Source organism: Vicugna pacos, chromosome 31 (assembly GCF_048564905.1).
Source record: "Vicugna pacos chromosome 31, VicPac4, whole genome shotgun sequence".
NCBI lineage: Eukaryota > Metazoa > Chordata > Mammalia > Artiodactyla > Camelidae > Vicugna > Vicugna pacos.
This window is the reverse complement of record NC_133017.1, coordinates 22,138,498-22,210,586: the sequence shown is the minus strand read 5'-3', so window position 1 is coordinate 22,210,586 and position 72,089 is coordinate 22,138,498. Positions and strand designations below refer to the sequence as shown.

The following is a 72,089-nucleotide window of genomic DNA, read 5'->3' as shown; positions in this document are numbered from 1 at the left end:
GAAAGAAGCAAGGTAGGGAAGAGGGGATGGTAGGAAATGTCTTGTTCTGTCCAGACCCCGTCACCTTTCCTGGCGCTTATTAAGCGCTTAATGAGGATCAGAATAAAAGGCAGTGACCTGGGGCATCAGGGAAACCACAGCAAGTGAAATTCAGGATACAAAGGGGAGGAGAGGGAGGAAGGCAAAGATAGGAAAGAAGAAAGGATGTGCTGAAAAAGTTGAAAGGGAAGCAGGGGAGGAGTTGTGGCGGAAGTAAATAAAATAAGGCACAGACTAGGTGTGTTGGGCAGGTCTGATGGAGGAAGGTACCACACCCACAGCAGCGAGCACACACAGAACACTTTGTGGTGGAGAGATCACGGGTGTTGGAATTCTGACCAAGCCCCTTAGAGGCGGTGGGAACTTGATCCACTAACCTCCCTGAACCTCAGTTTCCTCAGCCTTCAGATGGAGGTAGAAGAACCCTATTTTCAAATGGATAAAGAAGCTGTGGCATACACACACACACACACACACACACACACACACACACACACAATGGAATACTACTCAGCCATAAAAAAGAATAAAATAATGCCATTTGCAGCAACATGGATGAGCCTGGAGATCATCATTCTAAATGAAGTCAGCCACAAAGAGAAAGAAAAATGCCATATGATAGCACTTACACATGGAATCTTAAAAAAAAGACAAATGAACTTATTTATAAAACAGAAACAATTTCACAGACATAGAGAACAAACTTATGGTTACCCGGGAGGGAAGAGGGTGGGAAGGGATATACTGGGAGTTCGAGATTTGCAGATACTAACTAATGTATATAAAATAGGTAAACAAGTTCATATTGTGTAGCCCAGGGAACTGCATTCAGTATCTTGTAGTCACCTATGATGGAAAAGAATATGAAAATGAATACATGTATGTTCCTGTGTGACTGAAGCCTTGTGCTGTACACCAGAAATTGACACAACATTGTAAACTGACTCTATTTCAATAAAATATATTAGAAAAAAGCAACGCTTGGTCCATAGTATGTATGATATGTATTTGTTAAATGTTTTAAAAATAAATTAATTTAAAAAGTCCCTGTCATGCAGCAAGCACTCAAAATAAAAGGGTGATGTCTGAGCTCAGCAGGCTATGATGAAGTTGGGTCCAGACACCTGCCACCCTTGGACCAGGACTCCACCTTTCCGTGTTGTCCCCTCTCTTGGGGAGGGTATAGGGGTGAGGGTGGGATTCTGGGGTGAGGCAGGTACAGGGTTTTTATCGCTTTGGTCAGTTGTCAGAGTGCATTCGGTTACCTTCTGGGGCCCTGGGGCTCTCCCGCACACTCAGGACCTCGGTGCTCCCCTCCCCAGTCTCCCCCAGACCCCGTGGCCACTCCCCACCCAATTTTGCTTCTGAGGACAGACAGGGCCTGGTCCTTCCCATCCCTCCAGCAGAAGGCGAGACAGCCCCCACGGCCCATGCTCTCCCTCCTTCTAGTCTAATTTATGCATAGCGTTTCTCATATATTTTGCAAAACATAAAAAAAACAAACAAGCCCTTATAGCTAAGAGGCTGTTTTCCATTCCGGAGGTGGCTGGCTCGCGCGCTCCCGTGCATGTATTTGAGGAAGTTTGATTCAGTGCAGCTGACACAGAAGCCGCTTAGTCGCCTCTCCTACATCATCCTGCGTTAATGCTCCCGACAGGCTGCAGGAGGCCTTGTAGCAATTTTTCTATTTCAGCTTTTTCCCCCCTCCCCGCCTCCCGCCCCCTTCCCCTTCCCCCTTCCCCCTCCCCCTTCCTCGCGTGTTCCCAAGCCCCTGCTGGAAAATCTGCTTCAGCTCCAAAGCTGACCAAACCTTTGCAATCTGTATCCATCGCATCTTAAAACCAAATTGAAAGGCGGGGCGAGCAGCAGCAGCTGCAAATGGGAACGGGGCAGCCCCGCCCGGAAGGGCTGGGTTCGGCTGGTGCTGGCTGTCCGGACGGTAACTGTTGGGGAAAAGATAAGGGATTCGCCTGCTCCCCTCCCCTCGCTGGGGAGCTGGGACTCTGAGGGGCTGCCGCAGCCCCAGGCCGTCTCTGCCGTTTACCTGCTTAAGTTTCCTGCGGAGCTGGTCGGGCTTTTGTGTCCTGCGTCGGGGCGGAGCACGGTTTGCAAAGCCTCAGCATCTCAGATCCCCGCGGACCCTGGGCCCCGAGGGAGAGGGCTGAACTGTGCCAGACGAACACACGTCTGCTCTTCCCTTGCACCTCTATTTGTCTCCCTGTCTCTGTCTCTGTCCTGTGTCTCTCTGTCTCTCTCACATTCACACACACACTCACACACAAAACCAAGCCTCGTGCAGGGGCCCTGATACCCCTCCTCCTTCACCCCTGTCATTCACCCCCTGCCCTTTCCCAGGGCATGAAGCTACCCTTAGGGTTCACGGGCAGCAGGGTAGTGTGTGGGTGTGTGTGTGTGTGTGTGTGTGTGTGTGTGCCGGTGCTGCGCGGCGGGGAGCCAGTTATTCAAGGCCCAAACTTCTTCCCTGCTGGGTCGTACTTCCTGAGCAGGAGCCCTGGGACTCAGGGCTGGCCAGGAAGAAGCCAGGCTGAGAAGCATTCAAAAGGAAGCCCAAGATTAGCACCGCCGGCCTTAGGGACGCAGAGTCGGGTCACACGTGCGGGGCCCCTGGCTGCCCCCAGAATAACGTCAAAATGACCACCTCCCAGGATTTAACACTTCCACGCCGCGATCTCCCGTCTTCCGCTGCCAACATAGGCCTTGCTGTTAACTCCATCTTGAAGATGAGAAAATGGAGTCGCAAATGAACAAACCCACCAAAAAGTCACGTGGCCAAGAAAGGCTTTGATCTGGAACGGGCTGGCCTCCACTCCTCCTCAGGGGTAAGAACGCAAGGCATCCTCCTTCCTGACGCAGGGGCGCCTTGCCCTCCGCTGGCTGCCTGCACACCCCTGCTAGTTTGGAGCCTGCAGTTAAAGGTGTCGCCCCTGCAGGGCAGTCTCACTTTCCCAGGGAACTCAGGAAACCTGAAAAGGTGGATCCCGGGGATTTAATGAAGTGTGGGAGAAACAGTGCCTGAGAGTGAAGAAGGGACCCTGGGCGAGCCCTCAGCATCTCAGCTTCTTTGGCTCGTCTAAGGAGGGCAGAGCTCAGACTAGACCAAGAAGCCTTAACCTGGGGTCCACGAATGGGCTTGGGGAAGCCAGGAATTCCCTGCAAATTGTATGAGAGGATTCGTGTGTGGCGGTCTTACGGACATGTGTCCCAGAAATGCTCAGTCATTTCCACTGGATTCTCGGAGTCTGTGAGCAAAGTTTGAAAATGAATGCACTAGATGACCTTCCAGTGGCTTCCAGATCTGATGTTCTGAGACAGAAGAGTGACTGTCCCATGAAGGAATTTCAGGACAATGGCAGATGAGATCTAAGGACCAGGGAATGGCTTTCCAGGAACCCCAAACCATAACGTTTACGTGGATGGTGGTCCAGCTCTGAACAGAGCCATGGCCTCAGGTGATCACAAGCATCTCAGAGCCTCCCTGCTTCTCGCCTGATGACAGACAGGTATTTTTACAGAGGTTTGGGTTGCTAAAACAACAAGGAAAAGGACTGGCTCATAGGAGACTCTGGTGAATCGATCACCCCAGACTCAGCCCCCTGGGGGCAGCATCCCACTGGTCATGTCAGCTGAATCCCATTTCAACTGCCTGGCAGTTTCACTGTGACCAGGGCTTGCTCTGGCGAGATCACCAAAGACATCTCAGGGTCGTCTGCAGAAGTATCAGAGAATGCTGGAAAACACACACGCCTTCTCGGGAAACCAGAATCCCATTCCATGCCGGGTCAGGGGGAGGTAGATCCTATTCTTCCTTATCCCAGTGGGCTCTCATTGCTAACGTATGTGTTAAAATAGACACCATCTTAGTCCCTGATGAGAAAGAAGAGAGTGTAGAAAGTGGGCGGAGAAGGAAAGGATGGTTCTGTCTTCTTTGCATTGTGGTCAGGTTTCTTTAGGAACCCAACAGCCTCAGACGTGTCTGACACTGCATCCTTAACCCCCAGGCACCATCCTTGGTCACTGGCAGAAGCTCAGTGACTGAGAGCCGCAGCCAGACAGCCCACTTCCTGCCATCCCACCTCCTCCAGCCTCCAGCCTGGTCAGGCTCTTTGACTAGTCCTGCATTTAACCTCGTAAGGTCTTCTTGGCACCTCTCAGAAGACATTCTCTCCATGTCTCTGTGGCATCCAAGCCCAGAGTAGGGGCTGGAGATGTCCCCAAGTACCAGGCAGCTCTGCCAGACAGGCTGGGACAATGTCTGGACCAAGAGGAATGGCTCTTGTGTCCTTTTATTAATGTAAGCTAATAGGATATCATTGCATAATGACTTGACTTTTCTTTGCAAATATTGGTGGAATATGAAGTTTGCTCAAGTTTCCCTAAAATGTATGTTTGGATCACCTGGGATTTGAAGTTGAAATTCTTAATAAGGCTCCAAATCAGCCAGCGCCCACCTGTCCGGGGAGCCTCATCCAGCACCGCCGCCGTCATTTGAAGTGGAGAATAGCAGAATCAGGGATCTGTAGACACACTGTGGAGCTCCAGGGTTCAGCAGGCAAGGAGGGAAGGGTTCGATTCTGAAGAGCATGGTAAAGGGAGACGGACAGGGTTCAGTATCAGGAAGGAGTTGCCGGGGTCAGTGGGCAGTGACCTGGAGAGAAAGTGAAGCAGCCTGTGATGGGAAGTCAGAGGCTGCCACACGTGAAGGTGAAGATGCAGTGGGTGATCATGACCAGAGAGGCCTGACTGGCTGGAAACAGCAGGATCCCTGGGACTTGGGTGCAGAAATGCCAAAGCCTGGTGAAGAATTAAGGGAGGGACCCAACCTCGATGGAACAGAATCACTGGTCAAGTAATCTGGGTAAAGACTCCAGTTCAGACACTGGTGCTCATGGATACGAGGAAAGGGTTGGGCTTGGAAACCAAACTAAAACTGGTTCTGAAACAAACCAAAGGCTACTTTGATGCTGAATTCCGGGGCTAGAAGTTCACTATCATGGTGCTGGTTGATCCAGTTCCTGGTGAGAGCCCTCTTGCTGGCTTGGAGACGGCTTCTTTCTTGCTGTGGACTTCACATGATGAAGAGATAGCCTCTCTCTCTCCTTATTAAGTCATTAATCCCATGATAGGAACCTACCCTCATCACATTGTCATCTGTCCCTAATTACCTCCCCAAGGCCCCCATCTCCAAATACCACCACATTGGAGGTTAGGACTTCAATCAGTGAATTTGTGGGGGACACGATTTACTCCAATGGGGACATTAAACTGTAAGTCAGGCTCAAATGGTTTCTGATGGTAGACCTGTGGCCCCAGCTCCAGGGAGAGGAGACAAGTAGACACAAGAGCATCATCTCAGGAGGAAAGCAAAAGAAGACGAAATAATTGTCTTCCCCCGTGAAGGTAGAATCGGGCGTAGCTTTTGGTGAGCCATTCTGACTCCCCCCATGGCTAGAGCTGGACTGTCAAGAAAGTTTGGCCAAGGTGCCAGTCCCAGTGATGCTCCACCACGTGAAGTCTTTTCAGAACACACGGGTCTTCTCTCCCCAAAGAGACTTACACATATAAAAGCCCCAGAGAGACTGTACGTACTGATCTCCGGGTGAGAATGAGCAGCCCAGGCCGGGCTGACCCAGGAGATGCCTGCTGCAGAGGGGCAGTGAATTGCAGGCTGGGGGCAGGGTGGTACTCATCAGGTTCAGTTCTTCTCAGGCTTCTCAGGGAGCCTCTCAAAGCACAGTGGGCTGCCCAGCCAACACACCAATGACTTTCCAATGAAGGTGTTACAGAGACGATTAGGTTCCAATTATAGGAGTGAGTGATGAGTGAATGAGCCCTTCGTCATCCTTTCTGGCTCTGGCACCTTGACCACTCAGTGCCCCTTGGCCAAGACCCAAGAACCCTTGTCTTCACGAGGCAGCTGAGCTGTTTTGGCAACAGACGTGGTGGGAAGATCATAGACTTTAGAATCAGGCTGGGATTCCAACCCTGGCTCTCCACCAACTAGCCATAAAGCCTTGGAACAATTACATAATCTCTCTGAGCTTCACGATATTAATTTAGGTGATGAGAGTAACAAAAATTAACCTAGCCCCGTCCCATGCCTTCCCCTCACCTCCAAGAGCTCCCCAAGGGGGTCATGGTAACTGCTGGATTGGAAGGACAAGAGAGGGCAGTCCCTGCATTTGAATGGCAGAATCTCCCTCCCCCACACCACCCCACTGGTCCACTTGAGGGCTTTGTCCTTCCTGACAGTGACACAGACTGCTCTGCCTCCCAGTGTCCCCTCAAGGAGCTGGGGCAGAGTCTGGTGCCCTCAAACAGAAACAAAGCCTGCATATTTCCTCCCCCAACTAGTCTCCCATGGTTTGAACAGATCCAACACTGCAACTACCCCACTGTCTCTCTTATGTTTCTTCCAGAAGAGAAGACACTTGGTTATGAATCCTGCCCACCTTTCCTGTAATAGTAACAACCTGAATAATACCCTCCAAGTAAAGAGGGTGTTTGCTAGGTAAACCGAGCTTCAGGACAAGTCCCTTATTCACCTGCTCCCCACCCTTCAAAGCATCCTGTTGCCCCAAGCCTGTTATCTGTGTATCCACATTCTGGAGCTGTCATCTCCAGGGCTTTGACCCGAGAGAGTGAGTCTGGTGGAGATCTCCAATCTGAGCCAGGCTCATGGGTTGGGGTGGAGACTGGAATGGAGGACAGAGAGGTTGTCAGAAATCGGGGAGAAGACGCTAAGGAAGGTTGAAATGTACAAAGACATAAAACCTTTGACAGAAATGACAGACTCAGTCCGAGCTTGCCTAGACCCCCACCTCTCTGTGGCACCACCGCTCAAGCATGGTGGCTTGTGAGTGTCTGCTGGCGGGTCCATCCTCAGCCTCCCTCCCACTCTGCCCTCCCCCGTCCCCCTGGCAGCCCATTTGCTTCCAGCAGCTTCTCATTTCCCCATGTTGGTTTAGTCTCAGGTCTGGACCCTGTTCAATATTTGTCTCTCCGGCTCCGCTATTTGCTCGCATTTCCATATGTTTAACATACATATTAGCTGCCTTCTGCCTTGTCCTAAAGCTGTCACTGGCTCTTTCAGCCTCAGTCTGGGTCCCAGGACCACTGGGTACCCCAGTTTCTGCTGCTTCACTCCATCCAACGAGGAGAATGTTGAGGGGCTGCAGCCTAGAGCTGAATGACTTGTGCCCATGCTTCACTCCCACCTCCACCTCCCGACCCACCTGGGGGACACTTGGTCAGCAAGGCCTTGGGAGGAGCTCTTTTTTTTTTTTTTTGCCCTTTCTTGCTTTGAACAACATAATTTGATTTTCTAGAACTACACTTTTTCCCTTAATGAGAAGTCAGGGTAAGAATACAATCAAAAGTTCTAAAGTTGGACTCTGAGGCCCGATTCTGAGTGTCCCTTCCTTTACCACAGCCATCATCTTCTGCTAAACTCTTGTATCCTCCTCACACCACCGAGGCCAAGCTGCCTTCCTCAGAGGAGTTGAAAATTACCGACTCTTTGAGCCTTAGTGGTCATCTAATCCATCCACCAAGCCATGGCTTGACTGCTCCTTCAGTTTTGCACCCAGCATTCCCTGAGCTTCTCCTGTGTGCCTGGACCAGGTGCCAGGATGCAGGATGACGGAGGACCAGGCCTCACCTGGAAGGGGTTCACATCGAATGCAGGAGGCAGAGACACATGAACTGCAGTGCAATGTGACAAGTTTAAAACAGGTGTGAAGGGTTGAGTCAGAGGAGGACCCTAACTCAACCAAGTGTACCAGTGAAACTTCCGGCCATTCTTCAGTAACTGATTATCTCAAGTTAAGGCGAACTCACTACCTCCCAAAGTCTCAACCTTTCTCTCTCTGAATCTTGATACACATGCTTGTTTCTGGGTATACGTCCCTACTGCCTGCAGTTAGCAATCTAGAAACTTAGTGAAAAGTCACATTAGCTTTGAACCAGTCAGGCCCCTCTGCTTTAGTGGCCCCATCTCTAGAAAGAAAGCAATCAAACTCAGCAATTTCTAGGAGCCCCCAAATCTTGTTGTTTCTACAGCAGCTTGTTCTCCAACAGGCCTCCCTCTCCATCCTCACCGCCTTGTTTTAAAGGCCACCCTTGTCCCCTTTTCCTGGTTTTTCAGTAGTGTCTGGTCTCTTCTCCATGAGCCACCTCTAGGCATCTGTGTAATCTTCCCTAAACCCTGCTCGTTATGTTGCTCTGCCCCCGCCTCCATTGCCTCTGGGAGAAAACCTACACTACTGAGCTTCAGATATATTCGGGGTCTTTTATAATCAGGCCCCAGCATAACTTCTTCCTGCTCTCTGCCACCATGAATCGTTTCTGCCTTGATGAACTTCTCACGATTCCCCAGACATGAGAGCGCTTTTCAAAACGCTGTGCCAGTGAGCGCCCTTGCCCTTCATCTTGCGGTGTTGCCACCCATCCTGATCAACGGAAAAACACCTGTTTATTCCCAAGGCTTCGTTCAAAGCCTACGTATGTCAAGTTCAAGGCCTGTTCTCCTGAAGGGCACCACTCATCCTTCCACGATAGCGGTGTCGCCACCCTCCACGTTGTTCCATCATCATCCTCTTGTCCTGGTGTCCATGCCCTTGTGTGGTCCTACCCACACTGAGCAGGGCTGACCGTGTAGCCGATAGGACGTGATGTGACAGTGTACTGAAGACCCAGGGTAGTTATGAACAATGAATGTTGCAGCTTCCGCTTGCTCTCCCTTTGATTGCTCGCCCTGGGGAAGCCAGCAGCCTGTAAGAGAGGCCCCAAAGGGCAAGGACGGAGGCCTCCTGCCGACCACCACATCAATGGGCCAGCCATCCCTGAAGTGAGTCCTCCAGCCCCGGTCAAACCTTCAGATGACTTGACCCCAGATGACATCTTAACGGCAGCCTTGGGAGAGACTTGGATCCAGAACCACCCAGTGAAGCCACTCCCACTCCTGACCCACATAAACTGAGAGGTGGTAAGTGCTCATGAGTGTTTCAAGCCACTAGGTTTGGGGGCTCTTTATTACTCAGCGTTAAATAACAAACACAACAGCGTGTACCCTGTTGCACTGAAATGGATCTTTTCATAGGCTTCCCTGTCCAGTCTGCCAGCATATTTGAGAACACGGCCATATGTCTCCCACTGCTAGATCCATAGTGCCTGGCAAACTGCGTGATGCAAGAAGCAGTCTGTAAATAAATCCTTGTCTAATTTATTAATGAATTACTAATTAATTTTTAAACCCAAAATATATAATCTATGTTTCTCTTGGTTCAGCTTCTTGATACTTCAATTTGTCTCTCTTTCAGGGTCAACCTGTCTCCGAGCTCCGCCTCCATAACGTATAGGGGTTTAGATCATATATACAAGTTTGTAGAAGAACTTTTATCTGCTGGTTCATTGCTACAGTGACCTTCTGAGGTTGGCAGAGAAGGTCTTATTACTCGGCATGTTTTACTGAGAACTAAATGGAAGCATAAACAAGTTGCATTGCTTGCCCCAATGTGTAAATGATAGAACCCCAGTTTTCTGACTGGGAGCCCAGTTCAATGCCTGTTACGCTATCCTGTGTGCAGTAGGTGAGCTGGAGGCAGCAGGTGGCTCTGCGGCTTCCCCCAGCAGCCCATTATGGGGGTCTCTGAGGCAGGCCAGCACCCCCTGCTCTTAGATAAGGATGAAGGTGATCGTTCGTGCTTAGAAGGGTCTCCTGCCTGGCCATCTTCACCTTCCCAGGCCTGGAAGCCCAGCCATCTCGGGTATGAAGACAGAGGTCAGGGGCCTGGCCTGCGACTTGGTGTTTTGGCTCCTCATGGCCTCCAGCTGATGCTGCTGGAGCCCGTCGGCCTGCATATGTGCACTGCAGGCTTCCTACAAGGGCTGCACTTGTGTTTGCTTGGAGAGATTATCTGGAAAATGACCTCTCTCCCGGGCGTCTAGAAATAGTTCTTGATGCTATCTTAAAGAGCAGTTTCAGAACCAAAATGTAGAAGGAAGCTGAGTGCCAGTAAATGCCTACGTGACTGCTTCCAAGGGAAGTCAGGAAGAAGCCAATGCCACGTGTTACTATGAGCACACGGTGTTGAAAGGCCACTGGCCTGAGCCACAGAGGACCTGTTTTCAAGTCCCAGCCTTGGTCCCTCATAGCAGTCTGATGACACGTGAGGCTCTCTGCCTCTTTGAATCATGGTTTGCTTTTTTCTTTTTTTGTCATCTATGGATCTTCAGTCATCCTAGTTTTCATGTGAAATCACAAGATGAGTGGGAAGATGGCTGAGTGAAAAGTACTTGCCATGTTCTGCGTACCTAGTATGTGCTACACGCTATACTAGGCATTGTGCGTCCCTTAACCCATTTAGATTTTTCGGCACTGCTATGAAGGAGGCCTTTTCCCTACTTAATCACTGACAGAAACCTGGGGTGGTTAAGGAAGCAGCTCGGCAGGCAGTAAATCAGTGTAGAGCAGGGATGCAAACCTCAGCTCTTTCACTCCGCCGTGATGTCAAGTAAGAGAATATATTCTAACATCCTTTAAGCATTCATTTAACATCCTTTAAGAAAAATGAGATGATGTGAAAACAAAGGCGCTCATCATTGGAAGGAACCCAGCACCTGGAATTAGACCCAGTGATCCACGCCTTTCTCCTTTGCTCTCCTCCTTCGGCATCCCTGAGGCAGAGACTACACCCTGGAGGCACAGAGGGAGGAAGTCCTCCCCTGGTTCTGCGCATCTGTGGATGAGGGCGAGGAGGGGACAGACCTGCGCGCAGCCTCACTCCCACCCCGACCAGCAGAAGCCCTCTCTTATCTGCCCGTCTGTAACTCAACCCGGACCCTGGACGCGGGGAACAACCGTGATTCATGGCCTCTCTGGGAATCCAGATGGCTCCTTTCCGCAATCTTCTTGTTTCTTAAAAGTACTATGCATGAATTTTTTAAGAGTAAGATTGATTTCAATGGATTCTGTTTACATTTTCTTCTATTTTAAAGGTTTCACAACGCCTCTTAGGATAACTGTAACCTCTCTACATGTTCAAAACAGACTTGGAGTCATGGATCGAACACACACACAAATCCTTGTAAGTCGTCATAAAGGTTTTTGTTTCCAACTTGAAAATTCTTCATCCCGTCAAGTCCTCACTCTCCTCTTGAGAACTCAGAGTGGCACAGAGGCCCAAACCACACCTGCTTCATGCTCAGGACAAAACCCAGAATTCAGCTTTTCCCCTGCCTGACTTTTTTTCTCCCAACTCAGGTTTCAGAACTCATCTGTACCCCCGCTTGTCTGAGAGCAAGCTCCCTTCTTAATCCTGCTGCCATGACTTTGAACATGCAGCTGAGCTCTCTCTGGGCCTCGGTTTCCTCTGGATGATAACTGCTTTATGACCTTCCCATAGCTGATGTGACAGTGAAATTAAAAATGCCACACAGTGAGCCACACCATCCTTGCTTCTTGTGGTCACCATGCTGAAAGAGGCACTTGGGACCCGCTTCTTCTCTGTCCCTCAAGTGCTAAGTTTCGGGGAGGGACTTAGTCGACCTCTTCAATTTTCCCTGCCTTGTTTATCAGGCCCTCATCCTTAACACCTGGCCAACTCCTACTCCTCGTATCCTGGTCCTACTCTACATGTCACTTCCTCTGGGAAACTGCCCTGGTCACCCCAGGCTGGGTTAATCCTCCCCTGCAGAGTCACGCAGACTCCTATCACAGTCCTCAAACTGGGATGTGGTTGTCTATTCACCATTCTTATCCACCGAACTCAGCTCCGTGGGAGCTGAGGACACGTCTGCCTTGTCATCCCTGTGTGCTCAGAGCCCAGCAGAGTGGCCAGCCCTCGGTAAGTACGGAAAACACGTACAAAATAAGCCTGCATGTCTCGCACCTTCCCTGGGCTGTGATGGAGAGTTAAGAGGGAAACTTGCAGCCCCTTTAGGCCTCTTGGCTTCAACTTCCTCATCTGGTTTTTCTGAGCTGTGCCTCCTGGCAGCTCACGCTCAGAAGAGACGCAGCCTTCCTCCCAGAGCCCAGAGACTGGTCTTGCCCGGGGGACCCACGTGTCAACAGCAGCACTGCCATGGGCACCGATGGGTCCGAGTTCTGCTTCTTTCCTCCTTCCTCAAAGGACTTTGGGAAATCTGCGACAAATCTTTCATTTCCTGATCCCTGACTATTGCCCAGACTGAGTGGATCAGAAACCTTGCCCTTTCAGAGGGTCTGTGAAGACCTCACTGAACCTTCTAACTTGGCCTGTTGGTTTTGAGGATCTCTTTCATCTTTCAGTAGCCTTATGAAAAGAAAGAATCAAAAATCAATAATGAAAAAAAACAAAAACCCAGAAAATACTAGAGGAGACGAGAAAGCAGACAGTCAGTGGGCCTGAAGTTTAAATTAGAATACAGAGGTTTAAGGCTCCCGGAGACCAGACGATTGTTTCTTATCAGATTTCCCCTTGAACGCACAATTGTGAAGCCAGCCCGTCCAGAGGAATGAGTTGTCATTCCGCCAGCTGAGCAAACACCATTGATTTTAATGCGCGTGTGGGAAACAGCGCCCAGCCCTCCCTCTGCCCGCCCTGCTCCTGGATGCGACTCAGAAGATGATGACACACGTTTTGTTAAGTCATCAGGGGGAAGGCGTAAACGGGAGGTGGCCATGGAGGGTCCAGCGCTGGAGGCAGGGGGCCGCCATCAGACCATGCCTGGGGAGCCTCCATGCTGAGTCATGGAACCCAGGCTGGAATGGAGATCCCAGGGAGGGAAGGCCTGGGGAAGGGGTCCCCTCTGGGGCTGTGGAAAGGAACGAATGCAGCAGCTCCCGGAAATCTGCAGACAGCCACCAGCTGGGGCATCTGCGCTGGCCAGGGCTGGACAGAGGACGATGCATGCGGCCAGCACGTCAGCAGGACCTGCTTCAGTGGCCTTGTAATTCATGCCCAGACTCACTGCCTCCATCCGCGAGAATCACCTTGAAGAGTTTGCATTAGGACGTTTAGCTGTGATCATTTGTTATTAGAAACGAGAAGCTTAAAAGCAGAGAGAGAAGGAAAGTTCCCTAACAGCCAAAGCGGCCTCCCCACTGGCCCCTAGAGACATTCTGTGCCCTGTCATCACAAGTCATTTCTGCTGACCAAACACTCAGGGGTTCTTCTCTTTAAAGACCATGACCTCAGGTCTGTGGCCTTCTCTGTTCACCTGGCTAATTAGTCAGCATCAAATAAATATTCATACCACTCCCTGACTGACGTTCTGCGTCAGTTGGGAGAAGACAGAGAAAATAAACTTACTGCAGTAACACGGGAAGCAGCCATCAGTTAACGGATGTCCAGAGATAGGTACACAAGGCATTTCCATGAGCGCAGACAAAATCCAGACACTGAATATTGAACACTGATGGTCAAGTGAGTATTCCCTGTACCTCCCTACATGGTTGGCTGCCCGTGCACCCAGGGGAGGGCAGAGTGGCCTCTGGGGTGAGAAAGGTTCCAGTCTGGAAGCTGAGCTCTGGGGTCTGGCTTTTTTTTTTTAAACACAGAATGATGGCATAGCCCAATGTTTGAATAACACTTGGTGGTTCTGACAGCTTTTCCATCCACATTGACAGTCTACAAGGGGGTGACAGGGAGAAGCCGAGAGCCCCAAGAACTTGATGACGAGGGAAGACAGTTGTCTTCTGAGAGGTAAACCTACTGAAGTCCACACACATTCAAAGTTATCAGACAAGTATGAAAGTCAACAGAGATGCTCTGTAATTGTGTGACTCAAGTATTTGGGAATGCCCCAAACTCCGGTCCAGGTGGTCTGGGAGCAATCTCAGGGAGATAAAATTAGAATGAGCTTGTCATTTGATAAGCAGAAACCTAACCAGTTGTAACCTGCCCCTCTAGGAGAAGGGCCATTTCAAAGGCCAACCTGTCAGGTTGGTATGAGCGTCCGTCCATCTCACAGGCAAATATCCACCGTGGAGACAGACATCCCAGGCTGTTCCAGCCCGTAAAGATTTGAGTCACAGAATTGTTTTCTCTGGTTCTTATTCTATGATCCTCAAACATCCTTCTGATAATCTTCTTTTGCCCCCAGAGCTTGCTTGCAGGGAAAGAATGGGCTGGAGAGACTGGAGCAACCTAACTCCCCCCACTGATAGAACCATTTCTGCGAAGCCGCCGGAGACCCGTCCCTCTGTGAGTCAGCTGTCCTGAGTCCAGGTGGCCGGGTAGGGCTGATGAGGTCCAGGACTCAGAAAGGGGGGGATTTCCTAAGGAAAATGGCCGCTTTCCCAGACCATGCTTCCAAGGAAAAAAAATAGGTGTTGAACCGACCACTTCTTTCAGAAAGGCAGCAATCGGTCCTCTAGTCCCCCACACATAGGTTTTATTATTACCCGCCCTATTTATCAATGAGGAACTACGCTCTAAATGGCCCAAGGTGACGTCGCATATGGTGTTTCGACTTTATACAACCTTGAAACTTCCTTGGTACAGACAGGGCTTCACACAGGGCTTCAGAAGGGCTGGTCAGATGGGGGAACTTCCTCAGTCAGATTTTCTTTGTAAAGACAGAGGTCAAAAGGAGGTACTCTTTTTTTTTTTTTTTTTAAGTTTGTTTGGTATATCTTTTTTTTAAATTTTTAAAAAAGATTTGTTTTTTATTGAAGTGCAGTTGATTTACAATGTTAGTTTCAGGACCTACCGGATAGCATAGGGAACCGTATTCGATTCCTTGTAATAAGCTATGTTGGAACAGACTCTGAAAATATATGTGTATGGATATGTATGCAGAAGGAGGTACTGTTAAAACACTCCTGCTGCCTGCTGGCCCACATCGGGGCTGCTCTGGCCTCTGGCTCCTTCCTGGGCCCTCAGATTCACTCCCAAGACCCTGGGCAGTTGGGTTCCTCTTGCTGAGGGCCGGGAGTTGCGGTCAGGAGGGGCCCATCAGCTCCCTCTAAGGTGGCCCCCTCAGCACCTTATTGCCACCATTGACCTGGAGCCTACATGTGAAGAACAGCATCCGAACTGGTCCTGAGCCACGGTGGAGAGGCGTCAGGACAGGGAGAGGACAGTCGGTGGCTCCAGGCACATCTGCCCTCCCCTCCTGCCTCCGCTGGCCATCCCGAGGCACGGCTGCCGGACACCCACCGGCCAGCCTCCCAGAGAGAGACAAGCACAGGGTCCCATTTTCCCACAATCTCTGCAGCTGTGCTCTTCTCGGTCAGGATTCCCCATCTCACCCTACATCTCCCCTTTAATTAAACCAGGACTCCTGCTTCCCCCCTCACAAAGCTTTTCTCTCCCCAGAAGAGTCTTTCTCAGAAGTCTTCCTCTTCCCCCCATTCAGCAATATTTTCCAGTCTACCACCTCCCTTCTTCTCACTCCCTCTGGGGAAAATTTTTCCCCTTTTAAATTTCTATCACCATCATTCCAGGTCTGTTACTCCTCCCATTTCTTCAAGCCCCGGGCAGATCCCCAAATCAAAGCCCCGATCAACCAATGCCCTTGCTCCCTATGCGCTTTCCTCCCTCCCCCTTCTGCTTTTAGCACCCATTCCACCACCTCTTAAAGCATCCGAGCTTGACCTGCAGGAAAGCACCCCCGTTATTTATTTATTCATGAGAAATGAGGTTCTAATTATGGCACATCCGTGCAGCAGAATGCCATGTAGCAGTTTCAAATGATGAAGTAGAAGAAAATTTAATGAGGTGGAAAAACATTCACAACAATATATTCCGTGAAAAAAAAAAGAGTCTACGAAACAGTGCGAACAAAGCACTCGTGGTTTTTCATTTTTTTAAAAATCTTTGATTAAAAAACACGCATGAATGTATACGTACATGACTGAAAGGACACATGCCGAAATGTTCACAGTGGGCATCTGGGCATCTGGGCACTGATGGCAAATGATCTCTTCCATGTACTTTTATGCACTTTCGAACTGGTTTCATAATGAAGAAACAAGGCTTTTGTAACAAGAAAAAAAAACATAATAAATGTGTGGGTTTGTTTGTTTTTTTGTTTTTTGTTTTTTTTGAGATACCAGTAAAATATCTCTCCATCCGCTGTCTCCTGGGTGGCCTTTCTGTTTTTATTCACATTGGCATGTGGACTTGTTGTTCACAGCAAATGAGCCAATTGAAATAAGACCCAATTCATGTGAGCAGACTGTGTGGTGTCACTACCAAGTCATGGTCACTCTGTCTGAAAGGCACTGTCTTCTCCAGTCTGCATCGCTCTGTACTTGGGTCTGCTCAGCTGTTTCTGAAGGCGCGACGGAGGGACGTTGCCCTCAGAATTCTTACGTGTAACTAGCATCCTCCCTTTGCCTCAGAGAGGCAGCCTTGTGTAGGGGTTACCTCTGTTTTTTTTTATTCCTAGATTGACAACCTGGGTTTGCGTTTCAGCTCTGCCACTTACTGACTGCCTATTGCCTTTCTGAGCATTGGTTTCCCCATCTGGAAATTGATAGTAATGACAACACCCACTTACAGGGTTGTTCTAAAGGCTGAATAAATATAATCTAGTGCTTGGCGAAGAGTAAGTATTTAACAGAGTCATCATTAACTCCTAAAGAACCTTATTCCTTGGAGGGACAACATTTCAAATTGTTTTCAGTCTTATCCTTGAATTTAAGGCAGAGGCGTTAAGAGCAGATTTTAACAGCTTAGTGAGGACAAGGCGGGGACTGGTTGAGGTAGATGGTTCTGCTCTGTTGCTTTCCTTTCACAAATATCTACAGACACAGGGGCACAGCACATAAGCAGTTTAAGGTCCTTCAAAAGAGGCCTTATTTAAAAGATCACCCTTGGCGTGTCTAAGTTTGCTGTGCCCTGAGCAGGAGACCATGTTCCAACAGTGATCTGCTCAAAGTCAGCAGGAATTCTGGCCTTTGGTTTCGGGGGAACAGAACCCAACGGTTGAAAGCAATCTTAATCCCCATCCAGTCCAACCTCCAACATGATGGATGTTTGACTCTTCCCTAAAACGTTCATGCTCTGTCCCCATCAAATCTATGCTTAACAACTCATGCCGTGATGGGACATTCAAAAAGTCAACTCTGAATACACATTCTTCCTTGCAGTAGCTCTAAACCTATTTCTCTGCAGCTTCCAGCTTGTTGAAAACTACATTTCCAACACTTGGACGGAAGAGAGAAGGCTAATTCTCCACCCCTATGCCATTCTTCCAAATATTTGCAGCCAGGGACTGTGTATTTCTCTCAGCTTTGTCTTTTCCAGATTACGTATCACCGATTTCCAGGACGAGTGTCCAAATGTAAGGCTTTGTGGATCTCTGCCACCCTGGTGTCTCTCCTCCAGACTTGGTCTAGCAAGAATGGTGTCTAGAATCCATGCCTCCATCTGTGATTTCACTTGCACAGGAGGTCACAACGTGGTCACGTCTGTCACTTTAGACACTGTGGTTTTGTTCATGTAGCCAAGTATTGGTTCATGTATTTGCTTTTAAGTGACCACTGTGAAGTTACCCTCAACTAAGTCCCACATAGTGTTTGTTTTCCTTCACAACTACTACATTACAATTATCCCACCCTTTGGTTGTGGAGTCGTTTTTCTAAACCCGGTATAGGGTGTTACATTCTCCTTGGTTAAACGTCATCACTTTGGATTCATTCCATTCTTTCAGCAAGTCAAGAACTTTTGGGGACCTGATTCTGTCTCCCAGCATATTTGCGAACCATCCTAAATTCATGTCATCCACAAATTTGATGACTTTGCTTCTGTCTTCATAGAAGTCATGGATTAACATTTCGACTAGCACCGAGGGAAGTCAGAGCCCTGGGGAAGGTCACTAGAAATCTCTCTCTAGTTTATCACAGATCCAAACCTTTAGGTCCTTTACTAAGTTATTATCTGTCTAAAATCACTTTATCTTTTCTTAGTACCTCTTAGGATAGAATAGACTAAGATAGGATAAGATAGGATGTAATACAATATAATTTTTTTCAGAATGTCTTAATGAAATCCAGAAACACATTTTCCTGATCTCCTAATCGAAAATCTTTACTCAGAAAAGAAAAAAAAGATAGACAAGTGTGCTATGTCATGCTCTAAAAAACTTACTCTGCATCTTAGAATTGTCTGCTTCTTTTCCTAGCTATTCCCAAACTATGTTTTTAATATAATCCACTTTGCAATTTTACTTTATTTCTCATTCCCTTTTTGGAAATTGGCCTGACACTGGTCCTCTGATCTCCTGACAATTCTCTGCTCTCCAAGATTCCTGAAAGCTCACTGCAACGTCAGGAAGGTGAGTTAGATAATAGTGAAGTATAAGGTGCTGAGTCCAGGAGGTTTAACTACATTTAGACCAGTCAGACTTTTGTCCTAATTTATTTATTTACAATGAATTTATCCATCAGAGGCTGAGAAAAGTAAATATATAAACAAATAGAAGAAAAATTTGGAAAATAAATCTGTTACTTTGGGTTTTGAATGATTTCTTCATTGTAATCCCAAAGGCACTAAAATCAGAAGGTAAAAAACTGGTGGCTTTTACTACATCGAAATTAATTTGGGAGAGTTCTGAAGGGTCGTCCCAGCTCCAGGCTTCCTGTGGGCTGGCTGAGGCTTCTGCTACAGCCATCTCACGATTCACCTGTCGCCTCTGCCCAGTCCTGCATCCCTTCCTCCCTTCCAGGTGTGTTTTCTGAGAGCACTCCCACTAAACCTCCTGGACACAAATCTCCATCTCAAAGTCTGCTTTCAGGGAACCTGACCCAAGGTGCTTGGTATCAGGAAGCAGGCCCCACTGTGTGGATTCAGCTGTAAATGAGGCATGTCACTGGTGGATGAGTTAGTTGGGTGCGTGGTCGAAAACTGAAAAGGAAATTTTGCTGAAGTATAGCCCCACTCAGGGGTGGTCCTGAAAGATGGCAGTGAGGAAAAATCCTACCAGCAGGCAAGAGCTTCGAGTGATACACCTGGATATTTACCTACAGCGGAAGGATAAATGGCCTGAAGTAAGACTGCATGTGGCCTCATGGACAGTGATGAATCGCTTGGCCAGTTGGTCAAGGACTTTGAAAAAACAGATTGGAAGATTGGAACAAGAAAAAAAATGGAGAATCTTGTACACTGACCTATGGGAGGGGTCCAAAGTGTGAAGATGGCAGTGGCCTCCAGAGAGCACCAGAATAATTAAGCCAATAATAATGTCAGCCAGGCTCTGTTCACAGCTCCCAACTTGCACAATGGGGTCATAAACAGAGTAACCATGGTAACAGGAATGGATGCCATTCATGGGCTCAACAGCATGGGCTTCCACTTACCCAGGCTCATTTCATTTTTGAAGCTGCCAAATGCCCAGCCTGCTCACAACAGAGACAAATGCTGTGCCTGCGATATGGAGGAGACCAGCCTAGAACTCGGTGGCAAATGGGTCACATTGAGCTCTTCCACCCTGGAAGGAACCAAGATTTATCTCGATAGTATTAACTTATATTCCATGCATGGGCTGGCCTTTCCTGACCAGAGGCCCTCAGCCAGCGCATCATCGAGAGACTTACTGAGCATTTAGTCCATGAACGTGGGATCCTGCACAGCATCTCATCAGACCAGAAGACTCACTTTGCAGCAAAGGAGGGAAGGTAGAGACACATGACCTTGAGATTTATTCATCCTATTACTTATTATACTTCAGAAACTGCCAACTTGACAGAGCAACAGTGTGGTGTTTGGAAGACACAGATGAGGTGCTAGCTCTGATATGATCCCCTGAAATTGTGAGAGTCTGTTTTCCAGGGCACAGTATACTTCTCTACTGCCAAAATCAATATTATATATAATATATACATATATGTATATATAACATATATATATGTAATGTAATTATATATAACACATATGTAATATATATGTTATATGCTTTGTGTGTGTGTATAAATGAGTCCAGAAACTCAAGAATGGTAGTTGGAGTGGCCCTGCTTACCATCACTGGCAGTGAAACTGAACAAGATTTCGCTAAAACCTATTCTATTGCTGCCTTATGACCACTTTGGACTTGCACCATGACGCAGCAGGCAAAGGAAGTGGTCGTGATCTCAGGAGATGAAGTAACCCTAATGATCAAGATGAGACAGGGCCACTCTTTACACAATGTGGCCAGGGGAGAATATATTTGTCTCTCCAGGGATCCACAGGAGGTTTTCTTGGCACATGTCTACTCATTTGACTGTAAATGAACATAGGTTCCAGTTACAGCCCGTATTAACTAGTAACAGACAAGAAAAAATACATAAACTGTATCCTTTTAATGTGTTATCCCACCGAGAGGAACTTGAAAAGATGTCACTTGTCACCTGGTGGCCAAAAATGCAATTTCTCAGAGCAACGGATGTGTGACTGTGGGACTTTTAGGCTCCACTTCAGAACATAACGGATTTATGGTTTAGCAGGTCAGACATTTATTGTTGCCTTGAAATCTCATCATGGCGCTATTAGCCAATCATCTCCATCTGTACTTGAGACCCATCCTGCCATCCAGCCTGTTACTTCCCTGCAGTGACTCCATCCCTTAAGATGACAAAAGAGGCTGCTTAGTGCTGTAGAAATTAGGTTCCACCTGGAGAGTCACTTTTGTTGTTTGTTTATTTATGCTCATGACACGGGCAGCGCCTGGTCCTGTCATGCGGTGATGCCCAAGGTCAGCATTCTTCCGTCTGCGCTGCTCCTTGGCTCAGCAGAAGCCTGAAACACTGCAGCTCACTGTCCTTCTTACACAGCCAGCTGCAGCCTCCACACGCCATCTCACCAAGGAGCCTGCGGCTGGGAGAGGGGGCTGCGTGTGCGGCCACAGGGACTGATGGGCTGTTCATACACTGGGACGGTTGCACTGTCTCATCCTGACAATGCTGCCATTTAACACCCTCGCGGGCGGGCTCTGCGACCCAACCACACAGCTGATGAGGCTTGGCACGCCCAGCCCAGCCTCCCCCCTGAATGTTAGTTGACGTCAACGTCCGCCAGCACAGAAGCTCGGCAGGCCCACCACGGTGGGGAATGACGTACTGTGGCTCTTATACATGGAAGTGGGGGTCCCTGGAAACTCCAACTCTGGGGGGAGAAATTCATGCCAGGCATGGGGGCACGGAGCAGAGCAGAGAGATGAGCATTTCCCAGGCCTTCCTCATATAGAGTTTCACATGCAGGTCCTAGAGCAGACCTCAAAGCACATTTTACCAGCCTTCAAGTCTGGGGATGGGGCAAGGGTGACTTGACTAAAACAAATATAGACATAATACTTCAGCCCTAGGTTTCTGGACCCCTGGGTCACTGCCTCTTCCTAAAAGAAAAGTCCTTCACCAGAGCCTGTTCCAAAATGAGGCTGATACCTTGATTTTTCCCAGACTTCAACTTTGTAGTCATCCTTAATATCTCCCTCTGCCTCCCTTTACCCTCCATACACAGCCAGTAGCTGCTCCCTGAATTAAGCCCCATTCAGCCCTTCCTTTGCTTTCCCACCTTCCTTCACTTGGTTGGATGCTCACTCCCTGATCATGGCAATAGCTTCTTAGATGGTCTCCCTTCCTCCGGGATTTGCTCCATCACCTTCATTGCATGCCACTCCTAGATTCAGTTTAGAAAACTTTTCTTACAGCTTTTCTCTGCTTGAGAACATACTATGGCTCTCCACAGCCATTGGAATAAGAGTCACCTGCGAGGTTAGCATTCAGATCCGATGAGCTTTCTCATCAAATCTTTAAGTGCTTCTTATGTGCTTCCAATCAACATGGGCACCTCATTGTCCCCCAAATGCTGTTAACATTCCTCTCTCACACTTGAGTAGCTCCTCCTCTTCCCATTTAGAAGTTCTTCTCCTTCTCTTTTCTTTTCAGACAAATCCTGCGCTGTTTCAAGCCCAGATCAAGCTTCCCTCCTGCGCTGAATCCTGCACCTGCTCCACCGCTCACTCCTCCCGGAGCTCTCGCTGTCTTCACTGCACATTTGAGTCTTTGTTATAATTTACCTGCATTTTTAGGTATAGTTGGGCAACTGTATCCTACAGCTTCTCAAGCAACTTGTAAATTGCATAAGGAGAGAGGATATTTGTAATAACCTATAATGAAAAAGAAACATGAAAAAGAATACGTATGTATGTATGTATAGCTGAATCACTAGGCTGCACACCAGAAACTAACACGACATTGTAAATCAACTTGACTCAAAAAAAAAAAAAAGAGTATATGTCTTTATGTCTTCAGTTTGGTCTCCCATAATGTCTAACAGAGTGCTTCATCACGACAGGTACCTAATACATCCTCACTCCATTGAAGTGTAAGCAAAGTTTAAGTGCACTTTTTCCTCTCAGGCCAGCATCTATTGGCACCTTCTCCATCCACCTTCCAAAAGTTGGCACTGATTCTATGGGAAAATATGCTATACGTCCTAAAACCAATTACAGGTATCAAGTTGCTATGAACCATAAAGCGACTCAAGACCTACATATTTCAAACACTGCGAGGCTCAATCAAAATCCAAAGGAGAACCAAGTCAATTCTCTAAAATGTGTTATAATGGGATTGATGTCCATTGTGAAGACACTTCATGGATTAATCTAGGGCATCGTGTAATAAAACTCAAATCAGCCAGAGCTCCGCCCCATACTAAGCTAGACAACATTTCTGAGCCCCGGTTTCCTTACCTTTAAGCTTTGCTAATAGCTTGCCTCTTCTGGAGTGGAGGATAAGTGTGTCGGCACGCATGAACGCTCTCTGCATGACATCTGGGACATAGTAGGTATTTGGTACATATTTTATTTTCTTCCTTGTGACTGGTCACCTGCAGAGAGCACTGAAGAAAGAGCTCCAGGCACCGTCCATGGCTGTCCCACGTTGTACAGTGGGGTCAAAGGTGATGAATTGGTACCTGAGTCTTTCCAGAAGGATAGAAGGATTCATCCACCTCAAAATGTTTTAATTAGTTAAAGCACAGTGGGCCTAAAGAAACTGCTGTTTTTTTCCCATCCCCATGTCCACCCAACTGACCTTTCCTCTGCTTTCTGGACTCAGGTTGCCCATCGTTTAGACACTGGCAGCCCAGATCCTTGTACCTGCCCAGGTCCTCCCCCTGTCTTGCCTGCTTCCCTGCTGCAGAGTCTAGGGTAGGGCTGCAGGAGCAGGCGGGAGGGTGGTCAGCTGGGCAGAGCACTTGAACTGCATCCCCCCACCCCGTGCCCCTTTGAAGGCTGGACTCCATGCCCACCCTGAAAGGGCCTTGAACAGAACATCCTGTTAATTCATGATGTATTCATGTATCTGTCCCTAGAAAGAAAAAATTACAGTGGATAGAGGCAGTTTAGAGATTACAGGGAAAAAAGGAGAAAATGTGTTGCTTTTTCACTTCAATGCAGCAAATCATCCTCCCAGGGACACCTGGACCTCTGTACAGTACCCACTTCTGGGACCTTTATAAAATGTCTTTCCTTTCTCCGCTCTGCAAAAGACAGGAATAGCGCAAACCGCATCAGGACCATTTACCACCATTGCCTCCAGCATCTCAGATTCCCTTCTTTCTGGGAGAAAGGTGGCATTTCAGACCTGACAGCTTCTCTCTCAAGCTATGTGCTTGCTTTGATGGGTGATAACGCCAGAGCTCCCTCAAGGATGGGTCATTACAAGCAAGGACTGCTCAGATAAATCAGGATGGCGGGGAGAGAGGAGAGGGACTGCGGAGACTGGCCCACTCCCTACAGACAAGCATTACTAGGAGCATCACGGCAGAGCAGACCCGGCTGGAGGAGGGAAGCCAAGGGGTGGTGTCAGGGGTGCACCAGATCTGGTCTTTCTCTGCCTCATCAGGACAAAAGGCATCATTACCCAGTGCTTCCTAAAGCAGGGCCCCTCGGCTCTTGCATGCTTTTGCTCTTGCAACCCCCAGGCTTATTTCTACAAGTTGCTACAAGTCAATCTCTTCTCTGCTCCCACAGAAGCCACTTAGGATGGATGGTCTAACCAGGAAAGCCAGCTGCGAAGCCTGACTTCCACAGCAGGTGTAACTACATTGTTGCAGCTGGGGCGGGGGGATAAACGGAGGCACACTTCAGCAACGTGCAAGGCCAAACCCAAATAATGGTGGCTGTCCGCTACAACAGGGCCACCTGTCCTATTTCTCTCATCTTAAAAACAAACAAACAAACAAACAAAAAAACAACCGTTCGTATGATCCTCACTTCCTTGCTGGCCACTAAACTTATTTCTTTGCTTCCCTTTCCAACAAAATCCTTGAAAGACTTATCTCTACTCACTGTCTTCAAACCCCCTTTTACTCTTCTCTCCTAAACACATTTCAGCCAATTCTTTGGCCACACCAGTCCGCTGAAACCACTCTTATCATGGTCGCTGATGACCTCTGCATCGCTAGACCTGTCTTCATCTAAGCTGGTCCTTCGACGACTGTGACCCAGTTGATGACACCCTCTGCATATATACATTTTCTGTGCTTGGCTTTCAGGGCACCGCTCAGTTCTGGAATTTTCTGTCCGCCTCACTGGCCACACCTCAGGCTTCTTTGCTGGTGACTTTCCCTCCCGTCTACCTAATAATGATGGAGGAGTGGTCACAGGACCCACTTGTCGGGTCTCCTCACCTCTACCTGCTCTCATCTTGTGTGTCCTTCAATCTTATGGATTTAAATAATACCCATGTTCCAGTGGCTCTCGGGTCTCTGTTTTCATTCCGGGTCTCTTTCGTAAATTGGCATTCCACCAACAGACGAGCACAGCCAAGCTCACTTGGACATCTAACAGAAATGTAGGAAGTTTCATGTCCAAAACGAAACCTCTTGTCCTCCCTCCCAACTCTGTACCTCCTGGAGTCTTCTTCAGCTCAGTAAATGGCAACTCCATCCTTCAATTTACTCAGGTCAGAGACCTTGGCGTCACCCTCAACCCCACTGACTTATATCGTGTATCCAAACCATCGTCAACTCTATGTTCCATCTTTAAAAGTATTTCTCGAATCTGGCCACTTGCCACCACTTGCAAAGCTACAGCCCTGGTCTGAGTCGCCATCACTTTCTCACCCAGATTTCTGCCCCTGGCTCCTGACGTCCACTGTCTCCTAGCTTCCACCATCGCCACTCTTCTATCTAATCTCTACAGAGCAACAAAATACAGCTCTCAGAAGCAAATTAGACCACGTCACTCTTCTGCTCAGTTTCCTTGGATGGCTTCCCATCCTTCCCAGCGTAACTGGAAGTCCCACGATACGTTGCAAACACCTGCATGATTTGGACCCCTGCTAGCACTGTCTCCTTGTTTCTTACAGTTCTCTCCCTCCCCTCTCGTTACCTCCTTGCTGCTTCTTGAGTTCTTCCAGTTCATTTCCAATTCAGAACCTTTGCACCGGCTTTGCCTGGAATAGCCATGGTCATACCTAACTCCCTCAGTTCCTTTCGGTCTTTGCTCAGCTGTTCTTGCTCAACGACCCCCTCCTTAGCCACCTTATTTCCAAGTGCAGCACCCTACCCTCGTGCAACACTTCCAGTGCCCCTTACTCACGTCTACCTTTTTAATTTTTCTGTAGCACTTTTCTCTTTCTAACATACTATATAACTTACCTACTTGTCTATCTAATGTTTAATGTTTGCCTTCCTCCCCTCTCTCCGCATCTTGTTCGTGTGCATCAGAGCAGGGGTCCTGGTTTTGTTTACTGATTTATTACAAAAACCAAAAAACGATGCCTGGCACAGAGCAAGCACTCGGCAAATCTCTGTGGAACGCAAGCTTAATTGCTATTACACAATTTCACTTCCCCTCACAATAGCACATTTAGGCACAAACCTGTGTCTGTACACAAGAGTCCATTTCCACAAAGATCCTTGCACGCAGCAGGGATAAATCAGGTGGTCAATACTGCTGTGTGACTAGCAGGTCTAAGGGGGTCAGCTACACCACCCTATATATTGAAAGGGGTCTGGGCCATCCTCCTGGTGAGGACGGCTGCTCCATCAATCAATCTGTGGAGCAATTGCACTACTCACTGGAAGAAGACAGGAGAAGTTAATACAACGTCCCTGCCCAAAAGGCAACACTTCGCCACCTAAAACAACAAGCAGACAATACCAGGCTGTTCATCATTCAAGTGCTGAATTGGGTGTTACTGAGTCTAAGTGCTGTTAGAGTTCAGAAGGGGGAGGAATCACTGTGCGCTAAGGCTGTGCCCAGAGCCCGGGGCCCTCACTCCCCAAGTTTCTCGAGGGCAGGGGCTATGTCGTGTCTTCTACTTTCTTCTTTTCTTGTCTGTTTGCCTGCCTCCTTTCTTTCTTTATCTTCTTTACCACGGGCTGAGCACAGTGATGTTCCTGTAATGGCTACATAGCAACTGCTTTCTTTACATTTCCCCTCACTTCTTTCCAAAAGGATTTCAAGTGGCTTATAGGGATAAAAAAATAAAGAAACACACATGCTTAAAAACAGAAGGCAACAAAGAAGAAGCAAAACAAGGAGAGAGACATAAAGTGGACCAAGAAGGAGGAAAATTCTGTGCCGAAAGGCAAACCATAAAAAGGACCACACCTTTGCAATAGATGGACCGCGAATTTGGCTGCGAGTTTTCACATGGACTGTTTGAAAAGGAAAATCTGATTAATGATGCGATTTACACTGTCCCCGTGACAAAAACAGACCAAAGTTGTCAGCAGATACTGAACTAAAATGTGCATTTCTCCCTAAAGCCCTCACGGACCAGACACGTTGTCCTCAAGGAGTGCCTTTGTGGAGACTCAGCCGTGAGTCTCACAGGCCTGTTGATTGCATGCATATTTTCAACTGTTTGGGAGCTTCTCTATTTTGTTAAACTTATGGGACAACCTATACGTTTAATTGTGGCCCTGAGCTATACATTTAATAAGATAAAAGGGAGTAGGACAAATTTAAGAAGGGGACTGCTCTTAGAAGTTTATAGGTTATAAAACTCACCCTACAAACACACACACACACACACACACACACACACACACACACACACACACAGAGCCTTTGACCAAGCTGGAAATAACCTTACCATCTCTCACACGTGCTACGTTTTGTACTTAATGTTGCAGTGATGTCTGTACTTCCTTCATACCTTTTGCTAGATCTTAAGTTCATCAAGAGGAAGATCTTAGGTTCATCAAGTATGAAATGGCATCCTGTACAGCTTCATATGCCTCACAGCATCTGCCACTGTGTCGTGCTCCAAATGAATATATTTTATTCAACAGATAGTTGGTACTTTTCTACTAGGGGCCGGACACTTTTTTAGCAATGAACAAAACAGATGTCATTCCTCACCCTCCCTGGGATTTACAGTGAGGGCAGAGACTGAGACGAGACAGATAATGACAGCAAGAAATTCATAAATTGCATAGTATATAAGAGAATGAAATTTGCTATGAAAAAAATGAATAATAGAGCAGGACAAGGGGGGTTTGGAGTGTATGCATGTGCAAGTGGTGTGTGTGTGTGTGTGTGTGTAGGTGCAGCTGGCAGTGTTAACTAGCATAGCAAGGGTAGACCTCATTAAAAAGATGAGGCTTAAGAAAAGAGTTAAGGAAGATAAGGAAGTTAGCTAAGTGGATATCTAGGGAAGGAATATTTTAGGCAGAGGAAATAACCAAGGCTCCAACACAGAATGTATATACAACCTAACCCCCAAATAATTGTGATTTATTGAAATTGGTGTTAGGATAACAGCATAGTCAGAGGTAAAGGCACACAGAAAGACAAAAATGAATAATAAAAATTCTTACATTGTTCGTGATAACCATAGGTCGTTTAAAAAGCAGGACTGTGTACGTTCAATGAAGGATAATATTATTACGATGCCTGGATTGAAAAGGAGAATGTCTCCGTCAAAATAGACTAGGTAAGGCAGCAGTAACAAACCCTGAAATCCCATTGGCTTCACGCAAAATGCTTTGGGTCCCATTCTGCAACGTGTCAATGTTACAACAGCAGCTCTCTGAGGGGATAAACCTGGTCAAGACCAGGAGCCATAGTGATATCTGAAATGCTTCATTTTATGCCCTGGATCTTAAAGAGTTAATGAAACGATGGTTAGAGAATGATGAAACCCATGCTCTGCAAAAACAGCTGTGTACGCATTACCCCCCTTTATTTAATAAAATTGCACAACACGAACTGTGTATATTCTACGAGGAGTATCTGTATGTTCTGAGGTCAGAGATGTTTTAATACAGACTTTCAACTTTCATCCCTAAAGATGGATTGACAGTTTGTATCAATATGTACCTGAGAGAAAATCTCTACCCTGCAAGATGTTTTCTCCGTGTAATTCCTTCTGATGTTTCTCTGATCTCCCTGTTGTTGGCTTGTATTGGTCTGAGTCTCTGTGTTTAATTATTTTTTATCAGATTTCCTTTGCTAAATTCAAATATCTTTTAGCCTCTGTCCTTGATCGCTCAAAGCATGGATAATAAATGATAGAATGAAATTATGTATTTACAGTAAATTATGCTATGATGCTATGGGCTGTGGGTTTTTTTTTTTTTCTTGGTTGTTATCCATATTGACTTCATTTTCTGCATGTATGGTTTTCTGCCCCTCCATATTTGTGTACCCTCTACCTGTTTCTTCTGGTCTCTAAACTCTACAAAATGCACTCAGCCCCATGTGTCAGGGGTAGAAAGAGTCGTATAAACTTAGAAAGAATGCATTCTAGATTGGGGATGAGGCTTGGATAAAAACATAGTTTTGGCCTCTAGCAGAATTTAAGATTCCTCTCCACTTGAATTTTTAAATGTTCTGGAGTTGTAATTTTATGTTGTAATGACTTTAAAACTTTGGGCACATTCAAGCTTTGTTTTGGAATAATGTAGCTTTGGAAATGCTGAAAGAGCTGTGTTAGTTCCAGAACGTTGCCCAGGCTTCAGCTGCCGGAGAGTGGACCCATCCTGATGGTATCCCTGAGGGCAGAGAAGGAGATAAATAAGAAGAAACAGAAGCAAAGAAAATTTGGTCCATTTATAGTGAGGCTGTAAGATAATTTCTGAAAGTAATTTAAATTTCATTCATTTGCTGTAATCAGACTATGAAGTTTGACTTTTCCTTCTGAGTTCATTTTGATCACTGCATTTTACTAAGAAGGCATCCATTCCACTAAGATTTTCTAACTAGATAATGCAGATTTAAAAACTGTATCCTTTTGAGTTTCAAGAAATATTCTAAAGCTTTCGTGCTCTATCTTGAGAGTTTTTGTGTTTAATCTCACTTCCTCTTGTTTATTATACTTGCCAGGTATTTATCAGGTATGTTTTAAGTGGTTCTTGGATTTTTACTTCCAACTTCTATTACTTTATAAATTTCTAATTCATTAATTTCTGTTCTTGCATTGTTGTTTATAATTTCTGATTGCTTTCCTTTTGATTTTTGTTATTGTTTCGAATTCCTTAATTCTTGGATTCTTAATTCTAAAAAATGTATTATTTTCTTTTTTAAAAAAGCAATGAGATTTGAACTTGTCTTTATTACTTGGCAATTCGAAAGTATGGCCAGAAAATGCCTACTTTTAGAAAAATCGTAGTTTTCTTTGTGACCTAGGGCATGGTCAATTTTTTATAAACATGCCATGTTTACATGAAAAATATATATATTGTCTCAAGTTACACATTTTGATATTTACCTAAAAATTAACCTTACTTGCCATATTATTCAGTCGTCTCTATCTCCATTTATTTTGGTCAGTTTGATCCAGCAAAGGTTGAGAATGCTGTGTTAAAATCTCCCTTTTTGTGTGATGCAATTATTCACGGATCCCAAATCTGTTTTAAAAATTTCCATACCGTGATATTTGTAACATAATTGTTAATGATCATTAATTATATCTCTGATATGAGGAATGACCTCATTCACCACTGAATTCTCCATTGTCTATTGTCAACAATATCTTTTCCTCATTTGTATTTACTTGCTGTATCATCATATATACTTATATTTTCAAATTTTACATGTGATTTTGTTGTAGTTTTGTCTAATTAATGGCATATAGCTGGGCTCTCCAGTTTTGTGTTTTGTGGTGTTTTAACGCAATCTATGAATGTGTGTGTTGTAATGTGGACATTTAACTTTGTTTCATTTTTTTAAATAAACGTTTTTATTTTGAAACAGTTTTAGACCCACAGGAACATTGTGAAGATGGTATAGACTCCCATTTACTCAGTTTCCTCTGTTAATAACATCTTACATTAGCATAATGTATAACTATAACTATTGGCTCATGTTATACATGTTATTACTGTTAAGTAAAGTCCGCATTCTTCTCAGATTTCCTTAGCATTACCTGCTTCCTTTTCCCCTGTTCTAGACCTCAGCCAGGACACCACGTTTCGGTCAGTGGTCATGCCTGCCTAGGCTCTTCTTGGCTGTGACAGTGTCTAGGGCTTCCTGTGTTGTTGGTGGCATTGACGGTTTTGAGGAGCACCGGTCAGGTGCACTGAGATTTGTCTGATAGTTTCCGTAGATTGGGGGTTTTGGGGGGAGGAAAATCACAGAAATAAAAACACCGTTCTCATCACATCATGTCAAGGGTCCACACCATGAACATGCATTCCCGTGGTTGACGTTAACCTCGATCACCTGTCTGGGCAGTGTTTGCCAGCCTCCTCCGTCGTAAAGTCACTCTTTTATGTCCTTGTCCACTTGTGCTCTTTGGAAGCGAGTCGCTATGGGCAGCCCACTCTTAAGAATGAGGAGGTATATGCTTCACCTTCTCGAGGGTAGACTATTTACCTAAATTATTTGGAATTCTGCACAGGTGATTTGTCCTATCTCCATTTCTTTCTTTATTCAGTCATTTTCTTTCTCATATCAGTGTGGACTCATGGATTATTTATTTTATAATTTGGGTTAAATCCAACGTTATCTTTGCTGCTGTAATCTTTGCAGCTTGAGCTCTTGCAATTGGTTCATGTGTTCCTTTGACAAGTCCCTGTTATTGCTTCTTTGTTTGTTACGTTAGCACTTTCTTACCTTCTGGTACTTTAAGATGCTCTTAACAGAAACCAGATCTTATCATTTGCTTTTTAGAAAGTCTTCCTATAGTTTTGTTTCCCTGACTTTTCCTGAAATTCTTCCCCTCACTCACTTGGCTCCTATGCAAAAAGTGTGGACGTAAAAATCCACAGATGTAACAACTACTTTTGTCAATGAAAATGGGATTGCTCTGGTGATCGGGTGATTGACAGCTCAAGTTTGAATCATTTCATAAAATGCAACTAATTAAAATGCCCCGACCAAAAAGTGAGTGGTCAAAAATCCAAGCCTTTTAAACTATTTGATCATGATAGTATTTTATTTTATTTTCAGTTTGCTAAGACTGGTTGATCAAAATAAGAGTTGCTATAGCTCTAAGAGAGTTGAAAGCAAGTCTAGAGCAAACAAAAAAAATAAAATAAAATAAGCCAATTGTACCAGTACTATTTAAAATCATAGTTTAAATATTTAATATATATATACCCTATTTGTTTTGTTATTTTAAATGTGAAGTGTTTATATGTCAGTCGTAAATATATAATTGCCGTTAAAATAATTAAAATCAATTTAATTTTATAATTAAAGTTTAATCTTTAAAAAAATTAAATTTCTAAGTCTTGCTTTAAAACAAAAAAAGATGCTATAGATTCATCTTGTATACTTCTTGCCCAAGTCCTAAAATCAACGATTTCTCAAGGAGCCCTGCTTCCTTTTGTTTTTTGATTTTTGTTTTTTGTTTTTTTCTTGAGCCCTGCTTCCTTTTATGGGAGAATGGTATTACAATCCAAGATCTGGGCACTGGGGATCCTGCTGACATGGAATGTCATTGTTTCTTGAACTTCGAAGCTGACAAGCAAGGTAATATGTGTCATTTATTTATTTTTAACTTTAAAAAACATTCTGAAATGATTATGGATTCCCAGGAAGTTGCAAAAATAGTACACAGAGTCCCTTAATCCTTCGCCCAGCTTGCTTCAGCTACTGTACCTGTCAAACTCCTACAACGGCAGCACCAACTAACCTGGGAAGCTGGCGTTGGTACAGCGTCATTAACTAGACTGCTGTCTGTACTGAGATGTTACCAGTGTCTTGCACGCACTCATGTGCACATGTGTGTTTGTGTGTACAAGTCTAAGCAGTTTGATCCCATAGGTAGATTTGTAGAACCACTACCACCATCAAGACATAGACCTGTTTTCTCATCCAAAGCAGCTCCCTCATACGATCCCTTTATAGTGACACCCACACCCCCAAACTCATCCTCGTGCCCTGACAACCACCCAGCTGATCTCCATTTCTATAGTTTTGCCTTTTTGTGGATGCTACATACAGTATCACATGATGTAGGCTTTCGGTTGGCTCTTTTAAACATCATGCCTTCAAGATCTTTCCAACCTGTGTCCGTGACCTTCTTTGCTCCTGTTTATTGCTGAGTGATAGTCCAAGGCATAGATATGCCAGGCTTTGGTCCACCATTCACCCACCAAAGGACATTAGATCATTTCCATTTGGGGGCCTTTTGCAAATAAAGCTTCTATGTGCATTCACGCACAGGTTTTTGTGAGCACATTTATGCCATTTCTCTGGCATAAATGTCCAGGCGTGTGATTGCTGTAGCCCTGTTATAAGTGCATGTTCAGTTTCATAGGCGGCTGCCCAACTGTAGACCAGAGACATTGTATCATGTTACATTTCCATCAGCAGTTCGCACCCGATCTACCCTTTCTACATCCCTTTTCAGCGTTTTATCTTATCTTTTAAAAAAAATTGCAGCCATTCTAGTGGGTATATAGTGATGCATCCTTGCGCTTTTCACTTGTGTTTCTCTAGCGGCTAATAATGTTGAGCATCTTTTCGTGTGCTTGTCATTTATTTTTTTAAACTTTTTTTTCCCATTGACTATTGAGGTTTGAGTTCTTTGTGTGTATTCTAGATGGAAGTTCATTGTCAGATGAGGGGTTCAGTAATATCCTTTCCCAGTCTGTAGTTTGTATTTTTAACTTCCTAATGGAGAATTTAATGAAGCAAAAGTCTTTAATTTGAAGAAGTCTAACTTGTCAATTATTTTATGAAGTGCTTGATGTAATATTTAGGAATGTGCCTGGTCCTAGGTCCTAAAGATGGTTTTCTGTTTTATTCTAACAGTTTTATGGTTTTATGCTTTACATGTAAATTTGTGATTCATTTTGATATATTGCACTATCATCTGTCATTTTACTTTATGCTTTATTCTTTAAGGTTTCTTTTGACTTTTTTCCTCCTTTTTCCCCCTCCTATGACTTAGCTGTTACATACATAAATATATATTACATTTAGCTATATAATTTCAATCTATAAAATAATTGACTGTGTTTTCCTAATTATCAACACTAATAACTAAACTAAATCTAATAACTTTGCTTTACATAAAATTTAGTCCACTCCTAATTTTTTTCTTTCCTCACAAAATTATTATTCATGTTGTGTATCTTCTCTTGTAAAAATATACTTTCTGACATTTGTATTACATTTTATAACTATGCCAATTAATTAGGTAATTACCTATTTACTTCACTTTATTAATCATTAGTAGTTTTATTTAAACAACTATCATTATTTTTAATCATTTCATTCATTTTCATCATTATTATTCATTATCTCAATTCTTTGAGTAATTTCAATTCATAAGAGATAAATTGCTGGTTAAATTTCTGAACCACATCTAAAGATAACTTTTTCTGACTCTCAAATATGAATGCTAATGGATCTGGAATTCTTAGGGCTCTATTTTTTCTTTGGTTTTGTTCTTGGTTTTAATATTCTGGAGACATTCTATGATTTTTTGATATTTGGTGATGTGGAAGAGAAAACTGAGGATATGTGAAGAGTGTCAGATGAGAAATCTTAAGTAAACAAGAGAGCCGAGGGCCCTGAAAGGAAAGGAAGCAAAGAGATTCAGGAAGGAAAACTAAATCAATAATTAAATGTTGCCCCAAAGGTCAAGTAGGTTGATCACTGAGAAAAGATATTGGATTTGCAATTAGAAAATAATTTTAACCTTTGAAAGAACAATTCCAGGGAAATGGTGGAGGGGAAGTCTGTTTCTGAGCCCTGGGGAGAGCCTTAAAGATCGTCTAGTCCAAAGTCTCCGTGTTAATGTCCAGGAAGTCAGCGAAGCGACTTGCCCAAGGTCATTAACGGACACCAGGGTCCTGACTCCTGCTTCAGGGCTCTTTTTGTCAATGGCCAGACCTGAAGTGAAGGAATGAAGCCTATGGAGGCGAGGCAGAGAGAATGATCCAGTGGAGGGAAGGAAGCGGCAGCAAAGAGCAGTTGAAAGGAGCAAATCCAATAGACATGGATCTGGGAAGGAGGAGGGTGAGGTAACATGAGAGAATGAATATATGGGATTCTCATGTCTTATAGACTTTAGATCAGAGACCAAAAAACAAAACAAAACATTCCAAAGAACTCACTCCTTCAGGGTCAAAATGGCGGCAAACACAATTGCTTTGCTAGACTGGAAGGCAGGGAAAGGACATGAAAACAGGGTGTATCTAGAAAAGGCCACGTGATACTTTAAATTTGTGCCCCCACCTCTGGAAGCAGAGATGCCACTGACAGGTTTCAACCAGAGCTGAGCTGATAGAATTTATTCATTGTATCCATTGCGTTCCTCCATTGCATGTGGCATTTATCCTAAAACCCTTTTCCTGGTTTCAGAGCCAAGCAATGCACCTAAACACTGTGGACTGGACCATGGTGGGACATATGAAGGAAAGCAAGTAATTCTACATAAGTAATTACAGTGAAGGTAGGTCCAAAATATAGGAAGAGCCTTCAGCAGAATATGAATATATGTGTGTGTATGTACGTATGTATTTAGCTGCAATGAAACGCAGAGCTAAACTCACTACCAGCTAGAGTAGATAACTTATCTTAGATACTAGGCAATGTCTATTTCACCACTCCTTTGATATTTTACTGTTTAATTTCCCCATTTTCTGTCATACTTAACTTTATACAACATCTTCAATCCCACTGAAAGTAGAAACGCTATCTTCCCTCTCCCCACCCCACATACACATCAATAAAAATGGAAGCATCCAACCAAAGGAGCGTGGCTTTTATCACTGCAGGACCTTCGACAGTGATGGAGCTGGTGCTGTCCTGAGGGTCACACAGGGGCTGGGATCAGTGATCTTCTTTATTGGATCCCCAGCAGCTCCAGTTCTGAGCTGCTCTGAGCCAGCTACTAAGCAAACTGGGACGACCATCCATTAACATTTTTCAATCTGGCAGCTTACTGTAATTTATCCCTGTCATTCAGACCCAGCCAGTGGTCTTTAGCTTATTTCTGAGATCTTATTACATTTTTTATTCATAGAGAAGTAAGATTTAAGTATCGAAGATCAATAGCAGCCTCCATCATGCTTACATTATTAATAAGAAAGATGTTGTATGAAGACAGACTGGGGTATTGGATTTGCTCAGCAGCTGGGCTCATTTCAGACAGGTAAGACACTGGACATGCATTTCACTGTCTATCCTCTCCTCCAGTCTCTGTGCACTACTCACCCCTCTGAGAATGTGGTCTCTGGCGCTGGCATATCATTTCACACCTTGGTTTGATCCAGTCAGACGTCGAAGGAGGGAAGAAGTCTAATTATTGGAAGAGGTCTTGAGAAGCAAAGAGGTCTAGGCTTTCCTTGGAGACCTGGATTCCTGTTGTGGCACCAGCTGTCTTGGCTCAGGCAACATCAACACCGTCAACAAGAGCAATAACAGTCGGTGAACGCTTTTCCGTTTACAAAGCTCTTGTTCCCATACACTGAAGGTTAGGATTTCCTCTTCCAAACCCAGTTATTGCTCAGGACCATCAGCTACAGCTTAGTATTTATACTACAAGTTGTCTTCATGCACTGTTCCTCCAGTGTTCCATCCAACCCAAGGCAGGATTTTGTCTTCTCTCTTCCTCCAGCACCTTCCAGAGGAAGTAGAGAAAGACCTCGAAGGTTGAGAACAATCAGTGCTCCTTGAGTGAGAAGGGCAAGAACCAAGGAGCACTGCGACTTCTGTGCTCCCCAAATTTTTGTCAAGCAGCAGAGCTGACTTTGCCACTATCCTATAATGACCATGACCTGACTCTCTAGTTGAGTGACATGCTTCAGATTTGTCCACAAATCTCTCATTGGCCCAGGACCAGAGCAGGCCAACAGACAACTTTCCAGTCTTCGTCTTAGTGGCATCTGAAATCCACTCTCTCTTGGATCTTCTTTTACTTCTCTGGCCAATTTTTGTTAATCTTGTTTTCTCACCCCTTCTCTTCTGTCCCCATCCCTCTCTCCAAGGTTGTGTTCTTGGCCTTTTTATCAATATGCATGCTCTTGCTAAGCCTTAGTTTTTTCCTCTCCATGATTTTCAACTGCCCCTACAGGCCATTGACTCCTAAATCATTATCTTTAATTCTTATCACTGCTTGGGTGTCCAGGCTAAACATGTGGTTCTCTACTTGACACTGACATCTTGAGATCCCAGAGGCATTTTGAGGCCAATATGTCTAAAACAACTCAACTTTCTCCCCCAAACTCTACCCTTCCCTCTATTTCTAATTGATTGCCAGCACTCAGGCAACCAAGTCAGTGCAACCAACGTACGTCATCTCCCCTTACCTCCATTTTCAGTCTTCCTCGCTTCCACCTGTCATATTTGCACCCTTGCCCCACATCAGGCTTCAGTTTTCTCTTGTCTTCACTGTTGTAAGAGTTCACTGTAAGTCTCCACTGTTGTAAGACAAGAATACATTGCCTTTCTACTTCCTAACTGGCCTTCCGGACTGACTGGACCAGGACACAAATATGATCCTGGTGTTGCCATAATTAGAAACTCTAGTGGCTTCTTGATACTTTTAAGAGAAAAATCAGTCTCCTCAGTGTGGTTCCAAGCCTCTCCCCTAACTCTGCAGTCCTTCTCTCTCAGTATCATCTCTTAATCTCCAGTTGTGCCAAACACTTTGCAGTTTCCCACTGTGCCTTGTTATTTTATACCTGTGAGCCTTTACTTTTGTTCCTCCCTCCGCTGACCATATCCTCCCACTGGCTACCCCTCCTTCCCTGTCCCCCCGGAGAACACCTCCTCACCTTCAAAAGTCAGCTGATGGTTTCCTCTCCCTTGAATTCTTTCTTGGCTACACCACTTCCACCTCTCACACCAGGTAGAAAAATGCGTTTCTCCTTCATAAGCCCAGCAAGACTTCTATTACGGTGCTTCAAACATTGTATTTATAACATATTTCTATTTATAAAATAATATGTTAGTTTACTCCATCTCCCTAGAAATGTGATCACAATAATAAATATTTATCAAACACCATGTGTCAGGTACTGTTTCTTGCGATGCATTAATCTTAACAGGCATTAACCTGATTAACCCTCACACCAACCCTACAAGATGGACACTACATTAGCCTGATTTTAAAGACCAGGAAACAGAGGCACAGAGTGTTTTTGTAACTTGGCTCAACACTATCCAAACAGTAAGTGGCAGAGATTGGCCTTAGACCCATTTGGTCTGATTCCAAAACCTGTGAGTTTAACCACATTTCACTGCCAATGCCTGGCATATAATATGCACTTAATGAGTGCTTACTGGATGAATTAATGAGAGCAGATGCTTGGGAAAGAGTGAGATAGATGCCAAAACCTATGAAGGAGAAGCAAAACTATAGGCTAGGCAGGGTAACATAGTCCATCAGGAGCATTAATCTGGGCTGGCAAATTGCAAGAGTCAAGGCCTAAGGCATAGTCCAAGACCCAGATCAGGCATTTGGCAGGAAAGTAAGGCTCAAGTTCTAGGGCAAGCTCACAGCAGACCGGACAACCTCAAGGATCATAGCAGCGCCACAGCAGCTCCTCTGAAGAACTGGGGCCCGCCTCTGATGGGTTTAGGGGCAGTCACCCGACCATGTGCATGAGCAGCAGCAAGTCAGCAGGGACCCTGCTCCCTGCCTGTGCAGACCCCAGTGGGGGAGCTCAAGCGTTCTGTTGACTGTGAGCCCACAAGGGCAGGGAGGAGTTCTTATGTGACTTTGAACATTTCAAGTCCAGCAAACAACACATGGTCAACACCCACTAAATGTCTGCCAGATGTATTGAATGAAAACAGCAAAAATAAATCCAGAAGAGAGATCACGCCAACATGTCCTTCTCACACTTACTCCATAAATCCTATCATAGTGCTAGATGCATAGATGCTCCATGAACCATAGTCCCTAAATAGCATCCTTTTAGTGCTTACCTTCCTTCCCCTGACACCTGAAGGGAAGCTTTTCTTTCTCTGATAATTCCTTTCTCTCTTCCCAACAATGAACTCAGGATCCAAACAGCAGTGAGAATCCAACGGCTTTGGGGCTCTCAGACCTCAACCCTGAGTAACACCTTCTGGTGTTGGCAAAACTTATTCTAACTCTGGACCACTCTTTTCTCTTGGGTAGATGTCGAAAATAACTTCAATGCAGGAAAAACAACTCCAGGATTTCTAAATAGCAATTTCCATCTTGCATTGCCTACATATTTTTCTATTCCCATTTCCTCCTCCAAAGTGTCTCCAGAGTTTCCTCACACTTAGGTGCTGAAATCTGCTCTTCCATCAGTCTCCAAAGATGTATTAAGCATAATGTACGTCCTCAGTGTTGAGCTGTTTTTGGATGAAAGAGATTTTGTATATGAGTGCTGTTTACAACTTCACTTGAGGGTATATTTATTATCTCAATGTTTTAAAGATTAGAATCAGGCTTGCAAAGTTAACTAACTCGTCTAAGGTCACATAACTAACAGAAGAATTGGGACTCATAGGCAGGTTTTGCTAACTCTAAATCCCATGGTCTTAACGCAATTACTATAATAACAATGGAATTCAAAGCAGTTGGAATTAGAATAGTCAGGGAAGACTTTGTGGAGAGGGTGGGGTCATCAGCTGGAGCTTGAAGATCTTTGGGTTTTGATTTGGTGGAAAGACAGGAGAAGAGTGTTTCCCGGGAGAGGACAACATGGACAAAAGTACAGAGGCAGGAATGTGCAAAACGTCTATAGGGAAAAACTAAAGAATGAGAGCAAACAGCCAGCAGATAAGTACAGAAGAGTAGCCTGGGGCGAGTGGGGCCATGCCCTGTGACCTTTCTTCCTTCGATTTGAGCTAGTGACACTCATTGCTGTGCCTGCCCAAGTCTGGGCAGATTAAGCCCTGGCACTTTCCCTACTCCATCCTCACCCTCTCTCCCCCTTCCAAATGCCAACCAATGGGCAGCCCAAACACGTTTCTCACAGTCTAATTAGCATCAACAATAGTTCAAGCTAATCGCCATAATTAATGGAGAGACAAGGCTATGACTGGGAGAATTATAAACGGGAATAATTGAACGTGATTGAGTCTGGAGTCGTCTCTATTCAGGAAAGCTGGAGGGGGGACACGTCAACTCATCCTCTGTTCCTTTCATTTCTCCTAACTGGGCTCCCCTACCACCCTGGCCCCCCATCAGGCAGCATGAATACTGGAAGTGTCAGTCTCATCAAATCAGATTCCATCCACAATGAAAGCAGTGACCTCTCTCAGTGAATTACTGTCATTAGATTTAATTACAGAATAATAATTGCACAATGGCCTGGGCCCCCTCTTCTCCAACAACACCCGCACACCCGCAGTGACAGTGTTCTTAGAATGGAACCATGTTTCCTCTCTGTCCTTTTTTTTTATCTTCCCCAAATCATATTCCTTTTTCTAGTTCCCCTCTTCATTGCTCTTAATTTTCCCGTTTCTCTTTTTCCTTTCACCCTGCCTCTTCTCCTTCTTTCTCTTCAACTTCTCTTTCTTTTCACCCCTTCTTTTAGTTTCCCTCTCTTCCTTCTCCATTCTCCTCTCTCTATGTTACAATTCTTGCATAAAGACCAGGCTTCAGGAAAGCCACAGACATGTGGTCATTTACTCTTACCCCCTCCCCCCTTAGACATTTGTGCAGGAGGAAAATGAGGTTATGACATGCCCATCTGTGGGACTTTCTTTCTCTTTGGTATCAGCTCAGCAGGTGCCTTTCTGGTTTTACCCCAACACGATATCTTCAAATCTGAGACGATCCATCCATCCATCTTTCTCTTCTTCCTTCTTATTTCCTCTTCCCTCCTCTTTTCCCCTAAAATATGCCAGGCACATATAAGTATAGCAATAGATGACTATGAAACTAAAGCAGGTCTACTTCACCCCTAAACTGATTACTTCTTTGCTAAATTGGCTTCTTTTCCAACTAGATTGTTCAGTAAGTGGTTCTGACATCCTGGGTTGGCTTTGCTTGTTGAGGTCTTTTCCCCCCTCTTCTTCCTTATTTTCTACGTGGAAATTGTCGACAAGCTAGGCGACAACATTTTTTTCCATTTGAAATCCTCCTAATAGTCTGACCCTCTCTAGCCTCACTTCCACCAGACAAGCCTATTCCAGCAACAGGTCCCTACTGGGGCCCCATCTCAGCACCACCGTGATGGCCAAAGCCAAGGGCAGGGCTCAGACTCTAACAGAGTGAGGCTTCTTTGTGCCCAAGGAACGTGAGCTCGATGACCGGTTTCTTGTTCTCCTTACTTGGAAGAAAACTCCAGAAATGCGTACTTGTAATTATGCAAAGCCAAGGGGCGTAGTCTTGGCTTGCAGCTGATTCCAGGCTACAGCAACAACAGAGACAAAGCGGATTACAGTCTAGCTCTATCTTTGGACCCCAAGACATATCTTGGGGATTCTAAGGAGAATTTCATAAGGAGTACAAGGACAGCATCTGGTCAGAAAGGAGTCAAATGGGACTAGGAGAAATCAGATAGAAGAGGTCAGTTTTCACTTTTATGTAAAGGCTATTAACTCTAGTGGAACAACAGAGGCACAGAAGGAAAAGAGAGAAAGCGGGGTGACAAGTGGCCAATGCAAGGGTTAATCTCTGAGACCATGAAGCCATTTCATTAGGATGAAGAAACATTTGGTGTTTGGAGCTTTCCTAGCAGAAAGGGTGATTTATTTCCCCTTTCATTTATATACGCAACCCAAGGGTCAGCAGGATTTTTGGAATTCAAATTACACGCAGTTCTAGATATTTCTGCAATGATCTTCAAACTCCATAATTCCGCTAGCATATATTTGTAAGAGGCAGAATGGAAACTGTGTCCAGGATTTAGAATCCAAAGACCGGGCTTCGTGACATCACCACGTATCAGCTGTGCAGCCTTGAGCAAGACAACATTTCTGTGCCCAGGGACTCTCTCTGTAAGATGAAGATTGTAATTCTGAGGATTAAAATAACATAAAATTATGTCCCTATTCGTATCTATATTTTGCTTGATGGTACAGGTCTGTTGTGAGGATCGCAAAATATATGATAAAATATTCTGCGAGCTGTTAAATATTATCCACATTAGTTATTGTTTTGTATCCCCCACAGAGCTCAGCTCTCCAAGTGCTGGGCATATATTAAGTTGCAAAGTAAATATATGGGAACTGATTGATATCTGCTTCTCTCACTTAATACAGAAGAGAATGATTATGGATTAAGTAACTGTTTCTAGTCATATGAAGCTCACACCGCATTCCTCCCCAGAAGTCTGGACCTAAGAAAACCAGTGTAAAGGATAGATGAGGATCATGGCTGGGTACACCCCTGTCTGTAGCAACCCCGCGTGTGACCAATCTTGTTTAGCTGAGATCTTCTCCCTCCACATCAGAAGAGGAACCATACCTTGCATTTGTGAACACCTGTGTCTCAGTTTGTTTTAGTTCCTTGAGGGCACACACCTCATTCTGCAGTGTTTTAGTCTCCTGGGTACCATCTGAAATGTGCACTCTGCAAAGCAGGATGATAGAGTTTTCTTCATCTTTGTATTGACTCTGTATCTGGCCTGGCATCTGGCACAGCACAGGGACCCAGGGAACAAATGTGGCATTAAATTACATAAAAGTCATCTTGGCGATTAAGTTTGCTAAGTAAGCTATGAAGGAAGGTTGAGATTCTCCTCCTTCTGCCCTTGAGAACTGGAATGTTTGTCCTTCGCGCAGATGCGGACCAGGTGCAGTGAGTTCAGAGGTGACTGTCTAATTCCTTTTCACAGTCCACATATTACCAGCTCTGGGAAGCCAAAGAGGGCTGGTAATTCTCTTTCCTGGAGCTCTCACATTCCTTTTTCTTGTCCAATTTAGAGCATTCACACTGCACTGCATACACACATAACACTCCTTAGACCCTGATGGATTGGGAGGCAGGGATGGGGCTGTCTCACCCCAGAGCCCACCAGTCCAGTCCTCCACAGCAGGACAGGGTTCGTACCTGTACACGCCTCCAGGCGGATGCATTCCTTCAAGATGCAAAGGCTACTTGAAAGTTGCTTAAGATCCTCTTGTCTTCAAGATCTCCCCAGAGCTACCTGGAAGCCCACTTACCATAACCCATTCTTTTAGGAAAAGCGTTGCCTCTCCATTTACTCCAGAAGGGAAGGGAGTGGGAGGCAGAAACATAGCCAGAAGGGAGTATGGATTACTGAGCAGGTACTTGGCGAACTACTTTATGAAATCTCATCAAATTCTCTCAACAAATCTGCGGGGATTGGTGTTATTCCTATTCTACAGATGAGATAACTAACTGGTCACATGGCTGGGCAGTGGTGGAATCAGGACTGGAGGACACCAGAACCCCTCTTTGTGTCATCCCAGCGGGCCCTCTGCACGGAAGGCGCAGCTCTCTCCCAGGCAAGGGCGTGGTGCCGGGGCCGAGCACCGGCTGGGGTGCACCGGCAGAGCCCAGCTGTCCCATCCAGCTGGAAACCTGCCCAACATTCACCCTGGAACCTCCATTCTCTCATAAAAACCCACATTCAGTTCTAATTGTCTCTCAGAATTCTAAATTGTTGATATATTTTTTTCCCCTCCACTAGAAATAAACTGAGTTCCTGATGGGACTGAAATAGAGAATTGAGAAATGTTAAGTACTTTAAAATACACTATTTATTATGCCATGGATTGTATTTTGTTACTGAGATTCTTCTGCCATTATGTGATTTTGGAGAGGGTCGGGTTCTTTTTACATGTGTTTTTTTTCCCCTTGTTCTCCAGGGAGCTTGTAGCACTTAAAATTGTGTTGTATAATAGATAGTATAATGACTGTAAATTAAATGTGCCTCTGCCGAGTTGTGTTTTATGTTAATTCCATTGTGTAGTGGCAGCTGCTTGGGAAGGAAGCTACAGATTGGCAGGGGACGTGGGCTTCCAGCTCAGCCAAGTGCCCACAGCTACAGGTTCTGTGCTACAAGTGATGTGTTGGGCCAGGAAGGAGCCAGTGCTTTGGAAAGGGTGGGATTGGTGCCCCATGAGCTGGGCTGGGAAAGAGTAATATCAATTCTCTGGATAACAGCCAAAGGGCTATTTTCTAAGGACCATCAGAAAATAAGAGTCAAGAAAGGATCTTGGTCTGGTCCAGCCCGGACAGACCCACAACTTGGAGAGCAAAACGACTTTCTAAATATGCAACACTATTGTTACCCATTTCCAGTTATCCTAAGGCAGTCAACACTGAAACCCTCAAATCAAAAGGGGCCTGTGTATTTGTTTGGGGAACCGTAAAATATCCATAGGAACCAAGATCCTGTCTACTGGACAGTCTTAGAGATTGAAGAGTCCCTGGGAACAGAGAGGGCAAAGGCAAGTGAGAAGGACAAAGTTTGGTGGGACAAAGAAAAGGGCACACAGACCCACCCCCAGCTGGGAAGGAGAAATGAGCCAGACCAGAGGCTTAACCAGCCAGGAGATGCTCCCAGAGCATGGGGGACCACAGGAGACTAAAGACACCAGTGTAGACAGAGTATTCTAGAGGATAAACTCCTACTTTTGTTTGAGTTAAGGATCTATTTACCAGCCATCCTGCTGATAAATATTTTCCCTTTTAGTCCTCACCTTATTCATAGGATGTCAAAATTATTAGCCTGGTTTATAGGCAAAGAAATTGATTTGGGGAGAGATTAATTTGGCAAAGTCACAGAAGTGTCATTGGCTGTGCCAGAATCACACCTACAGATTCCACATTACCTCCGTCAGAAAGAGTTGAGTTGGGTTGAGAGGGCAAGATGAAGGATGCCCTGGAGCCAAGCAGAAAAATAAAAAGCTAACCAAGAGCCACAGAGATTTCTGCTGGTGGGACTAGCGTGACAAACTTAGCTCCTTCTGTGATGTCGCAGGAGTGTGTATGCTAGAGAGATGTGTATGACACATTACAGCTGAAAATGGAGACAAAAGGGGTGGAATTCTTTGTAGAGAACATGTCTCAGTCTGCTAGGGCTGCATAACAAAATACCCAAGACGGAGGGGCTTAAGCAACAGAAATGTGTTTCTCACAGTTCTGGAGGCTGGAGGTCCCCGATCAAGGTGCCAGCCTTTTGGGTTCCTGGTGAGACTTTCTTCCTGGCTTGCAAATGCCTGGCCACCTTCTTGCTGTGTCCTCATTTGGCAGAGAAAGAGGGACCTCTCTCATGTGCCTTCTTATAAGGTCACCAATACTGTGATGAGATCCCACCTTTATGACTTCATTTAGCCTTAATTACACCCATTAAGGCCTACCTCCAAATACAGTCACATAGGAACTGGAGGGGGCACAAACATTCGGTCCATAACAGCATGGTTTTATTTTTATTAAGAAATGCATATATATATGTGAATATATATGTGTGTGTGTATGTGTATGTGTATATATATATATATATTATTATATATACCTTTGGAAAGATAACAAAATATACATAAAGTATTTCTTCTCTTTGTGTACCAGTATTATCCAATTTATCGGCAGCAAGTAAATTTTCGTTGTCCACCAAAGAACCAAGTTAAAAATAACTTGAGTGCATTTGCCCTGGGACCCGGTCAAGGCCGTGTGTACAGGGACTGCCCATCTGCCCTGCCCTGCCAGCTCATTCCAGCGGCTCCTGCTTAGGAATCAGGGGTGGGAGGGGCCGAGGGGAGACCCCGGAACAGGCAAGCACCCTGACTCCACCCCATGTCTGCCTGCTTCCGCTAGCTGTCCCTTGCACTTAGAAGTCATCCCTCCTTCCCTGCCCTTCTCAGACCTTGATGCCACATTGGGACCAGGGGTGGCTGCCCCAAGGCAGGCGCGAGATAAGCAACAGGCGGCCTCGGAATTGATATGCAAGAAAGAGCAGCAGCCGCAGTCTTTGTATCAGAGCCTCACAAAAGCAATTCTCTGCAGCTGATATAAAAAGGTGTCAGTTCTGGTTTAAGTACTGTATTACCAGCAAAGATTTATCTGCCTCAAAGCCGGGCCTCACGCCACCAAGGGAATAAACAGCTCTTCTGCTTATCTGTTTCACGGAGCACAGTATTCCTCCGGTCGTCTCGGCCTCCAGAAGGACTTTTTTCTTTGCCTTCCCCAGTTCATCTCCAGCAATTTGCAAACACAAATTATTCACGCCCAGTGAAGATGAGCGACACCCCAGTCCCCAGCCTTCTCACCTAGTGTCCGGGGAGGACGTGCTGAGAGAACAGATAGGCAGGGGGTGTTTTGAAGTGGGAGCAAGGGGGAATATCAAATTCTGATGCAGAGAAACTCAAGGATTTAGAGGGAAAAGGAAAATCCCTGTGGCTGAAAGTGCAGGTAAGAGAGTGGCTGGTCTGGCAGGGAGCATCCTTTAAATGAACTGGCGACGCAACCAACTATTCCTAGTATCTGCCATGGTAGCCAGGAGTTCTGGTAGACCAGGCGATGGTATGATACGGTAGCCTGGCAACCTAGATACCAGGTAGCAGGGCCTGGCACGGAGGAGGGTAAGGTCACACAAGGCTTTGTCACTTAGAGGATCCCGGCATCAGGATGGAGCTCTGGGAACATTTGCCGAAAGGCCATGGGACTCTCTTCCCAATAGGGTCATATCTGCTCAGCCGCAAAACTACAGTTTCTTTTTCTGTGAAAGCAAGATGCTGAGCATATCTATGTCTTCCATCTCCTGTGGGTGTTGTGAGGCTCAAAAGCTGTGAACTGTCAGAGTTTAAATGTCACAGATAGGTGCGTACGTGTGTGCTCGTGCAGTGTGTCTGCTCCCTGATGCTTGACACTTTCACAGAGAGCACGTTCTCTCGCTCTACATGTAGTGGCAGATTTAATTGGCAAGGAGTCCTGGGAGATGTAACAGAGGGGCTTCAATTCATGATCAGGTGTAAATGACGAGGATCAGATCGTCTCCTGAAAGCACTGTGCTGGGTGAGACGGCTGAGTGTCTAGGGGAGCAGGAGGAGACACAGACGGCTGCAGGAGAGAGAAAGAGCAGAGGAGTGGCAGGTGTGGGAAGGGCATCTGAAGACAAAATCCCCTGCCTGTAGGCTTGTTTTGTTCCCACCTGACTGGTTCTGAGATTTTTCCAAACCACATTGGCCAGTCAGGGGCACTGGAGAAGCTGGGGGAGGGAGGGTGCACTGTAAACCCTCAAATGTGCTCACTGTAGGCACAACTAACTTTCAAAGAAAAGTGGCCTCAACAGGTCCCTTCCCTCTGAGCTGTGATGGCTTATGCAGTGTGCTTTATTAGTGGAAACGGCTCTGTCACAGTAGCTGTGGCTGGCTGGCCTGGGGACAGTAGATAAGCTGAAGACAGCCACACCGGGGTCGAGGGAGCCCTCCCAGGTGCCTGCTGTAGCCTGACCTGCAGGAACTCTGACCACTCTGGGCGAGCAAATAAAGATGATCCACTCCTCAGGGTGGCCTGGGACCGCTGAGTGACTTCCGTTGCTGTTTCACACTCCAGTGCATCTCTCCCAGGAGCGCAAGTACCCACATCCCACTTAGGGGCTCAGCCTCCAGGCAGCAAGGAGCCACGTAGCTGTATGTCCCATACAGGGCCGCCTTCCCCAGAAACTTGTGCAGGATCCAGCCCCTCATCAAGGCAGCTCCTCGTCTTAGGTGTCACCATCGTGGGATGAATGCTGCTTAGGGAAAAAAAAAAAAACCCACTTATTCTCAAAAGTTCCCTTATTGCTAGAGTATTTCACGGCTTATGTCGATTGACTGCAGATTTTGGTAGGATTTTCTCAAGGATTCTGACTTCAGAGAATGTTGGTGTTTCCTTCGTGTGGGGAGAAATAGGCTTGCTAGACCATCTTCTGCCCTCTCTCCCATTTATAAGCTTCCTTCCAAATACTGTCTGGTCCAAAGTCTACCTTGTTTCTAAGATAGGCATTGGAAACGCTGGACATCTTCCCTGAGCCCAGTGATCTGAACAACATTCGAAGCATCAGCGAAGAATGTTGCATACACATTGGGAATGGGGAGGAGACTGCCTGCAGCAGAGGAGGCATTGCATAATTAGGTACAGCTACCTGTAATTAAACCTGCTTACTCAGTCCTTGGTCCAACATACATTTATTGAAACCTATGATGGGCGGACTCTGTGCTAACTAACTGGGCATACAGAAGTTAGCAGTTTCCCTGCCCTCAAAGAAAACACAGCGCAGAATAAGAGCTGCAATCGAGCCATGCTAGAAGGATGATCAGGCACAAAGGAGGCTGAACGAGCCATGATGCTTACCCCTCCATCACCCAGGTCAGGTCTCTGATAAAGCACCAGCAGATGATGACAGAAAGTAACCAGATTCCAGGTTTATAGAACAGCTTAAGAAAAGAAGCCCAGAGCCATAATATTGCGTGTTGAGATCAGGAAATGAAAGTCGCTTGGTGTGGCTGGAATAGATACAGAGAAAGATAGCAGACAGGTGTGGGCTGGCATGGGGCTGTATGGGTACCAATAATGCAAATGGGTAAACTGGGAGTTGCTGTTGAAGAATACAGTAATAATGGGTAGCCCTGTTGGTTGACAATCCAAAATTCATCCCTCTCCTCCATTTCACTTTCCCTAATCTTATAGAGCTTTCCACCCCGAGGATGGGAAAATGAACAAATGTAAAGAACTTGGTGCCTCGATGCCACTGAACCAACCAAACCTAGAACTATCTTGTCCCCACACATGTCAGTATGTAAGGTAATAAAATTTCATTATTGTTTAAATGATTTTGAGTTCAGCCTTCCACTGTCTGTAGCCAAAACCATCCTAACTGGTATACAAAATCAGATGGGAGGTTTAGCTAGGCATGACTTTGAGGTTCTTCATGGTTGATGGACAGGTGTCCATAGTGGGCAGTAATTAATGAAGAACTGTAGCTCAAGACAGAACAGATCTAAGAGCATCTGTATAGAGGTGGTATTTGAAACTAGGCGGTAAAAAAAGGTGATGCAGACAACTTGGTGCATTGAATGCCACTCAGCGCACAGGACAATGATGCTCAGCACCGTAGAGGGTTTGAAGAGGAACTGCTAACTGGCCAGTGGTTGGTGGCTATTGATTACCTTTTGCGAAGAAGCTTTCATGGAGTAGTGAGGATCTAGACGTGGTGTTACAACCATCGAGGAGTAGAGTAAGGGCATAGAGAGAGAATGTAGCAGAGAGGGTATCCTATATTTTCAAAAATCTGTTGGAGAATGGGAAAGGAAGGAAGTAAAATGGTAACTTAAGTGACTAGCACTGCTGAAGAAAGAGATTTTAAGGATGAAGAGATCAAAGCATGTGTAGAGACAGGGAAAGGAGCTGGCAGAGACACTAAGAGTAAAGGAGAGGAGAGATACAGTGCAGGAGTCTAGAAGACAGGGCAGAAGAGGAGGGACAGCTCCTCCCTGGAGACTGAGGGAAAGAAAATGAACAAAGGCTCTGAGAAGGTGAGAAGAAGGGGGTCATGCTGTGCCGTCCCTATGTTTGCAGGCATCATCCGATTTGGTTCCACTAAAACCCTGTACAGTGGGTGCTACCATAATCTCCATTTTAGAGGTAAAGAAACCTGAGGTTTGGGTAAGTCCATAGCCAAAAAAATTATAGTGCTAGAGTGGAACCAAGCTCTGCCAGACCCCAAATCCTGTGCCCTTTTGTTGTGCTGCATCAGGCCAGCCGGTTCCTTCCTGGAAACACAGGGTTGCATAGAACAGAGGCTCTTCTCTGGCCACCTGTGAGAGTCTCCGTGCAACTTTAAAACACTGTGTACTCTTCTTTCTCTTTCTGGCTGACTTCACTTAGAATGACATTCTCCAGAAACATCCATGTTGCTGCAAATGGCGTTGTTGTCGGTTTTTATGGCTGAGTAGTATTCTATTGTATAAATACACCACATCTTATTTATCCAGTCACCTGAGGTTGAACATTTAGACTGTTCCCATGTCTTGGCTATTGTAAATAGTGCTGCTATGAACATTGGGGTGCAGGTGTCTTTTTGAAGTAACATACCATATGAGATCGCTCATATGTGGAATTTAAAAAAAAAACACAAATACAAAACAGAAACAGACTCATAGACATAGAATACAAATGTGTGGTTGCCAAGGGGGCGGGGGGTGGGAAGGGACAGACTGGGAGTTCGAGATTTGTAGATACTGACAGGCATATGCAGACTAGATAAACAAGATTATACTGTATAGCACAGGGAAATGTATACAAGATCTTGTGGTAGCTAATGGTGAAAAAGAATGAGACAATGTGAAAAAGAATGCAACAATGAATATATGTATGTTCATGTATAACTGAAAAATCATGCTCTACACTGGAATTTGACACAACATTGTAAACTGACTATAACTCAATAAAAAAAAAAAACTTTAAAAAAAAACCCCTGCGTACTCAACTCTGACCCTTTGATGTTCTGATTCTGTTGGCCTGGGGTGGGGACTATAATGTGTTGTTCAATGTCCTTGACTTTGGGAAACGCTGGTCTGGAGAGTTAATGAACATTGATCCCTAGGAAGCACTGATGATGCTGCCTTGAAAACTTAGCATAGTATTTTGCAGAAATGAATTTCTCAGAGTTACTTGTGGAAGGATAGAAGGAAGCAGAAAGGAGAAAAAAAAAAGAGAGGGAGAGAATGCAGGAATCTCTCTCTTTTATCTCCCCCCTCACTATTCCGTTGACCCCCACTATTCCTTATGCCCTTATCGCCATGCTCTCACTTTGCCAATGGACTACATTCCAGTCCCAAATCCGATCTATCTTGTCTTCTGAGAGCAGATGCCCTCCTTCTTCCAACCCTCAGTCCATGGGCTGCTTCCCAGCTAATATCAGGAGCAAGTAGGTATGTGTCTTGGTTTACGTTCCTTTAATGTCCTTTGACCAAACGGGTGAGGAGAGACGTGGCAGAAGGCACTCTAAAGAAAGGGCATCTAGCAGGGGGGCCAGCCACCTGCAGCGCACCACCGAATTCCCCCTCCTGGAGCTGGGCTGTGAGCCTGGCAGAAACGTTTACGAGGTCACCCCCCAGCATAAAGCACTTACAAGTCCCTGGAGGACTAGGGCTGGAATGGCGCTAAATGCATGTGTGTGTGTGTGTGCAAGTTGGCATACGTGACTTGACCTAAATATTGTGAGCGGATGTATGTTTGGACAGACCAAACCCTGAGACTCGAAGGGAGAGGTTACCCATCAGCCAAGAACTCAACAAGTGGTAAGCTGCATCCGAGCGAACCGAAAGCTGAGTCACAGCTGGACAAAGTGAAAAGAAGCAGGCTTTATAATATCATTTCTATTCATCATCATCATCATTATTGTCACCTCTGTGCTGTCACCTGCCATAGCAGGTCAATAAAGAGGCTACATTTGGGGGGCTTGTCAGTCCTTGTCCTTATTCTCAGAAAGTAAAAAAAAAAAAGGTGAGGGGGTGGGGTGGGGAAGAAAGCTCTGTGCTCCTCTGTCCTCCAACCCAAAAAGTGTGAGGGGTCGGAGCTGCACCTTCCCCGCCTCAAGTGTCAGCCCAGCCCCGTATATTCCACATGCCTGCACAAAGCGTTTTATGAGGCACATAAAAGCCAGACGGGAATTATCGCCATCCCTTGTACGGGCTGTCTCTTTCTGGGGGAGAGATAACAGAGACCTATTTCATTTTGCTCCCTGCTACTGGATGCTCTGCCGTAAATTGAGAAAAGAAGCTCTTTTTGAAAAATGCTTTCTTTGACCCCATTGTCACTGGGAAACTGCAGTGACAGAAATACCATTCTCTGTAGGATCTCAGTGTGGAGCAGAGCAAGTCGGGGCAGAAGTAGTGCGTTTTTGCCTTTTTTCCTCTTCTCTCCTTCCCTTTCCTCTGCATTTGGCTCTCAGTTGGGGGGGGGGGCTGTCAAGTGGACATGAGGAATACAAGGAAGCAGAAAGTCCCGGCTTTGCTGAGCCCCCTGCCGCCCTCCCCTGCTCTGGGCAGACAAGGGTGCAGACCTCCACAGGAAAGCCTTCATTCCACCCGAACAGGGCAGGCTGTTATCAAAAATGCACCGCCAGTATTTCATTATCGGCCTCCTCTGCAGCCCGGTCCACGCCTGGGTGAGCCTAGAAATTAAACTGTACTTTCACTTCTGAAGAATGTAGTTCCTGCCAGTGCTGGAGGGGAGAGATTGCCAGGCCGCTGGGCTAGCGAGTGATGTGGGAGGGCGCAGCAGAGGCGGCTGCAGAAGCACTTCTGCCAGGGCTGGTGGGGAGGTCAGTTCCTAGTCCACCTTCCTGGAGCCGAAAAGCTCTTGTCAAGAGTTCTCAGCCCCCTTCGTAGTGTGACTGGAGCTGGAGGTGAGACTGGGGTACCGCTGATGCTGCTCGGAGTTTCTTCTTATAAGATCAATTCCCCTTTAGTCTTTTCTGCTCTCTCCAGCCATCCTCTGTTAAAATCCAAACACCCCAGCCTACCCTCCACCTACCTAGTAGGCTATCTGCATTGTCTCTGGTGATGTAGCATGGATGAGTCTACCACACCTTCTCTTTCTAAAGGAGGTGGTCCAAAACGGTTCAAAGACGTTGTATGTTTGAAGAGATGTTGAACCCAACCCTGACCAAAAAAAAAAGCAGCAAACAAAATATGAGATAGAAAACACAGCAAGTTAGCATTGCAGCTTCGTTGGGACTGACTATGCACCGAGCATCACTCCTGTAGCTGGTAGCAGAGAGGCCGAGAAGGTCCAAAGGGAATAGGGCCTGAGTCTTTTCAAAGTCTAAGTCTGATCGTGTCACTCCTCTGCTCAAAAGCTTCCAGTGGCTTTCAACCACTTAGAATCCAATTCCAAACCCTCCAACCTGGTTCCTGGTAAGTCCCTCATTCACAGCTCTCAGGGACTGTGGCAGGGACGATGCTACAGGCTTTCCACATGGCTTCCCTTGCTTGGGTACACAGGAAGAGGCACAAGAAGATGATTTTTACCAACCTTGCATGCATTAGACGGAGGGAGGGCTGTGAAAGTGTGTCCTGCAGAAGGAGTGTAAGCAGAACGTATGAGCCCTTTGTGGTCCCAAGCCTTAAAAATACTCCTCCTGCTCTCCCTCCCCATTCCATAGCATCCTCAGGGCCGACAGGTCACAAATGAAAGACTCAGACCCTCGAGTCACCCCTTGCAAGAGAAGTGCCAAGGAGAGACACTCCCCCTGCACGAGACTGATGCGAGCAAGAAATAGGCCCATGCACACTTCCATATGAGGTTATTTAAGAAAGGGAAGAAAGTAGTTCATCATGAAGTTTCCGTTTGATCAAGTTTTGTAATGAGATTTTGGTCATGGATTCTGTGTACTTCTATGTAAGTTAATAGACAAATACAGAGTTGGACAAATAGATATTGGTATTAAGATAGTTGGTATAAAGATAGTTAGGTAGATGGATGGAAGGATGGATAGAGATAGGTAGATAGATAGATAGATAGATAGATAGATAGATAGATAGATAGATAGGGAATACAGATGATCGCCAGCCATATTTATGCATTCAGCATCCTCGCTCTGTTTAATAGAAGCCAGTCTGTGCTTTCAAAGCAATTATACACACAGACACAAACTGCTGCAGTGGATGCCGGAAGGACATCGTGTCCCACCTGAATGCAGATGAGGTCTGGAGTCCAAAGGAGCCCCAGTCGCCTGCATCCGCAGAGGACCGACAGCCCCTGCTGCACCCTCAGGTGCTGAGCTCTTGGCCAAAGATCTGAGTATGCTGAGCTTCTTAGAGGCAAGAGCAGCTGGAGGCCAGCATCTCATTAAACAGTTCTTACCCACAGAGTCTTAAAAGGCAGGACTCCCTGCCCTCCAGCCCCAGCGGATGCTATGATCCCATGTGTTTATTGACAGAAGCCAGGTATCCATGCTAACACCTACCCGCACGTCCTCAGATCTCCTAGCCAGACTCCACCATCCTGCAGAGAAACAGCTCAGTTTCCAGGCTCTGAAAACCCACATGGGGTGATGAAAACCCAAGGTTTTTTCAAAGCTGCTGGTGGTGTAGCCTTTCCCCTTCTTCCTCAAGCCAGCTGAAGAATTTGGCCACTGGCTAGCAAAGAGAAGAGAATGCTTTAGAAGAAGGAGAATTTATTCATGGACACCTGTCAGAGACTGTCATTCCTCTGGCTGAACTATGGTCTGAATTTTACTATGACATAAATCAGTTCCTCCGGGACTTAATAACTCTTCTTTATAGGTTTCTTCACATTCATAAATAAACCTGATTCCATATGTATATACTGCAAAAGGCCTGCCCGATTTGCAGCGCTGTTCATTGGCAGAGGTAGGTTCCAGCCCCTTTTTCCATAGGGGTTCTTCTCTGGTCACACTTCTAAGGAGACGCACACTTTCCCTGGGGTAACATCAACCTCAAAGAAGAAGTTTCCTTTCTAAAGTGTCTTCACCGCTTGCATGGGACAAATCTGTCTGCCAAAGACAGAGAAGATTATGGAGAAAGAATATTTTCTTTCAAAGAGTCAACAGTGACTTTCAGGATGGGTCCAAGTGCAGCAGAGCTGCAGGGCCAGATGCAAAGGGATTTATGCCTCCCTCGCTGGGAGGGAAAGTCGAGCTTGGGTAACATGCGCCTGGCCTGTTTTGCTGGCAGATTTATGAGGTTGCAGATTCCAAGGAGACAGGGCAGCTGGTAGCCGCCAGAGCCCAGGGATGCTGTGGAAGGCTGCTACAGATCTGGGGAGTCAAGCTGGGAGAGTCACTTACCCTCTCCATTCTGCTAGCTCTCCATCGAGCACTGATCTTTGGCATTCTGACTTGCAACAGCTCATCTCGGTTGGATTGTGGGATACCAGTTTCCATTCTACTCTATTATGGCAAGATAACAAAGTGCATTTTTAAAATGATGCATTACAATATTCTCAGGGTTTTGTACATCCTCAGAAAGGCCTCCATAAATATTCAAACTCTAATTTAAAAAATGCAGTTGGAAAGGACGTTAGCAAGCATTCTTGTCCAATATCCTACCCACGGAAGTAAATACCTCTAGGGCAGCCCTAGCAGATGGGCACTCCGGCCTTCCTCGCTCTCCTAGCAGGAGACTCATCAAGATGCTCGGCTGTTATCTCCACTGCAATTCTCAAACGTTAAAATAAGTTAACAATATGGCTTAAAGAATATTCTGAAATTTAAAAAATTAAGATCAGTGAACACTCCTGGGAATTCAAAGTTTCAGGAGAAAATATATCAATATAGTATTTAATGATACAGATTATGTGCCTTGAGTGATGCAAGGGACTGTAATTGCGAAAATCAAACAAGTGAAAATGTAAGAACAAAATCTTGTAACCTCCTAAGATAAAAGTGCCGAAAGTCAAAAATCAGTGTTCACCAAAAAAAAAAAAAAAAGTGGAAAATAACAAGTGTTGGCAAGGATTTGGAAAAGTTAGGGCTGTCCTACGTTGTTGGTAGGAGTGTAAAAAGGCAGCTGCTGGGGAAAGTTTGGCGGTTCTCAGTCCATCCTCATCCTCATCTTCATCCTCATCCCTGCCACCTGTACCACTTCCTTGATGCTGTGGCTACGGTTGGCTTTCTAATGCCACAAGTATTATGCCATGTCTTTGCTTAAAAACCCCCACATATTAAAAAATGAGGCAAAATCGTCACGACCTGCAGCAAAATGTCTAGATTCTTTAGTGTGCTCCATGGGGTCCCCTGAATCCTGACTCTATCCACAGCTTTGGTCTCATCTCTCACTCTCTGCCCACATCTGCCCTGTTAAACAGCTAACTTCGCTGGTGGCGGTCCTGTAGCTACAGTGTGTGTGTTATTGCTCTTCTGTATCGCTCCCTGCCAGGAGAGTTTTGTTTCTTTCAGGCTCATTCAAACATCTCACCCTCCTCTTTGAAACCATGCTGGATCCCGCCAGCTAGAGTGTGCCCAGGACCCAGAAAACCACAATGCACACGAGGGTATGAATGATTCAGTTAATCAATGAATAAAGGGATTAATGAAAGATGGGATTCTTGCCTGCCTTTGAGGAATTCTCATACATTCCAAGCCACTTCTTCTTGTCCAGGCTGAGCTCCCCTAGAGCCTGTCTGTTCTGTTCAATCCACAGTATCTACTAAAGTATGAATGATGCACCCGTAAAATACAGGATTTGACTAGTTTTTGTTGCAGGCACTTCTGCTCAGGATATGAAGAGCAGCTTCGGCTTGGGCTTCAGCACTATGCTCTGAGCTTTCAATTTGACATTCCAGGTACGGGGAAACACTAGCAAGTTCAAAGGCAAACCAAATCTGAATGCAATATTTAGAGGGCTGCTCTACGATTATGCTCCTGGACAAAACCGCTTAACGCACGTGGCAGCTCCCTCGGCTCGCCACAGCGAGCAAGTGCTGGGAGACAGGCTCCAGCGCTGGTGAGCTCTGTGGGTTCCTTACCTGTCTGTTCCCTCTCATCCCACCTGACATGCAGGCGTGGAGGGATGGAGGAGCAATGATCCTAGGACCTGTACCTGAAATTCCCACACTAGAGACCCACTTCTTCATAGCCTTGCACACTGTGGGTTAGCACATCCTGCAAGGGCAACAGTTAGGTCATCACTGTCATACCCTGAGACAACCTTTACTTTGGATGGCTGAGAACCCTATGGCCCTGAGGGAAATAAACAGAATAAAAATATTTGAATTTGGGCCCAGAGGATATGAGCAGAGTACAGAGGATTCCTCCATAAGTTCCCTGCAGGGAGGCCTTAGAAAGTGAAGCCTGAAGGGACAGAAGGGGATGAGAGAGGGGAAGTAAGAAATTGTCAGAGAGGCCAGTGGTGTCTTGTGCTTGTTCAATGGTCTTACAGCTTATAAAGTCATCTGAAATATATTCTTTCTTTTGATCCCCACAATACCACTCTGGATTAAGAGAAATTTTCTTCATTTCATGGGTGGGAAAATCAAGTCACTGTAGGGTGACTTTGGGTCAACCAGCTGGCTAGGGGCTTGTCCAAGATTTCAGAGCAATCTTCTGTCCCCTAGCTGAGCGATCTTACTGTCACGCCACGCTGCCTCTGAACGCGTTTTTCTTTAGCAAATTAAATGCAGCATATCCTGTAAATTCAGCATCTAACCAGCTTTTTACAAACTGGTTACCAAGTCTGGTGACCTCAGAGGGACTTCTACAGACCTAGGGACCGATTTCCTTGTCTACTCCCTCTTCTCTCAATTGAAAATGCTTCAAACATGCTTAACACAGGATTAATCTTACTAACCTTTGTGGACTTCCAGCACCCAGGTTAAAAAAATTGTCTCCCAGTATCTATATGCTGGCAAGACCCCCATGTCAAAATTGAACCCCAGTGATGATTAAAACGGCTGCCACAAGTTCCTGTCTGCTCCTCCTGCAGCCATATGGAACTATTCAAAATGATAATCTGGTGTGTGGCAGTAACTCAGACTGAACAGGTCCATTACTCACAGAGGGGAGGCACAGACCCCAGGGTTCCTGTGTCTTTTGCCAGAGCCAGCATTTCTTCTCCAAGCCTTCACTCATCCTCTGCACAATTTATTTCTCCAGAGCGTCCTTCATACACATGAGCACTGCTCATTTTACCCAAAGAGTCAATCACCAGTTGCCGAGAGAAAGAGTAGGTTCCTTGGAGGAGATTTAAAGAGAAGCTTAAACTCAAGGTCTGCAGCGTGGAGAGAGCAAGAGAAAGGAGAGGTAACATTGGAATAAGAGAGAAGGCAGTGGTTGGACCCTGAGATGGGACACAGGTAGATGCAGGTGGGGGAAGGGGGATGAAGTTGGACATGAGGGAAAGAGAGAACAGACAACTGGGCCAATCCAAGCCCCTCCCCAAGCAGCTGTCTGCTCTTGGTCTTCAGTTTCTAGAGGCCCTAACTCAAATCATGTTGCCCAGGAGTGGGAACTACTGATACCACTCCTAGGGAATTCAGAAATCAAAGAATTTCAGGATAGCTCGTATTAATAACAATCGAGAATGGCAAATATCAGGATTGAGGGCACTCAACTAACACTATTTCTTTCTTCCACCTGAATTTAGAACCAACTGAAAGAGAGTTTCAGGAATCAGACAGATGGAGCCATATCAAAACAGGGACATTACCACCGATAAAGGCCAGACTGGAGAATGTATCTTAATCAGGTTAGACCTACCTGTTTGATATAACTCTGCCCTTGATGCCGATCACGCACAAATCCTTAGAAAGCTTTGGAAATCCGTCCTGCTCCCGTAAACACACCAACAGGAGGAGCTGAAAACAGGTGATTCCTACAGTCAGGCTGGCTAGAGACAGAGGAAGCAAGAGGAAAGTGAGACTCCACATGAGCTCTACTCTTCCTCCCAAACTCACCGATCAGAGTGGTCAGAGTGCAGGGACAGAGGCCCCGAGAGCTCTCCCCACGGGAGAGCCTCCACCTGCAACAGGACACATGGGGAATAGCCATTCAGTCCCCTGACACCTGGCCTCCGCGTGCCCTTTACAGACTAAAACAATGCGGTTCATCCAGAAGAGAGGTCTCTGTAACAATCCTGCACGTGGTCCAGACGATTTACATACCTGCTCTATCAGTGAGAAAGATGAGCTTCCAAACGGTAGGTGAAGTGACTCCTTCACTGAGTCAGTCCATGGTAGAGCTGGAATCCAAATTAGATTTTTGACCAGTTTTTGAAAGCAGGTCTCAAAAAATACAACAAAAACAGGTCCGGCAAGACATTATTGCAGCCAGAGCTGTTAATAACCACAGAACAAGTGAACAGGCAGCCTGGTTCGGTCAGTGCAGGGAGCTGAAGCCCAGAGGACACACATTCATTTAACAAACACTTACTGCGTGCTGGCTGCTGTGCTGTGCGCTGGGGATGGAGCTGCAAACAGAGAGGCAGGACCCCTGGTCTGCAGATCTAGGGTGGCAGTGGAAAGTTTCTAGGATTCTAGGAAACCCTTCAGGGAGGGAAGCATGTCAGGGGGGAAGCACCTGCAGCCTGGAGCTCACAGGGATACTGCTAGGCTCATATTCCGTGAGGTCGCTCTAGACTCAGGATCAGCACCAACTGAAACTGGCCTTGGTCTGGGGTTTGGGAAGCCAGGTTTGGCACCGGGGTCCAGTGCAACTGATTGAAGGAGTTGAACTGTAGTAGCCAGTACGTCTGATTACAATAAGGTAAAGTTCTTTGCTGCCATTTCATCCTTTCTTTTTTTCACATTTTTTTTCCTATGTGGCTTATTTTATTTCTCTCTGCATCCCTTCGTAAAGTTTCTTTTCAAAGACTCTAAAATGTTATAGGATAAACCAAAATAAAGGGAAATCACTCATGCTTAAGCTAGAACTGCAGGAGAAAGGCTGAGATTTGAGATGAGGTAGTGGCCAGAGCCAAAGCTTGGAGACCCTGGAAGGACCAGTGAAGTGGGCACATGGTGTCACAAAACCCCAGAAAGGTGAGGAGACCCAGGACAGAGTCCATGGTTTGGATTCCCTTTGTTTGTTCTGAAAACCCACCTAAGAACACTGGGACACAGGATTTTCTTCACTGGGCAGTCTAGGCCTTTGCATTTTCAGGTTTGCTGGACAGGAAACTGTCACTAGTGGCTGGAAAATACCTTCCAAAGTGCAGGAATGGAAGACGACAGAGGGGGTTCTGCCAGCATTTACCACCACCTCACAGCACGGATTATTGATTTGTTGTAACATCAGGTTATTGCTCCTTGTTTCATGAGAATTGTATAAATATCATGTAGAGTGAATCAACAAATATGGATTTCCCTGGACAGAGTATCTCTATAGATGCCCAGGATAATTAAGGATCTGCCTTTGCTATCAATTAATCAAAACTTCTCTATTATTTTATTTTTAGTTTCTTCAACAGCTTTATTGAAGTGTAATTGAATACAATAAACAGTACATAATTTTTTCTTTTTTTTAGGTATAACTGACATGAAGCACTGGATAAGTTTAAGGTCTACAGAATGATTATTTGACTTACATCATGAAATGGTAATCACAGTAAGTTTAGTGAATACCCATCATCTCATATAAGGACAAAATTAAAGAAATAGAAAAATATATTTTTTTCTCTTATGATGTGAACTCAGGATTTACTCTCTTAGCTTTCATATAATATACAGTAGTGTTAATTATATTTTTATATTGTGTATTATATCCCTAGTACTTATTTATCTTATAATTGGAAGGGGGATTGGATGAAGGCAGTCAAAATATAAACTGTATACATTTAAGAGAAACATTTGATAAGTTTTGACACATGATATATCCTTGAAACCATCACCATAACTGAGATGATAAATATAAAGACACACACACCCCCAATTTCCCTCATGCCACTGTCCTTCCTTCCAGGTCTCCTCACTCCACCACCGACAGCCTTACGGTGGCCAAGGAACCCATGATCTGCCATGACAGATAAAGACCCTTATTCTATGATTTTATATAAATGGGATCAGACAGGATGTACTCCTTTCTGGTCTATTTTAAAATTTCAATTGGCATAATTATTTTCAGATTCATCCATATGGATAAATGTCAATATGGATGTCAAAATGTTAATAAATCACTCCTTTTTTACAGCTGGGTAGTATTCCACTGCATGGATATACCACAGTTGAATGGTCCCTTCACCTGTTGATGGACATTTATATAGTTGCTGGTTTGAGGGTATTGCAAATAGAGCTGCTAAGAACAATTATGTATAAATTTTCTATGGACTTAGGCGTTCCTTTCTTATGAATTAAATTTCTAGGGATGAAATGGCTAGATCATGTGACACATGTATGTTTACTTTTCTAAAGAAAACTGTACAAATATTTTCCAAAGTGGCTGCACCATTCTACATTCCCATCAAAAATGTATGAGCTACAATTTCTCCATAAGCTCTCCAATACTTAGCAATATTAATCTCTTTAAGTTTAGCCATTTCAATATGTATGTAGTGGCTTTTTACTGTGTTTTTAATTTGCATTTCCCAAATGCTTACTATTATTCAGCAAATTTTCAGTAGCTTTTTTTTGCCATCTGTATATCTCTTTGGTAAGGTGTCTGGTGCAAATATATATGTATTATACATATATATAATGTAAATATATTATATATGTAAAATATATATATAATATATATTTATATATATGTGTAAAATATATATGTAAAATATTGTGTGAACCATTTCATAGAATTTTCTGCAAAGACATTCATGTTGATATAAACACTTATGTTGTCTGTACATAAAGACAAGTTTACTTCTTTCTTTCTTTTCAGTTTTTTTCCTTGCCTTATTTCACTGGTTAGCACCCAAAGTACAATGTTGAATAGAAGTGGTGGGACAGCCGTTCCTGATCTTAGGGGAAAGCATTATGTACAATGTGAGCTGTAGGATTTTGTAGATTACCACTATCAGGTTAAAGGAGTTTCCTTTTATTCTTAGTTTGCTGAAGGATTTTTACAAGGAGTGTATATTGCATTTTGTCAAAGAAAGCACTATCATAATTGCTCAAAATGAGTGATAAAGGTTAATACCTGAAAATTATCCAGAGTAAAAGACACATTATGGGCAGAAAAATAAAGATACAGATAAAAGCAGATTTCCCATCAGAAGTATTGTAAGCAAGAAGATAGTGGGGAAACATCTTTTAATGACTGAAAAAATAGCACTGCCAACCTAGCATTCTATACCAAGCAAAAATATCTTTCAAAAATGAAGGCAAAATAAAGACATGCAAAATCTGAAAGAATTCTGCAGCAGCAGATCAAGAGGACAAGAAATGTCAAAGGGAAATAACGCTAAATAGGATACGGGTCAATACCAAGGAGCAAAGAGCACAAACAATGGTAACTAAGCAAGGATGTGTGTACATAACTTTATCTTTTTATTTAAATCATTTTAAAAGATAGCTCACTGTTAACAGCAAAAATGTTAATAATGTATTGTGGTGTGTAGAACGTGTGTAGAAGGAAAATGCCTGACAGCGATGGAGCAAAGACGAAATGGACGTATGACATCGTAAGGTTCTTATACCTGAAGGAATAGAACACCCCCTGAAGGGAGACTTACAAGTTCAAGTTGTATCGTATAAATTTTAAAGCAACCATTAAAATAATGCAACAAGGAATTATAGCTAATAAGTCAGCAAAAGAGATAAAACAGAATAACAAAAGTAGTCAATACAAAAGAAGATATGAAAAGAACAGGTGAGTCAAATAGGAAAAAAAATGGAATGATGACAGGGTGAAATCCAGTCACATCAGTACGCCGTGAATTGCATGTTCATTCAGGTCAGGACTGTGACTTCTCATTTTCCCCCACGGCATCTAGCACAGGGTACACATGTGGGCTTGCGGAATAATCACTCTCTCATCTGGACTTTGAACACAAAAAGGTAGTCATCCCGTTTCACTGCAGAGCCTGAGGTGTGAAGTGCAGTTACTCACCCAAGCACACGCAGCAGGCTGTTGCTGTTTGTGGCTATAGCTCCCTCCCCAGATTCCAAGCCTTAGCTGTTTCTTTGCACCAAAGAACTCCCTGCGGGAAGCAGCAGCAGGGCCGGAGGAAGTGGGACAGGAGAAAGAAGTGCCGTGGCCCCAGCGGTGGCAATTCCAGGTGAGAAGCAGTCTCTTTGCTCTTCCTTCCTTTGGCCCACCTGCTCCCAGGAGCAGTCAGTGCTTCGCCCACATCCCCCTCTGGGACCGAGGTGCTACCGCTGCTCACGCAGGCTCACTGTGCAAGGATATGCGGGGAGCTGAATTTCCCAGGTCCACGTACCCAGTGATGCTTCCTGATACATGGCTGCGTGCACCTGGAGCATGGAGAGCATCTTTGCAGCTGGTCCAGAAATTGCCTCTGGGCTGTCAGTGGCTTCGCCTCCCCTGGCCCTTCACTCCTCTGGAAATTCCTTTAAAGGAGAAGCTGCTTAACTGTCCTTTGGAGGATTCTCCCTCAGGGCCCGGCTCCAGGCTCGTGGTCCTTGCTGAGTGGCCCGAGCCTTACCCCAGGGCTGGTGAGGGTGCTGGTGTCTTCTCCTCTTCCCTACCTTGGCACATGCGCATGAGTTGCTGTCACCCGTGATTATGGCCCCTCTGCCTCTAGGAGTCAAGCTGTTTTAATCATTCCCTGGCTTTCCTTTCCTTTATCTCCCTCCCTCCTTCCCTCCAAGGGTGGGGATGCATCTGGTTTCGTGATCTCCCATCTTGAATGGCAATCAGTATCCCACTAGACATGGTTTCTCGCGGCTTTATCTTAATAAATAACCCAACATATTTAGCAGAAACCATTGCATCTTTGTTTAGGGATTAAGCCTGGAGATATATTTAAGCTGCACTGAGCACTAGTAATCCTGAAAGGGCTGAAGCCATCCTGACAGCACAACGGGGCCACCGCATTTAGCGCAGTCACTCAGCTGCGGATCTTATTAGAGCAGCTGTCTGTGCTCCGCGCAGAGCAGATAAGGGAAGATCAGTATGCGTGTGCACGTATGTCCACAGACTCACTCTGGTGTGCAAAGGTGCACGTGGATTCACATGCCTACACAACTCCAAATGCATGAACTCGTGTAATCATGCTTGCAGTCCTATGCAAACTCATAAGAGCTCGCACACACCCAGGCGTATGTGAAACACGTCTGTCCGTGCCTACGTAGGCATACACGCCCACTCATGTAACTTTGTGAGCAAATGTAGAGACTTGTCTATGTGCACACGTACGCGTGACTGCCTCCCCACGCTTCTGGTGGTGCAAATATACAAACAGCTGCTAGCAAGCCATCGGGTACAAAGCGTGATTCTGAGGATGTGAGTCCCCGGGCTTCAGATACACAGTTTGCAAACAGCTGTGGGTCTGTCATAGTGTTTTTTTTGCATTTGTGCTCAGCACTCTCTACCTTCTGGGAGTTGCAGCAGAGCCCTCCTTGGCTGCCTCATGCTGCCAGGAATTACTTGGAGACCCTACTGGAGCCCGATTAATTCAGATTCCTTTTGCCCCATGAGTTCAAACACTAGGAGCTAAAACACTAGGAGCTAGATTCAGTAAAGCATCTCAGCTACCTGCCCGCAGTCTACCGCGAGGCCACTGCCCCAGCCACTGGTGGCCTGCATGTTTCTTTAATTCCTTCATCCATTGTTTCAGCAGGTGTCTCTTGGGCTTCTGCTGGGTCCCTTGTGCCATGAGCTGGATAAGATGCAAGTACATGTAAGGCATGTCTTTCAGGCGCTTGTGAGGGGGGACATGAGGCTTCCATTCAAGAACTGGCTATGTCACCGTGAAGGCAGTCACATAATGGTACTGGGATGCTAAGATTCCAAATGAGCAGCCATCGGCGGTCTCTGGGACCACATTTGGATGTTCACTAGGAGGACTCACAGGATTCGGCACATAACTGTACTGACGGCCGATGCTTATTACAACGATGGAGGAAGGATGCACAGCTGGATGCACAGGTGGCGTCTGCAGGAATCCTCGTGCTCTCTCCTTCTCAAGACTGAACACAGCAATAGAAATACAGCAGCCCGCGTGTGATACTTCTGCACAGGGAAGCCCATTGGAAACTCACTGCCTAAGATTCTTATCAGGACTGGTCACGTAGGCACTTTCCTATGCATTGCCCAGCGCAGACCAAAACTCCAGGCTCCTGGAAGGAACGTGCGTATTTGGCACCAACTGTGTAGGCACAGCGAGTCACTTTTAGCATTTCGGGAAAGTATTTTATGACTGTAAGGACCTGCTTATCAGCCAAGGGCCAACCTCACAAGCAGGCTTTTCTAAGGATGGCAGGGTCAAGCCCGCTCCGTCAATGCTTTCCTGCCCAGATCAGGAAGGAAAATTGAGCGGTTCTAGGGAGAGAAATATGAGTGTGAGCTGGGATTCTCAATGGAGCAGAGGGCTCTTGAACTGGGACCGGAAGGCTGACTGGGATTTGAGCAGGCAGAGAGGACCGAGGTGGGGACGGCTGCAGCAGCTCGGTCCCAGGGGACAATCCGCAAGGCAGCCGGGAGGCTGGCAAATGACCTAGTCAACAAGCCAGGGTATCTCCCATGGCCTGGAAGCTCGGCTAGGCAGTGAGGATGTCGATCCGGTCCTCAAAGACCTATAGACTAAGGAGAAATCAGACACGCAGCCTGGCAATTTCAGCAGCAGGCTGGGAAGAGACCTCGGTCTTGTCTGAGGAAGTCCTGCGCATACAGATCTAGCTGGGACCGAAGGACGAGTAAGGGGTGTGCAGCTGAAGGAGGATGAAGGGGACAACGTGCAGTCCCCAGACTGCACGTGCAAAGGCTCGGAGGAGAAACGGAGCACGGCGAGTCCAGCAATCTCCACCAGATTATCGTCCTTGGCAGGTGAGGGCACTATGGTATGTTTTTGCTTATTTGTTTTGTTGCCAAAATAAGGTCTCAATCATCAGGGCCAGGTTCACTTTTAATTACACAGCCCTTGTGTTGTTTAATGCCCATTCCATAGGGAGGACGGCAGAGTTCATCCCCGTAGGGGGCTTTGCCACGCGTGTCCTGGACGCTACTGTTCTCTAACTCATGTCTAACATGCCAGTGAGTCTCATTGTCTCCACTGCCAAACACATCCCCAGGCAGACCATCTCTCACCATCTGCACAGCTCTCACTGGAGTCCAAGTCACCAGCATCTCTCTCCTGATTTCCCTGCAGCAGCCAGAATATCCCTTTAAAATGGAAATCAGATTACTTCTCTCCTGCCTAAAACCTTACACATGTTTATTACTGCATTTGGTATAAAATCTACCGCATGGCCTGATACCCCAGTGGTCTGGACCCTTGCCTGCCTCTCCGCCCTCAGGGTGTCACTCCCCATGCTATTCACTGGGCTGCACTCACCCTGGCCTCTCTTGTCCCTGGGACACATCAAGCTCCTTCTTGCCTCGGGGCCTTTGCACACGCTGCTTCCTCTGCCTGGAACTCTCTTTGCCCAGCTCACTAGGTTCCTGGCTCCTTCTCACCAGATAGGTCCCTGCTGAGAAGCACCTCCTCGAAGGGAATTAACCCAAGCGCCCCCCTCAACACCGCCCCACCTCAAGAACTTACTATGGTTATTCTGGGTCATATGCTTTATGTAATTATCACAATTTCGATGTTTTTTTTCTTATGTGCATTTTGTCGTCTGCTCCCCTCAATTTCAATGTAAATTCCTGGAAGGCAGGCCCCCTGCCTAGTTTGCTTATCCAGCACTGAAAAATATGTCTGGCATCATGCTCAACAGATGTCTGTGGAGTGAATGGTGACTCAGCTAGTAAGTGGCTGGATGGGGCATTTATGGGATCCTGGATTCCATCTTCCTTCTGCGTTGGGACACAGAATATGCAGATCCCACCAACGGGAGGATGAGAGGGAAACGCCTGGGGAACGTGTCATAGAGGGGACCCCGGGCAGCCAGCGGACAGCAGGGCAGTGGGCCCCGAGGAGGGCTGCATACGCTCAGCGGAGCAGAACCAGGGTCTGCAGATCGTCCATCTACAGGCAGGTCGTGGGAGCCCAAGGGGTCACGCTGAGCAAAGAGCCTTCAGAAGGAGGAGACCGGAGTTCTTTGGAGTTCAGATGGGTGGTCGGAAAGGTCACCCAGACTAACGGGACATTCTTATTGACAGGGAGGAGGGCGGCAATGAGGGAGGGGGAGGCAGCCTGGCAATGTCAGGGGTGGTAGCTGCGCACGAGCTGCTAGTCTGGACTTTCGGGTTAGAACTCCTTTCCCTGGGAGGACTGGCAAGAGAGGCAAGCCGGGTCCCTGGGGGGATGGGGGCACCCAGCAGAGCAGCAATTCAGAAACGTCCATCTGCACGGGGCGCAGCTGGTGGAATCACGGGCGTGGCGCAGTCGGGGTGTTTGAGCTGGGGCGTGAAGGCGGGGTGAGGGGCAAAGGAGGACTTAGCATGAAGCCCAGGGTTGGTCTCAGAGACCAGGGTGGCAGGACCCGGCAGGTAGCTGTCACGGGGCCACAGCTGTAGCCCTAGGGAGCAGCACAGGGGAGCAAGGAGCGTGGAGACCATAGCACGGGGGGCGTCAGACACAAACTTTGCTCGTTAACGCTTTTGCCAGGACCTGCCCCTGAATGGACTTCTCTGGAGCCAGCAAGCACAGAGGCTGGAATAGCGCTTTGGAAGCAGATCTCTTTAGCAGGAGAGAGAGAGAGGGAGAGAGAGGTGCCCGTGGCCCCGCCCACTGACAGCCAGCTTGGCTCCATTGAGGCCAGGAGCTCGGGAATGGCAGTGGTTCTCGCCTGAGCTCTGCTCCATCTCTGCTCAGAGTCTGTGGAAGTTAAAACGATGCTCTTCTACATTTTATGGCAAACCATCGCTTTCTCCAGCTCCAGAGGGTTAAACCGGGGAAGACAGGAGGGGGAGTGCAGCCCTTCCCCACCTGCGGTGAGTACAAGGCAAGAGCCCTGCCTGTGGCCTCCCTGGGGCTCGGGGGGCCGCGTCCACACCGCTCCCTAACCGGAGCGGCACCAGTGCCTGCATGAAAGCGCCTCCCCAGCAGATGGTGAATCAGACCTCGATGTCTCTGTGTGTGCTTTGTACATTTTACTTGTTGGTAATGAATTTACAAATCCTTTAAGTACGGGAAACAGAGCCTTCCCACGAGCGGAACAGATGGGAGAGAAGGCTTTCTAAAGGCTCTTCAAAGTGGCCTCTCTTCTCCCCTCCTGGTTGAACATCCCTCCCTACGTCTACAAATGCTTTAATAGTTGGGGGAGGGGAGGCGGGGGAATCTGCCCTGCCTTTCTTCCTTCGGCTCCTTGGAAAATACTGGGCAGGCCTGTCAGCTGCAGCCAGGAACCCATGACAGGACAGCACTGGGCCCTGGCCACAAACCTTTACCATCCACGTCCTGGGGTGTGTGTGGCATGGTCTATGGAGGGACAAAGGGAAGCAAAGCCAACACTGAGTTTTCTAGCTGGGCAAGGGACCCAGGGCTCCTTCTGAGCAGCAAGAGTGGAATTGAGTTCAAGGCTCATAGCTGCACTGATGGCCCCGGTGTTTTACCCTTCACTGATCCACACCCTTTGACACATCCCCTGCAGGTGGAACCTCTTGCCCTGGCCCCTGACTTGGGACTCAGCCACGTGACTTGCTTTGGCCAATGGGATGTTTGCAGACCGGAAGCAAGCAAAGGCTTTAAATGCACATGCCCAGTGAAGCTGGTCCTCTTGCTCCATGAGAAGCATGTGCCTTGGCAAGCTTGCTGGTTCCAGGAGAGGGAGGAGAGGAGACATGGAGCTGAACCATTCCTCTGCCAACTAGACAGAGACACGGGCTACAACAGGCAGATCTGGTGCCCACGGTCTAGCGTCTAGAGGGCAGTCTGCCATTCCTTTCATCAAACAGTAACCACGGGGTGTTGCTTCCCAGCCATGCACATTGTTTCTCTGCAGCATCAGAGGTGCTTCGCATTGCCCTATCCATCCCTCCTCCCCGGGCCCACTTGTAAGTAAGCGTCCACCATCTGCATTTGCAGAGTGATGACCAGAGAGGCAGGTTCCGTCTGAGGTCATGAAGGAGGTCTTGCTTGGTTGGACAACCAGATCCTACGAGAAAACACAACCTTGGTTCTGGCATCACAACGTGTGATTTTTAATCAGCTGCTTCGCCTTCCAGAAACCTCATGCCCACTTAAATGAGAAGGTTGCCCCAGTGACCATGCATATAAAAGTTAGGTTGGCATGTAACATTTCTAGCTAATAGAATAACTAACTTCTAACTTCCAATTTCTAATAGTGGGCAATAGGTAAATGGTGATGACAGAAAGGGAAAGGGAGAAACTGGAGGAGGCCCCAGGAAGGCAGGCTGGGGCAAGGGGAGGATGAACCCTGCAGCGAAAGAAAGAGCAACCCTACGTCAGATCAGTGGGGAGCACTTCTCAGGGGCCGATCTTGAGAAAATGGGACAAGAAGGCCAATGCTGCTGCCTTTATAGGGCATGGGCTGGCAAGGCGGGGGTGCCTAGGAGCAAATGGGGGACAAAAATCGCTAGTCTGTGCACCTGGAGCCTAGCTAACTGGGGACCCAACTTAGCTCCCATCAATCTGGGCAAATGCTGAGAGGAAAAACCACGGTGAATGTGGCTTCGTTCTCAGTTCTAGAATGTGTTGCTGTAGCATGCCAACCTGGCCCTGTAACCAGGCAGATCTCTGCCAGGGAAATCCTAGTATCACTAAACAAGGGACCCATCCAGGAAGCGTCAGCCTCAGTGCGTACCGAGGAAATAGCTCTGACTGAGTGGAGCTTGGCCTCCCTGGCCTCGTCTGTAAAATGGGGACAAATGAAGACCTCTAAAGTCCTCTTCCAAACGTAGGAGCCCTGCGTGAGACCCCAGGGACAGAAACGGAGGAAACTCTCTTCCAGTGCTTCCTGCAACCTGCTCTCTTCTGCTCTTCCTTGGTAGCCTCCCACCTTGCTGAACCAGCTGTGGGCTTCCTGTTGGAGCTCCAGCTTAATAAATGCCTCCACGGCCAGCGATTGATTTTCTAAAACTGTAACATGCACGCACAGCTCAACCCCGCCACAACTGAATTCTTCTCTGCCCCAAATCAATTGTAAAAGTGTATGTAGAACTACAATAGCGCTAAACTCCCCATAATGAGGTGATTGTGCTAAGTGAGCATCTGATTTAAGAAGTCGCTCGGCGGTGCGGGGCTGCGTCACGCCACCTAATCAGGCTGCTGCGGGAGACACGCGGGCTCCCAGGTGAGCAGGCAGCCCTGGAGGCACGGGGGGAGGAGGAGACCGTGGCAGCTGGAGTTGCAGGGGGAGAAGTTGGGCTCACAAGTGCGGGGACATCCCTATTCAGGCCCCCTGCCTTCTCTGGCCTCTTCCCCACTCCCACCCCCACCCCAAAATGGAAATTAGAGCTCAGAGGACAGGGAGAGTGCAAGAGGGAAAAGGCATAAATAAAGAGGTGGTAGGCAGGCAAGAGGCTGGAGGGCTGGATGCCAAGTGCACGTGGGAGTTCTGGCGGGGAGAGAATGGTTTCCCAGGGAGGGAGGATGGCTAGTAAGTTAGTCTGAGGCCCAAGCCGTGTCTACAGGACCTCAGTTATCTGCACAGCAAAGCTCCATGTCCTCATTTGCAGGACAGGAGACAGGAACAAAGGGACGGGATGGGTGTTAGCCATGGGGCTGATCTCCAAAGGGACCCTCCATCCACTGGAGCTGCCTCAGTCACTCCAGAGCCCTTCACACCCCAACACCTTTCCCTGCTCTGCTTGTCACTGCCATTAGCTGAGTCTCTCCAGTGCAACAGTCAGGCTCTCTCCCTCTGTTCTCTTCTCTCAAAAACAAATATTCCCAAGAGAAGTGACTCTTAATACCCTAGTCACGCAGGCCCTACTAGGGGAAGAGTGGGGTGAGGGGCTTTGGATGAAAACACGCATCTCCAGATACGGACTCAGCACCTAGCAGGGGCCAGACCCCGAGCAAAACGTGTGGACACAACACACCCTCGCAGAACCCCCTGTTTAACAGTTGAGCAAAGAAGAGGACCGCGGTCCCAGATGCCAGACACCAAGAGGAGCATGGGGAGGCACAAGCAGTCAGCCAGAGGGAGCTGAGTCAGCGTCACCTCTTAGAGGAGGAGCTCCAAGCTGAGTCTTGAAGGGAAGGTGAGACTTGGTGACATGAAGGAGGGAGAAGCGAAAGCCCCTATAGCTGCAAGGAGACCACAGAATGCAGCCCCGCTGGAAGCCACACCAGAGCCATGGACGGCGGGACGGGAACTCAGCATTTAGAGGAGTGAGAATTATGGTGGGAGACTTGGAGACAGGTCTGAAATCAGCCTGGCTTGACAACTGAATTTTCAGGGCGAAAGAAAAGATCTTCCTTAGTCTAGGAGGGTCCCCAGGTTCCTTTTTCCCTCAACTCCTTAGAATCTCAAAACTGCCCCTGTCTTTCAGTCTCGGGCTACTTAGCTGATCAGAACCTTGATCTCTCTGGACGGTCTTCTCCCAGGGCTGGGCCAGCCCCTGGGACCATCTCTGGGCAATTTACCTGAAGGTGGCGAGTGATTCGCTAGCTGGAGATGCTGGAGGTTGCGGTGATGTTGATGGGCCCTCTGTCTCCAGCCTGGAACTCTGAGGGCTGACCAGCAATGCGATCTGTGTTAGCCTCACCATATACTGTAGTCAGCTGCGGAGTCACACAGACGCCCCGGCTCTGCGACACGCAGCCAGTTTTTCAACCTCTGTGCCTCAGTTTCTTCATCAATGAAAAGCAGAGTCGAATGCCCTGGATTTAAGTGAGCTTTGAGGATTAGATGAGCTAAGGCATTGCCTACCTTCAGCCCACTGCTTGGCATAAAGTAAACATAACAGCTAAAATGATGAGAAGTTGTGCGAAGACAAGACACAGATCTCTCCTAATAAGGGTGTTCAGTCTGCACGGTGCCACAAATGACCGTTAACACTAAAGGAACTTCGCCACGCCAGTCGAGATGGGGCACATTTTGGACTGGCCTCACAGAGAGGTGGCCGTTGGGTCACTCACATCTGAAGGATAAGAAAGATTTGACAGACAGCTGGGGGAGGAAGGGGCTCACAGAACAGTCACACACAGCAGCAGGCACTGCCTTGGGTACTCACATTTCCAGTTTTCCAAGCTGAATTTAGACCCTGGGACCAGCAACTGAATCTTCCATTTCTGTTTTTTTTTTAACATTTTTTTTGTTGAGTTATAGTCAGTTTACAATATTGTGTCAATTTCTAGTGTAGAGCACAATTTTTCAGTTATACACGAACACGCATATATTCACTGTCGCATTCTCTTTCGCTGTGAGCCACCACCAGATCTGAAGCTTCCATTTCTTTGTGTCCCATGTGCCCTGTACATGCGGTGCTTGGGGGAAGATCACCCAGGATGACGAGACACAGGGCTTGAGAGGGCGGCAAGCTCAGCAAAGAACCAGGAAGGGAGCCCCGTGGCCCCGGGAATGGCCCTAACGGCGCGGTCCGGCCTGAGCGGGTTGGAACCCTAACTTCTCGCTCATTAGAGCTATGGCCCTTCATCTGTCAACGACGGTTAAGAACAAGAGAATGCAATGAGCTAATGCATGCCAAGCTCTTAGCACAGAGTCTGGCACATAGACATGTACAATAAATATTAGCCTAAAACAAACAAAAACATAAATGGAAGCAAGTAAAGTCACTTAAAAGGTTGATGTGGCTTGGGTCTGCTTTGAGGCTGAGGGTTGGAACCTTGAGCCGTAAGCTTTTACCGATCTACCTGGTGTCAGCCTGACCTCAAAGGAGACGACCTCCCCAGCTCCTAGGGGTGTTTTCCTTCCTGCTCAGTGGGAGCTGCTGAGAGCAAAGCAGACGTGAGGCAGGGAGGGAGGTGACCTGGAACCTGCCCAAGGCCAGGGCAGGATTTGCCAAGCTTCCTAGTAGAAATCCAGCAGCAAGAAGCCCTTAACCCTGAAAGGCACTTGACTGCTGAAAAAAATTCGCAAACATTACAAATGATTGTCAAAGGTAACCTGGGCTGGTAGCATTATCCCTTTTTATTTACAAGGAGGAAACTGAGGTCCTTAGGGATCCAGTGACTTTCCCCAGTAGCAGGTGGCCAGACCGTCTGACTGTTGGCCTCGTCTCACTTTGCCTTCCACCTGGCTCCTGGAGTGTCCCAGGGGTGGGGGTGGGGGTGGAGGAAACCATGGTTAGCGTGGCCACTGCTGCTGTGTGTGGTAGGGTCTGCCCTGGCCTGGGCACAGCCCCCTGGTGAGCCCAGTGGTACGTTACACGCCC

The 72,089-nt window shown here is 46.4% G+C and overlaps 1 long non-coding RNA gene across 3 annotated transcripts; it reads right to left on the bottom strand.

Annotated features, from left to right (window-relative positions):
- Positions 1-20,348: 20,348 nt before the first annotated feature.
- LOC140690758 (uncharacterized) lies at positions 20,349-44,522 on the bottom strand. Of its 3 annotated transcripts, none has more exons than XR_012066041.1 (5): positions 44,428-44,522; positions 38,320-38,718; positions 37,164-37,317; positions 36,696-36,806; positions 20,349-20,588 (listed from the first exon to the last, which is right to left on the bottom strand). It is a non-coding gene; the product is annotated as an uncharacterized lncRNA (long non-coding RNA). The 3 variants fall into 3 exon arrangements; XR_012066040.1 differs by lacking the exon at positions 20,349-20,588 and adding an exon at positions 28,152-28,979; XR_012066042.1 differs by lacking the exons at positions 20,349-20,588; positions 36,696-36,806 and adding an exon at positions 28,152-28,979.
- Positions 44,523-72,089: the final 27,567 nt, after the last annotated feature.